Source organism: Liolophura sinensis, chromosome 7, assembly GCF_032854445.1.
Source record: "Liolophura sinensis isolate JHLJ2023 chromosome 7, CUHK_Ljap_v2, whole genome shotgun sequence".
Lineage (NCBI taxonomy): Eukaryota > Metazoa > Mollusca > Polyplacophora > Chitonida > Chitonidae > Liolophura > Liolophura sinensis.
Genome location: NC_088301.1, coordinates 26579416 through 26651504, shown reverse-complemented (window position 1 = coordinate 26651504; position 72089 = coordinate 26579416). Strand labels below are relative to the sequence as shown.

At 40.3% G+C, this 72089-nt stretch overlaps 1 protein-coding gene across 1 annotated transcript; it reads left to right on the top strand.

Annotated features, from left to right (window-relative positions):
- The first annotated feature begins 32313 nt into the window (after positions 1 to 32313).
- LOC135470788 (glutamate receptor ionotropic, NMDA 3B-like) lies at positions 32314 to 71533 on the top strand. Its single transcript, XM_064749830.1, is given in 11 exon segments — positions 32314 to 32340; positions 33669 to 33818; positions 41597 to 42192; positions 47311 to 47839; positions 47841 to 48353; positions 60236 to 60369; positions 61294 to 61441; positions 67434 to 67724; positions 68496 to 68615; positions 69228 to 69304; positions 70679 to 71533. Coding segments are annotated over 11 exon segments (3435 nt in total). The 3' UTR covers positions 71529 to 71533.
- The last annotated feature ends 556 nt before the right edge of the window (positions 71534 to 72089 follow it).

The following is a 72089-nucleotide window of genomic DNA, read 5'->3' as shown; positions in this document are numbered from 1 at the left end:
AGATGTTTGTCCTGTCTTTGATAAAAGCTCTAACACTAAAACAGTGGAAAACAGTGTGCCATGTTAAAGAGGTCTATTTATATGATGCAGAAATGTCATTTATATAGAAATCAGTCAGGACACTGTTAGGAAGAAGTAATCTGTTTAACTGACTTACTTATTTATTATACACACTGACAGAGAATATGTGATCATAGACAGTGTGTGTAAATATTAGCATCAATCTTCTAACCTATCTTTGTATATGCATTTATCCCACCCACCCAATGATGCATTTAAAGGGACCAAGAAGTGATAAAATGAATTTAGATTTATAATAATTGTCAATCACGGAAAAGCTCTCCTTCTTTAAACATTTAGCTAAAACGTGTAACGGTAGTCCAACTGTATAAAGCATTATTCCCTAAGGTTTAATATATGGCCATGAAAAACCAGTGCTATAACAGAATCATGTGTTGCTTTTTTTCATCGCAAGCTTGTAAATGTCATATTACTTCTTCCAAGAACTGTTAATATAGTGTATAACGAAGACAACATGTCCAGTGCGTCGCATTACATTTATCAATCACGTTCAAATCATCTGTTTTATTATTAATAAATCAGTAAAACCATTTTCAGTTTTCTACAAAAGGCCAGTATCGGAAATTTCAACTACATTATATAAAAGTGAATGTCATGCTGAGACATTGTACAAACTTGGAAACCTATAGCACTGAAAAATACACCGTGGGCGATAGAGAAACTTTATCTATATCCACAATTCAAAAAAAGTTGAAAGCGTTTACAACAGAATTGTATTATTTGTAACACGCTTAGGGTTATTTGACCTCATTTCGTGTTATGACCAGAGAGACGGCGTTAAGCAATCACATTGAATGATCCTGTTAAAAGTTTTAAACCTATAAACCAAACAGATCTTAAAGTGTATCCATGTCTATACCATGCATTAGTTTTCTTATTAAATACATGATTCAGCTTTTTTTTTTACAATCGGACTTAATGACTTGAGTATTAGGACGAATCCATATACGTATATTACGAACCCTGTTGCATTACGACATCCGACACTAATGCAAAACAGATATAATGGCATTTCGATGTTAACTAATACTGGTACTCTGTCAACGTAAACGACATGCCATTACTAAAGCGAATGCAGCTGTAAAATTGATGTTTTTTCTAATCTAATCGAGGACTGAGTCAATGCATTTGTAGCCTTGTGGAATTTTACCCCCGCTGAGTTGTGTCATTTCAACGCCAACTGACAAATTTGTGTTGAGTGTTTGGATTATATACTTTGGTAATACTTTGAGGCATTCCTTCCTTCCTTCCTTCCTTCATTTACCGGTCCGGATAGCAAAGTTGGTAGAGCGTCCACTTCGGGAGCGGTAGATCTAGGGTCAATCCTGGGTGGAGTCACACCTAAGACTTTAAAAGAGGAAGTTGTAACTTCCTCGCTTGGCGTTCAGCATGAAGAGGATAGTACAACCACTGGTTGACTGTATCAGTATTGTGGCGCAGGCGGGACGGCTTAGTTGCCTTTGATAAATCGTCTCAGTGAAGCAGCACTAGATGAAAGAGCGATGGAAATCCGTACTGCAACAAGGAGGTACACTGCGTACACCCTAAGGATTCCTTCGTCATCATATGACTGAAAAATTGTTGAGCACGACGTTAAACGCCGAGCATTCATTCACTCACTCCTTCCTTCATTCATATATGATTTCTCAGACATCAGAAGGAGGGCACGTGGGAAGGGGGGCACGTGGGAAGGGGGGCACGTGGGAAGGGAGGCACGTGGGAAGGGGGGCACGTGGGAAGGGGGGAGTACTGATTTTGATCATACATTTTGGTCATACACTGGGTTCTACTCATAATTCCTTTCTCCATTCATTCATTCATTTATACTTTGCCGGATAAAAGATAGGCGTGGAAAGAGAGTTTATGTGCTTGCCCGATTTGACGGTTTCTGTTGTTCAGTGTTACTTGACCATGGCGTTGTAAACAAGAGGCCTTACTTGCTAATCCATCAATGGCAATGGCCAAGGCTGGTAGAAGAAACCATTCGTCATTACAGCGCATGGCCTTGACATGATGTTGAGATTCAGATTGCCGTTAACACGGCTCTCCACATCGTATCACCTGCCACCAGCTACAGGCTCTGTCCAGTGGCTTAATCGCCGTCCCTCTGCACGCTAGTAAATATACAGGCCAAGGTTAAATATTTGTGCTCGACACAGTCATTAGATGGACTCGGGTACCCTGGGGAGGGACGGTTACCGTCGTCCTATATTAATATACAGCTTGGAGGCAAAGCCCGGGAATAAGTAACCAACGACTTAGAGGTGGTGAGAGAGAAACACGAAGCTTGTGAGCGGGCATTCGTCATTTGGAGATAGTGCCCCATAGCTGCCGGATTATGAGCTCAAATTGCTTCCCAGAACACGGAATAAATGAACTTGACGGTCCTACAAGAACTGGTGTGCAATAAGGTACTGGTAGGACAATGTGCTATAATGGGGTAAGCAGTTCGGGGACAAGACTGCAGTTTTATTGACCGTAGCAATTCCAAACACCGACGAATACGGCTAAGACAAATACGGAGTTTGATTAGTGTGGGGGGTCATTCTTCATTCCCTGACTTCCTCGTGTCCACAGACGGGACTGGAGATTACTTCCCCTCCCCCGTCCAAATAGAATTACCCCCGCACTGACCACAGACACGCGGAGAGCGGCTAACGAGATGATAAACAAAGCGAAGGGTGTGAGAATATAGCATGTAATCATCTCTTACCACGATTGTCCATGGCTAATGCCGTGCAAGCTTCTGGTCGCAGTGTCCATACGTGTCAGTGTCTATATTCTATATCCAAACGTTAAACATAAGAAAAGCATGCTGAGGAATTGGGAAGAAAGCCTAATATTCTTTATGTATAGAGAAAGCCTCGTATGGAACAAGCCTAAAAGTAAACGTTACCTGTACATGTTATAACGCGTCAAGTAGGTGGCAGGTCTAATTGTTTTTATATATTTTATTTAAAAGATGCAAGATGTAGGATGTAGGATCCTGTACAAACCCACAATATTCCCACAACAAAGATTGAATAATTTATACCGAAAATTTGTTTGCAATTAAAAAAAACTGTATGACGCTTGCGCTCTCCAGAAATGCAGCCATACGATCAAGAACAAAAAAAAAAACAAAACAAAACAAAACCCCCCAAAAAAACAGTAATGTCGTCCCACAGACCAGGAGGTTTTAGTAGTGTAAGGGTTGTCATCATCTAAATCATATACTGAGAATTCGTATGCTCCAAATTCGTCGCAGTTTTCATTTTGGGATTCGGCAGGAAGGAAAGCATCCCACAAAAACAGAGTCCTTATCTCCTTATATATATTTCTTTTTCATTTGTATCGCTCAATGATGTCATTATGTGCGAGATCACCAATAATCAGTGAAAAAGTCATAAAAGTACACTGGTTTTACGTCTGTATCAGTCAAATACAAGACACGTCCAGACGTATTCGAACTCGCAAGCTTTTGTACGTAACACGTAAGTTGCGCGAGGTATGCCCGAAGGGCCATTTGCCATAACAAACTATAGCAACATCATCCTTCCTAGCATTAGTGACCCATGCATCTAATGGGTCAGAGAGAGGTATCACCAGGTTTGTGCTCTTTTTGGTAGTTATCCAGCTTATATGGCGAAAACATTTTCGGTGGACAGAAGTTCTTAGGGCCATTGTCTTTGGATTTGCTGCTCTATAGTTCAGAAGAGCTTTGTTAAACCATATCAAGAGTGAAATCGATGATAATGAAAAAGAAAGAAAACATAGTTTCCTCTTTTTCAATGAGATGAAGTGGGTTAACGTCCGAAACTGACCAATCAAACGCAGGATCGTGGAATTCAAATTAGAAAATATTTGAGCATTTGAGCAAATATTTGACTCTTCATGAGAAGTCCTTACATGTGGAAACAAGATGACCATGCCAAATTTTAGGGTCACCATGTCAACCAATGGGGAGAGGCCTTTCCCTATCTCAGAACACTGGAATAGTTATCGTCATGCCAAACTTTGGAGGGGTGGAAAAATTCCGTGACGTATCTGTGTTCGTGAGGCGACCAATAAAACTATCAACTGTTGAAAATACGGAAGCGAACTAGAGCACTGCACTCGTCATTATCACATTGTATATGAATGGTTACATAACATGAGACAAAAAAGGCTAAAGGCATGAGATGAGAGTTCCAAAGAAAACGGGGTCAACTTTCGAAGTGTTTGATCGATATCTGTGTTAAAAATGTTTGGCCACTTCTTGCTAAGATAGTGCGCCGAGGAGTTGATGGAGCAATGGCTAACAAGCCCGCTGAGGCACTAATCTCTTATAGTGCCTTTTTCCCCTTTTTTATCTAGCTTTTCATTGACGTCCAATGGTGAACACTCTACATCTAGCTTTAAACTATTCTCTTGTGATCTGATCCTGTATCATAACGTAACTTGTTAAGTTAGAGATGCTTTTTCATTTCTATAACTGGCCTCCCAGTGTTTGGGTATTGAAAAAAAAAACGATTAATTCATCGTTCAAATTCTCAGCCTAAAATTATATTTACCTGTTTTGATTACATGGTCATTTGAGTGCTTTTCCTTCATTATTTACATATTCCACGTATTGTCAGTTTCATTTGGTTTTTTGGGACTGAAAAAAAACCCAGCGGGATTCTAACCATGTGTCGTTTAATCATTGTTCTAATATCGGTAAATATAATATAACCAAGCTAAGAATAACCAAAATAGAAATAAGCTGGAGTTGGTAATATTAGTTAAACATAAGACATCACTTTGGTAACATTGGGTTATCTTGCGGCACCGAAGACAAGTAGCGTGCACTGTTAATTAAAGGGAAAACCTTGTGGCAACAGCCGGAAGCAATGTCATCAAGGCTCAGAGATTTTTTCTGTATCTAAGGCTCAACATTGCTGATGTAATCATCACTGAAATTGGTAATGGTGAGCTCTTAATCAATAGACAACAGAAAAAAATCCCACAAATCTTGTACTGGCGTTTTATTCGGTTTAGGAGAATTGGTAATGCGTCATGTGTCTCTGATCAATATGTCTTCGGTTGATAAAGCTCAACGATGGGTGTTATGCGGCAATGAAATTGTACATATATACAGGGATCGCTTCCGCGTCATTTTATTATTAGTCTCTTAGCTATCAGTAAGTCGTAAACATGAAACAATTAACCAATTATCAGGCTCTGAAGACAGAAAAAAAGCTTGTTAATTCCATCATGTTGTTGACTTGTTAAGTTATGAATAGGTTTAATCTTCGTCGTTAAATCTTTTAGGGTTGAGTCGGTTATTATTAGGCAGCTTTTTCTTGCAGGGTATGGAAAGATCGTGATAGTCTTGTTAGGAATTTACCACAGATCTTTACATCATGGTTAGAGATGCCAGGCGTAAACCACTTTATTTTTTAGAACGGTGTCTTATTTTTTTGTCTCCAACTTTGAGTTTTCCACGCAAATGAATCTCGGCACATGATCTTTTTTCTCCAAGACAAAAAGGCTTTTAATTATTAAAATATTTTTTCAGCTTGCTTTCTTAACAACTATTTGAATGATTGCCAAAATTCGTTACTTAATTTTTTTATTTTCTTTCCTCACCAACTCAAACGGGAGATAAGGAGATAAGTGAATTTGGGAGTTACCACTGAAAAGAATTATCATAGCGAATTCAGATTCAGAGTTAAATCCAACATTTGTATGCAACTCGCCAAGCGCAAAGAATACTTGCGGAACTGATCATTCCACCACTTAATTCTAACACAACCCTAGCATTAAATTCGTATGCAAAACAATACAGATTAAATAAAACTGGTTGTACAAGCAGGATACGATTAAACAAAAATACACGTTTTGGTGAGACTCAGTTTTAACTTCCGGCCAAGCCAAGAGTCACAGTGCTACATCTGTATAGCCAATGAATCAATTCAAAGCAACGAGATAGTTGGCATTTGATGACACAAGCATGCAGTGATACTTTCACCGACTGGAAAAATAGCTTAGAATACAAACCAATTTAACCTAGAGAGGTGGCAGAATGCCTTAAGGGTAATATGCATATTGATGTAAACCGTCGTTGCATACTAGCTCGGCGTGAGGAAACATTGTCTGTGAACCTGGATGGAACACAAACATACACTGAAATCACCTGAGGCAATGTATAAAAACCTGACAAATCTTACTATGGTCAAGTTAGGATTTGAAAGTCGTGAAATATATGTGAGAAGTATTGGTGACCATAGCCCATGGTAAGCTTTTTTGATCTGCTGGACTGATTGCTGAATGCTCTATGCAGGAACTGGTCTATCAAGACACAGACGACGAGACAAATACAATTGTGTAAATGGTGTAACAATGAATGCGTTGAAGTAGAAAGACGGGGAGGGACCCCAATCGAGCTTGAGAGGTGGGGGAGGGGGGAGAGGGGGAGAGGGGGGGGGGGGGTGTGCTTTGAGCTGGTCCATACATGAATATGATGAAAAGATTAGAGTTCATATGACTGGCTAACCTAATAGACGTCTCATCCAAGGAGTTACATTCTTCCAGATCGTGAGCGAACAATGGCCAAAGTCTTGGTTGCCAAAGGCGAGCGGGCATCTTCAGGCGCCTTTCCTGGAGATCTGTACATCCGTGTCAAGCCGGACAGAGCTTGGCAGGCAAACCCATTAGCGTAATGTCACTTATTGGCCGTGTAAAAAGACAATTCCATTATAAGAAGCGAGTCCCAGTACAAACGACATATTAAGTAGTACATATTAAGTAGACAATAAGGAACAGCCTGTACGTGCACTTCAGATACATTCTACTGTGTCCCGGTTTGAAATGACCCGGTCGATCTATCTCATAAAACCGTGTGTTTTTCCGTGATTAGTTCATAAATTTAAGAATGGCCTGAATTAACAGTCTGTTTTTTCCTTCTCCTAATCCCATCCCGTTTATGTAGATATACATTCCAACAGATATTAAATATTAGACTTCTTAGTCCTACTTAGTACTTGTTGATTTTGCAGATGAACCAAGCCCAAAAAGACATATAAAAAATCATAATTTATTATAGGCCCAGAATTATTTTACTTAATTATCTTAGCACGGTGAGTTCCAAATTCCATAATTCCTTGTTACATTTCTTCGTCAAGTGCTATATATATTTTTATAGATTGAATGCTCCTCATGCAGATAGTCAAATACGAAAGACTACAGCATGGAAAGGAAAGTCTGAGCAGTGACGGCAGTGTGACAGTAGACAGGTCGTTACACTTAAACGGTGAAATCTGGTCTCTTATCAATTTACCTCAGTAATATTTATTTATTTATTTGATTGGTGTTTTACGCCACAGTTAAGAATATTTCAGTTATAAGACGGCCAGAGTTTTATACTAACTGCGGCTCATGTGAATTTAAGATTACTCTACCTCACCGATGCACATGGTTGAAAGATGTGTGTTTCATGGTAAATACTTATTTATTGATTGATTGATTTGATTGGTTTTTTAGGCCGCACTCAAGAATGTTTCACTTAAACTACGGCGGCCAGCATTCTAGTGGCTCATATTAAATAGGTTTCTAGTTTATTGGGTGACTGGCTGTGGTTTATTTTCACTATAATAAGATCGGTATACATATCTTCCCTCAGGGAAGAGAGCTTATTGCTGGTCAGTTAATTGATCCTGTTAATTACTGGGAGTACAGGGCACATATACACACAGTTTACTCCACGATACTGCGGGGATTCTCCCTGGGGCTGGTTTGCGTATCGCTTTAACACTGTCGTTCCCCATCCCTAACCGGATTACGATTTGCTGCCATCTGAAACAAAAACACCTTTGCACAAGTGGATTTAATTCACAGAATCATAACAATGTCATCAGGTTACACCAACATATAAGCATGTACCGTCTGCATCATCAAACATTGCCTGTTCACCAGACTCTATCCACTAGGGTATACCCTTATTTATATAGGACAAGGGCGTCGAGGCCCGCTTTACATACAAACACAGTACTATCCGGATAACGGGTGCACTTTGTACAAAGAAGCATGGTTTGGGATTATTTTTCCAGAGATATCTGTTTATGTTTCTTGTCTTGCCCGAATCTCTTTGAGATTAGCTGAATGTGGAGCATATCTGTTTGTATAGGCAGACTTTCTAGTTGAGGACATAACCTCTCGATGAATATAACAGGCGGGAGCAGAAATCAGCCCGAGGCTATTACATTTCTTTTATGCATTATCTTAATGGATCCTTTCTCTTAAAGCAAGGCTAAATATAGAGTTGAGGAGACGCTCAATAAATACTGTATTCTGTATCGCACATGTGTGGTCGGTTTATACGTGTACTTAAACATTACACTTACGTATATGAAAAATCTTGAATATGTAAGGTGTTAAACAACAGTTAATCAATCCCTCAGTCACATGAAAATATTTAAGATGTATTACAATTACAGTTAATGAAATATTTATTTACTCGTCTATTTATTCATCTAATTGTTGATTTATGCAGTATTCAACAATCGTGGTTTCATCCATTTACATAACGGTGTTCAGGCTGATGAAACCTGGACGAAAGTCGGCTATACCTGTACAAGTCTGACAAATCCAATAACAGTAAAGCCCGCAGCTGGAATGGTATATACTGAATGCATTTATATCTGTATATCAAAATACAAAAACAGTCCGAACGTGCTCATCACACCGCTGTGAATATTCCTTTACACGTTGATAGTATTGATTTTTTTAGAAAGACTATACAGCTTTGCCTAAAGCCACTGGTCCGCAAGTCCCAAAGTGGTATTCCTGATTCACTGCATTTGGACGTGTTGAGGCCGGAGTAGATCCACCCATTATGTCAACAAACACCATCTGTGTGCACTTGTATCGGCTCGGTCCAGACTCGTATTTCTTATTTCATGGGCTTAGCTGAAAAGAATAAGACCCTGCATGATGAGGTGAAAAAGATCAATGATTTGTCAAGTGTATCTACTTATGATGAAAAAGCACGCATTATCCATCTTCTGGAAGTTAATTTGCACACATTTCACTTGATTTAGAGAGTGATTTTAACAATTGCGTAAATCAGATTTTACGTTTTATGATGGTGATGCCGATATGAAAGGGAAATGGATGCTGCATGTCTCACGATATAATTTATGCATTGTTGCCCCACAAACTATTGCGTAAACTAGGTTCAAAGGTTTGCGTAGCGCAGTATATCATTCCATTTCATCGATTTCAGAGATTTCATATATAAAAGCCATCTTACTCTATTATATGTTTATTTATGTATTTATTTATTTCATTGGTGTTTTACGCCGTACTCAAGAATATTTCACTTATACGTTGGCGGCCAACATTATGGTGGGAGGAAACCGAGCAGAGCCCGGGGGAAAACCACGACCATCCACAGCCTGCTGGCAGACCTTCCCACGTACGGCCGGAGAGGGAGCCATCATGAGTATTATGTCTTAATGTTTGTATTATATCACAGTTTATGTTATGTTCATCCAGGCTTTTTGGAGTCCAAAGCAAATGAACTGTTAACATTCTAATGAAACAATATTTTTAAGCGTACAAAAGTTTATTTCTCGGCTTCTCTGTTGCTGTGCGAGTTTTATTTTTGCCATCTATTGTATTTGTGAACTTTTTTGTTCAAAGTAGCTTGTCCATCGATAATTTTCTTACTTGAAACAAGTCCCGGCTGTGTATCGAATGTGTGTCATTCTAAAGACAGTTTTTAAACCATGGACGCTATCGAATCGATACAGGCCTGACTGGTGTTGCTAGACGACTAGATCAAAAACAACAACCACGACTTAAGAATGAAAGCAACAGAGTGTACGAAAGGTCTGTTGTATCGAAACAAAAGCATTGCAATGATGACAAAAGAAAGAAAGAGAAGTAAGGTAATCCTAGTCTCCTTAGAGACGCATATAGCCTCACATATCATGGCGCGTGTGTGTGTAAAGAGAAGCACTTGTTGATGGGTAGTTATCTCGCGAGGGTCTCTGTCATTGACGTCATAATGAACAAGACGATCTGCAGTCGATATCCTCCCAGGAAGCCCATAGCCCCCTATTAACAATCTTGTCACGCCAGGCTCAGTCAACACAGGTTGTCTTCCAACAAATTGCCACAAGATGGGGGATATACCAGACACCTTTGTTCTGTATTTAGTGTTTCCCTGCTCCGTCCCCACCCCCAACAAAAAAAGTAATAATAGCGCAGTATGTGATCCGGGTCTTGCTGCTACAGACAAACTTTCGACGTGTGTTTAGTGGTAAGATTATATACACAGCCCACACAGGGAAATATTTAGGTTAAATCGTTTGAACACTTTGAGGAGAGTATCTGGACTCGTTCCACGCGTTGTCTGTATTTCCTAAATATAGGCGCCTTAACAGGCACTGATATTACACAACAGGGCGTTCGACACAAACAACCAAAGAACTTCTCTTTCTTTTGACACAAACAACCAAAGAACTTGTCTTTCTTTCGACACAAACAACCAAAGAACTTCTCTTTCTTTCGAGACAAACAACCAAAGAACTTCTCCTTCCTTCAACACAAACAACCACAGAACTTCTCTTTCTTTCGACACAAACAATCAAAGAACTTCTCTTTCTTTTGACACAAACAACCAAAGAAGCGAGAAGTACATAAAGTAAGGACTTAGGAAGGGGTCGTGTAAAGAGGCGCAGTTGCAACAGTTCGCAGATCCAGGGTGACGATTTCATTCAGAGTTAGGGACTAAGCTGTTGCTCATGGTCTGCTTGTCTTCTGGAAAAGGTAGTTCCTTAGAAACAGTTTTTGTAACACAGGTAAAACTCAAATATTCCAATAGGTTACACAAACATCTGGCAGGCCCATTTTTAAAGCCATGAAGTTAAATCTTTTTGCGACAAATGAACAGCTGAAGCGCTTTTTCTTGAATCCATTATTCGTTTGATATCAGAACGACATGTTTTAGATAACAAAAGGTACAGCCTGGCGTGTAAAGACAGAGGCGCGGCAACAGTGTGATAGTTAGCAGATGGTCATACGTAACCGGTGAAATACGGTCTCTTATAATTAAAGATGTACAGCATAGAGAGTAAAACCAGAGCAGCAGTGATAGGGTGATGGTTACACATAACCATTGAAATAAGCCTCTTGTCAGTTTATCTTGGTTAAGGTTGTATTCTAACTAAAATGCCTGTGGCAAAACCTAAATTAAGAACAAAACTGTCCGTAAACGTGATAGCAAAATCTGAAGGCAGATTGATAAAACTCGTGTCTTGTTTAATGTCCCGCCTGACAATTGGCGAATTAGTGCGGTAATTGATGTGCCGACAGCAACTAAAGAGATTTAATAAACTTTGAGCAGGCTAAATTGAACAGAGCTTTACCTGCGTAACTAAGCCGATTAACCGTGCAATAAGAGGCCTAGCAGCGTAAATGATACATCGCCCAATCCTTTACCTTTATGTAGACGATCAGCAAACAATTACTTAACTCGTACCCTGCTCTCTTCTGGAAAATACCACTTCCGACCTAGACTCTGCCGCAGTGTAAACTGTAAGGTGGAAATACGATATAGAAAATTTACTAGGAAGACAAAAAAAAAATTAACGTCACAGTCACCGTGTTCATTTCTTTATTATTGCAAGGATTAAATTTGATAAAATAATATATCTACGTGTCATATCATTGTTTTCTCTACATTTACAGCACTGCATGTATCTTCACTTGCCTGGCAACGAAGATAGAAAGTGTATCGAAACGCTGCAAACAAATAAATCAGAAGTTGTAATCCATTATATACTCTGGGATATTAAATGAAGAATTAAATGAAATATGAGTTTTGAAACTTGTACCCCTTTTCATCAAATTTGTGTCATCAGTATACTGTAGTGAAAACCAAACATGAACATGGATATGACTTGCAGACATGGTGTACGGATGTCTAAGTTGCTACTATTTATGTATTTACCGGGGCAGAATAAAACTGGTAGGTAATCTGACAAGAGGCCGGATTTCACCGGCTACATGTTATCATTTACCAAATATCACATTGTTGTAGCTGCTATGGTTTTACTCGCTGGGCTATATTCTAGTAATTCTGGACCAGCGACGTCTAATAAATTGCAATTAACATCACTGTACTTTTTTAACCTAATTCTACTTAAGCCATAGTGCTAGGGGGCTGTAATTGCCTACTATTTATGCATTTACATGAATGGTTAGAATAAAACCCTATCTGAGGTAAATTGATACGAGGCCGTTTTGCCACACTGTCGTCGCTGCTTTGGTTTTTCTCTCTGCTGTACGTCTTAACTGTATTTTGTTTTTCATCATTAAAACTGTTTTTTCAGTACAGGTTCAGATATCACGAAGCTTATGAGATTTTAGTATTGTAGTTGGCTGTTTCTGATATACAAGATTCGTATGTCGCATTCGATCTCAATGTTAACGGCACTACAGGTGTTGATACATTACCCCGTAATGAACAATCACGTGGCAAACGGTGTGTCTAACACCCACTTGGTTCACCTGTCGCTAAAGGATAGAGTCTTTTGTTTACCTTACCTGTTTGACAACCTGACGTCAGTGGTTACCTTACCCCTGTTAATATGCTATCAATGGCGATTAAGATTCCGTTTAACAGGGTTTAACAGAATGGGCTAGAAGGATATATATGCTATTGGAGCTATCGCCAATGCCAGTAATGATGCTGTATCATAGAAGTGCAGAGATAGTGTTTGGAGAAGGTGGATTTTACACTTGATAATTGTGATTTTGGGCGTGATAATGCTATTATCAGCTACAACACATGTTAATATGGCATTTAGCAGCTTTAGCGTAATTGGATATCGTGGACATCATACGCCAAAACATGGAAACAGGAAAAGGTTCAGGAGTAGTTAAACGTCATGAAAAATTAAGACATGTCTGTTTTTAGTGTGTGAAAACTGTCTATTTTAGTTTACCGTGGAAAATAGTTTGAGTTTAAATCCAGCTTATAGAAGATTTTACTGTAATTAATAATCAATGTTTATTAATTCTATGGTATGTTTCTTACAACCTTATAACCTTTAGAATTTGAAATGAATTTCCTTGGAATATGTGAATACTCTCGAATTTTTGTTTCGGTTTTGTTTTGTAAAATATAATAAAACTTATTTATTTTTAACCACTATTTACTTTTCGTATAATCCCGTGTATTTCAGCACAGTAGGTCTTACCCAAATATGACACCCTGATATTTTAGCAATCTTTGACATCAATTTCTTTTTCAGTTCTTCAACGAGAATATACATTGGTTATTGAATCATCGAAAGCTCTCTATTTTGATTCAATATTTCAGTATATGTCATTCTTCCATCACCAGAAGATGGCAACATAAAAGGCTGAAACATTGATTCAAAAAGAAGCTTTCACACTACTTGTGTTTTACGTAAAGCTTAAGTCTAGATGTACTCGATTAACGGAAAACAAAAGAAGACCTTTATCAGAGTATTAAAGTGGTTTGTCGCTTCATTGTGCATTTTCACTTGCGGCCAGATTGTGCCATACATAGTTGACATAAAGGCAGTGTATAACTGTAGAGTACATTAAAGTAAACTGGTGCCTTAAGTGGTGCCGTTTTAGTGGTGCCATAGGTAGTGCCGTTTTAGTGGTGCCGTAAGTTGCGCCGTTTCAGTGGTGCCGTAAGTGGTGTCGTTTCTGCGGTGCTGTTTTAGTGGTGCCATAAGTGGTGCCGTTTTAGTTGTGCCGCAAGTGGTGCAGTTTTAGCGGTGCCGTAAGTGGTGCCCTTTTAGAGGTGCCGTTTTAGTGGTGCCGTAAGTAGTGTCGTTTCAGTGGTGCTGTTTAAGTGGTGCCGTAAGTGGTGCCGTTTTAGTTGTGCCGTAGGTGGTGTCGTTTTAGTGGTGCCGTAAGTGGTGCAATTTTAGTGAAGCCGAAAGTGATGTCGTAAGTGGTGCCGTTTTAGTTGTGCTAATCGAAACGCTTCACGTCTGCATTCGGTTGACAACCCATCTGAGACATTCTACTTCATTCTCTAGCGTCTTGCGCAAGGCAACAAATGACCATTCACGAGTACACGGACATGACCCGAACAGCAGTTAAAGATTGTTTTGTCCCCTGTCCGTCTTTTCGTTGGAAATGAGGCTACGTTTCACAAAGAGACGTTGGATTGCTGTAAGGTATCGCTGCTCTGCTAATTCTCCACGTTCTAGACCATCAACGTCACAACCGGCAAGGACGGATAACTCATGCCAACCTCGCCAAACCTTTGGTACCAGGTCTCGTCGATCAAATCGCTCGCCGGCGTCATGTGTGTGTTCAGAATAAAGCCTCACGCCGTAAGCTTTTAAAGCCAGTGGAGAAATATTGATTATTTCCTCAACAACAACTGTAAAATAATATGGAAAAGGTTGTGAGGTCTGCGTGTCGGAGATATGATCGTGTTGCGTTACTGCAGTAGGTTAAGTCCTACACAAATCGCGTACTGATACCTCTGCATGCGACGTCCACCATATATCAGTATCTCTGCTAAGATGGTTGTACATTCCCAAGGCACAGAAGATATTTTCCACTCATAAGCAGGGTACCGTTTATTAACGTAAATAACTATAAACTGAAGAGAAATAATCGTCACAGCAGAGGGTTTTTATTACATTTTCCTATTATGGAATTAAGAGTTCATCTCTCTTACAAATTCCGGTTTTACGTCCAATCTTTGTTTGACGGTGTTATAGGTCTATCTGTACGTCGACGCTTGATAGCGTATCGTTTAAAGCGAAGAATTTGATTGTGAACGCTTAAAACGTTGCGAAGAGCAATTTTGTGCTAATTTCCTGAAAATATATTATAGTCAATATTATGCAAATCAAATATGTTTCATCAAAAACGTCTGTATAAATTTGTGTTCTAAAACAATATTCTTAAGAATATTGGAAAGTTCTAGACGGCTGTCCTGTTTAACACAACGATACAACTACACTGTGTTTTAGAACAGTGTGTTTACACATATCTTCCACGCATTGAGTGTGAATATCTTTTCATTTTATCATGTGAAAAGAAATCGCCGTCTGCGCAGCAGACGAACTGAAGGGTGGCTGTCAGTAATTCTACATCTAGCCATCGGCTGGACCTTGTTCCCATGGCTTTCTGGAGAACGCATCAGCAAGCGAGGCGGGTGTATTATAACTGTTGCGCATATTCCTAAATGTCAGAGATCATACGACTGCTCGTGTCTTGTTCCTGGTTCCTCTCGATGACTTTCCGGTCTTTCGGAGCTGTCCCCTGTTTTGATTAGACGCTATGTGCCAAGTGCTGTCGCCCGAGAACAGCAGCTGTACATCCGGGTTCTCGGAACATTCGTTTTCTGGTGATATTAATCTACCGGACAATTTGAGTTGAATATCCTATTCATTTGTTGTGACGGGATTTTCATTAAACTGGATGGTTCAGAGTACAGCTAAGTATCGACTTAGTTGACCTGTGTGTTGAACACGCTTCTGTGTACATGCAGGGGCCGGGTCCTAGGGGGAATTTGCATATACCCATTCCACCTTGCATAGAATCTTATAGCTACCCAATGGTCGCCCATTAACCATTATTTAGTGTCTGTGACAGTCACATTGTGAGCAAGCACAATTCATTAAGTGCTTTTATGCTTAGTAAACAGTCACCTGTATATCTACAACTGCCAGTGGATCAAAAGAGTGAAGCGAAATTCATTGTGCCTTAAAATGAAGCCGTTTAGTCGTAATGACGTCTCATTTGTAATCGACGACCGTTTGTGTTCATATAATCTATATAACCTGACCCAGGTGCGTGCATACGATGAGAATGATTTGATTGACTGGGTCATTTGGGTTTATGACATTAGTCCAACTAAATAATAGTTCCCTCATTTGTTTTCAATAACAAAGTATGGATCAAAAGCGTCAGCATAAGAAACCAAACACAGAAAAAGCAATATTTTAGTGTGACTTTTCTGTGCGGCGTCAAATTAAGTTGTCTGAAACGACAGATTTTTGGCAGTCTGTCTGTGGAAGAGAAACGAGAGAGTACATCGATTTGATTTTATGTAAAGTAGCCACTGGCAGACGGGAGAGGTATAAATAGCATCTGTTTGGTTGATGAACAAACTAGGAGAGTTTCCCACAATTCTCTCTAGTGACGTCAGACGCCTGTACGAGATCGATCGTCACTGGAAACAAAAAACCGAAACTCGCATTTGGTGTTACTCGACACGATTAGATCGCAGGATTCCGATATCAGTCTTTTTATCTCTTCACGTCTCAAGGAATGGATGGAAAAAAAAATTCAAAGTAACAAACAAGGTGGTTGGCAAAAGGAACCCCTCAACCGATCGTATTTTTAATCTAGCCGGTTCAAAGCGCGCCCAGTCCATGTTTCCAAATCCCACTATAAGTCCTTTTTTCACTTTTTCTAGATCCAACGTTTAGTATCGACTACTGTAATGATATTAATTACCTTTTAGGTCATGTACGCTTGTTGGTCTTCACAAATTTTTTTTTTATCTTTCTTTTTTTTTTCTTTGGGGTTTGTTTAGAATTCATGCGTCAGACATTTTTCTTTACCGGTTAAGTTTAGACTTCAGAGAGCAGCACATATGCTTTGCGTGTTATTAGATGAGAAGTGGTGATTACAAAAATGCTCCTCATCAAACTTTATTTATTAGAGAAATATCAATAAAATACATTGTATATAACACGAATTTGTTACTTATTCCTTGTGTTGTGCATATCTATATATTTTTACCAACTGAATTAAATTAATGCTGGGCGGATATGTATACTAACTGCGGCATTTTTCTTAGGTTTGATTTTATGTAGTCCAGTTCACACATGATTTACTCTTTCACTTTGTTTTATCTGCATTTTTTTTTTAATAATTAAAGTTGCCTTCGTGGGTGAGGTTGCTAGCACGCCAGTGCGGCACTATGACCTAGGAGCCTGTCACCAATGCGTTCGCTCGTGCTGGTTTCCTCTCCGGCTGTATGTGAGAAGGTCTGTCAGCAACTTGCTGATGGTCATGTGTTTCCACCAGGCTCTGCCCGGTTTCCTCCTGCTATAATGCTTGGCGCCGTCGTATAAGATAAGTATTGTTGAGTACGGCGTAAAACACCAATGAAATAAATAAATAAATCGATTAAAATTGCAGCAAATCGTTTAAGGACGTTTTACACTTATTTTATTAAGAAATACAGGGGTGTCTAAACATGTCGTAGCTTCGATCTGATTTGGAAAAGTCTTTTTTGGAATACTTGATAAACCCTATAACATGCATTCCCTAGCATCTTTACGTAATTCATATTCAATGTTTGGGGCCTTCGTGGCTCAGTTGGCCAGCGCGCTAGCGCAGCGTAATAACCTATGAGCCTCTCACCAATGCGGTTGCTGTGAGCTCAAGTCCAGCTCATGCTGGCTTCCTCTCCGGCCGTACGTGGGAAAGTCTGTTGAGCAACCTGCGGATGGTCGTGTGTTTCCCCAGGGGTTCTGCACCATAATGCTGACCGCCGTCGTATAAGTGAAGTATTCTTGAGTACGGCTATAAACACCAATCAAATAAATAAATAAATATTCTATCCCTGCTTATCAAGGGTTAGACACTGGAAAGTGAATCCGTCAGCAACAAGAAAATTCCATTCAATGAAGATGCAAGCCAAATGTTTGTGGTTTTAGAAATATGTGTTCCTGAAGTTTAACTATGTCTGTTGGCAAATGTATATATGGACAGGACGATTTTTTTATCCAAGATGATCCGTTACATTAGGAAGAATGGACTCTACATCGTGTTGATTGGTATCACCACTTTGAAGCAGGCCGTTCGGTCTGGATTAAATGCAACCTAAGTACTTTGTTTCAGATGTACAATTTGAAAACATTGATATTGATAATAATATTTATCATATACCTATGGCCGTCACCCAACTGATACAAAGGCATCCTATTTTTTTCCGTATAGGGTGGTTCGTATATGCATCCTCTGAAAACAGGGACTACTTTTAATGTTTACATTCAAAGCGCCCTTTACCGGGGAAAGTCAGGATCCTGTCACCAATGCGGTCATTCATGCTGGCTTCCTCTCCGGCTGTTTCCTTCCACTCCAGCTAACTTCGGAATTTGGTGTGATGTAACTACAACAAGAACATTAAACAGTAAAGAAAACACATTTAATGGCCTTCTTTTAGGGCACAAAGAAACGACAAGCATGTTCCCTTCAGCCTGGGTGGAAATTATGTAAACTTCAAGTCCAAAACTGCCCAACCTTTGATCGCGGCTCCCAAATTACTTGCTCTACGCATCAAGCATTGTTGACACCGCAACGTCGCGGCATTTATTAGAGCTCAGTGAAAGTATGACTGACCTTCTTGGTAAAAATCCTTAACTTTGTCCCCTAAGCAGCTGAAATACAAGGTTGTACAGATAAATATTCACATGTGGATCAATCCCATGTAGTCGGTGATCTGATCTCGTGTCACTCAGGGTCGAATAAATTTGATGAATCTGAAATTAAGGACCATACTGTTTTCATGAACTCGGCGTCTTTCGTCTTCCCATGGCATCTTCTGAATGTAAACAGTAAAAATAGCAAATATATTCGGCGCTCAGACACTCACGACAGTTGTCAGTGGTTTCATCATTAATTTCAGCCACACACGATCAGTGACCACACGTCCGCATGAGGATGATATTTTCAGTAAACGCATACTCTCTAACCCACGTCTCTCTCACGTGAAGGAATTCCCTTGGAGTAGGAATTTGTCCGCGTTTTGTGAAATGGCGACGTTATAATAGTCCACGCTCTTGAATTTTCACTGTAATAATTTATTTTACATAGTTGCATTTGAAACTAATGAAATAAAAATTTAAAGAACATAATCATATTCGAGCTGAAGAAATCGTGCTCCTTTATGAACTACATAAAACTATGAACTATGGATGAACTACATTTTGTCGGTGTAGGGTCTCTAGTTGTAGTAAGTCGGTCTACTGATTGATGAAAAAAAGTGTGCGTTTTGACCACTTATTACGCAAAAATAAAGGTATATGCTATATAGATTATCATAAAAGTGCGTGTTCCACAGTGTTGTATCGGCTCTCATTGTCTGAGGTCGGCCTGTCGCATCTGCCTTGCACTTCGAGGTCGGCTGATACCACAAGCCGACCTCTTATAACTCTCATCGGTCATCGCGGATCACGCAGTGATATGATAATCTCAATATATAACTTGGTATAAAATGGCATTGTCTTTACAACAGCATTGATAACCCCTGCTTTCTGGATTTTCGTCTACAATTTGGAAAGAGGGACATTGGTCATAAGCTGTCTGTACATCACACACCTGATAACTGTTTCAATCTGTTTATGCTGAAATCATCATTTGACCTTGAAAGTAAATTTTTTAGTGTTTTGCATGTGGAGTCCAGTAATATGTAAAACACAGTGACATTTCCTGGGTTTTATTAACAGACATAAAAAATTGCCGTTGATATCACACGTGAGAGCAAACGAAAACTGCGTACGTAGTTGAGAAAAGGAGAAACCGTATAGTTGTGTTTGTTTTTAACGGTTGTAAGCTTCTAATGGGTAATGAGGTATTCAACTTCAATTGTTGCAAACTTGTCATGGGTGAAGAGGTAGTGACAGTTATAACTGTTGTCATGATCCAACTTGGAGCACTGTACCACGATATAGGATCGTCTGCATGTAAGAATGGAAAGCAACATGTTTAGAAGATATTGATAGTATTACTAAACAATGTGTTATTGATGGTATTATTAATGAATATAACTTCATAGTCAGACGATAGCCTATAACACTGCCAATTAAGTAGTACTTAAAGGGTCCCTGAATGTGGAATTCCTGCTAACTGAATAAGGTATTTGTGATTTTTGTGAAGGCTGTAACAGTTACAAATGAGCTTATACCATTAAAATGGAAAAATTTTCTTCATAACAGATGAAAGCTGGTGCCAGGTTAATACCGCGATGAAACCTGCAGAAAGAAAATAACTACTGCGACGTCGTATATTGTGAGACTCTTGCGCAGGCGCTTGGATGGAAATTTTATTGCAAATAATCCGACATGTTCAAGCAGAAATGAGAGCAACAGTCCGGCATCTTCATATAGTGAAAGACAAGATCTAGGCGAAGCGTAGAGGCAATAAGCTTGCGCAAGATTAGTGATTTCAGTTGGAATCCCATCCCATCTGTGACGGTCGACATTTGATTTGACATTTAGATCATACTCTTGACATTTAAAAACCCCTCTCTGCGCCATCTATGTTTAATACGCATCCGTCGATGGATAGGTCGCTATTATCTAGGCGGTAGCAAGTAGATTGACAACGTTGTCTTCGCCCCCATTTTTGTGCATTCTCCAATTTCTTTTAAAGGAAGAATCGCCAACATAATGTTTTTTTCAGAAGGAATAATGAACATGATGTTCTGTATTTTTAATGAGATTTTTTTTCTGTAGTGTATATCCTAGAGTTCAGTGCCATCAAACGATTTATTGTATATATGGTGAAGAGGGACCAGGATTATTTGTAGTCCATTGTTTGCGTTAGTCTTCCATGAGTGATGTGGTTTTTCCATAGCATGATTTATTTATTTTCTATTTTGATTGGTGTTTTACGCCGTACTCAAGAATATTTCACTTTTATACGACGGTGGCCAGCATTATGGTGGGTGGAAACCGGGCAGAGCCATCCGCGGGTTGTTGGAAGACCTTCCCACTTACGGCCGGAGAGGAAGCCAGCATGAGCTGGACTTGAACTGGTGAGAGACCGCATTGGTGAGAGACTCCTGGGTCATTACAACCAACTGAGCCACAAAGCCCCCCCCCCCCCCCTCCCACGGCATGAGAAATATGCTTTAAATGGTCCTCCCTGGCACACATACGCACACTTCTACCCCGCGCGGTAGAAGTCAGCTATATACCCAATTCAAGGCTAAACACAAACGTGTAAATATTCTTCCGTGACAATAAAACCATTTTAATGGACATCATGAAACTGCAGTGTATCCTTGATCCCCAACCTGCCCAGAACTGGCTTGTGTTTTTTTAGACATGATGTGTTATATGAAATAACCAGTACAATGCTGTGACAAACGAACTGTATGTTATCTTTGTGTTTGAGATGTTGCTTACATCACGAATAATGAAAACGTTACAATGACGGTTACCAAATTTTAAAGGATTTACATTCTCTGCTGCCCTCACAGAACCCATATTCAATACAGCTCCCTTAGCCCTGACCTAGGTTGTCTGGTTTGATTGTAAGATTGATTTATTTGATTGATGTTTTATGACGCACTCACAAATATTCCACTTATACGACGGCGACCTACATTAAGGAAAATAACTAAGACTTACAGCATAGAGAGTAAAGTTAGAGCAACGACGACAGTGTGATGCAGCGCTGGCAAATGGTCACCCGTAACCGGTGAAATACGGCTTCTTGTAAATTAATACCAGTCAGAGTTTTATTCTGACTGTTCAAGAAAATGCCCCAAAAGTAGAAAATTACATGCTCCCTAGCACCATGGCTTTAGTAGAATTAGATGAAAATAAAATGTGCTATGACGTTAATGGCAACATTTTAGACGTCACTGGTCTAGAATTACCCAAAATGCTGTCTTGTCATCACATTTAACATATAATCACATTAGGGCCCAGTCCTCGGGAGTGCTTAGCCCACCAGCAGAATCTTGGTTCATGCAGGGCTACAATATAATTAAAGACGTACAGCACAGGGAGTAAAGGCAGAGAAGCGACGGCAACGTGACAACTGACAAATAGTCACACGTAACCGGTGAAATACAGCCTCTTGTCAGTTTACCCCACTTAGGGTTTTATTCTAACTGTTCATGAAAATGCTTAAAAAGCAGCAAAGCCCGGGGAAACCCATGACCATCCGCATGTTTCTGACAGACCTTCCACCTACCACCGTGGAAGATTGAAATTTTGTTTGCACAGTTTTCAACAACTCGATCTCAAAATAGGTTTTTCCCCTCCCCCAAAAGAAAATTGTTATTCTTGAGTTGCCCAAGGCAAGAATTATGCGGAAAATTTACGTCATTTCATCCTATAGCAGAATATGAAAAATAAAAGTTATCGCATTATTATTTACGATTTTATAAGATGGCATGGGTAGCATTCCTTTTTTTTTTTTTTTGGTCAACCTGGGCTGTAAAATCCACGCACGATCAACACTTCACATGCAATACTGACCATGGAAACGAGCGAAATCAAATTGTTTTAACGCCTTCTTTTCTTGTAAATAATCATAACTGTCTTTCTCTGCGTCGCTTTTCCCAGGACAGCTATCATGGCTTTCTTGAGAGAAAGGTTCATGTTGTAATAGTGTAACCCTTTTTTTGGGTTGTTGCAAATATCTGTAAAGGTCATTAAGTTAGAATGTTAATGGTGATCGGTCTAAACGCCAGGTCTCTCTCCATTAGAGGGATATTTACTGATCACTCTTCGGCAAAGCTCACCGATGCCGGCTGTAAATTACGAGCGTGTGTCGGCTCCATTGCCTGTCCCAGGTGGTCTCCAGGTTGGACCTATGAACTTTCATAATTTTACCCCGTTCTCGCAGCTGTTACTTGTAATTATGTGGGGTCGCTATTAAACAACTAAGTAACACAAGACAGGCTTTTTAACTCGCTCCCTATACTTTTCATCCGTTAAGGTATTGGACGAGCAACTGGCATTTGTTCTTGGTCTGCATACCTGAGGCGAATCGAGCTATCCTCCACATGTGGAGGTATGCTTTAATCTGTATATAGTCATCCCTTGGAGAGTTTTTATCGAAGCCCTTCATTTTTGTGAACCAGAATAAATGGGCGGCAACAAAGCATATAATACGATCGAGGAAAACAAGGTGAAAGCATAATAGCTGAAGTACAACTGTATTCCACATCGGACAAATCTGTGTACACTGAAATCCTATGAGGGCCTTTAAAATGAACGATATGTTTCTGCATGGATGCTCACGGCTAGGAACGAAGTGAAGCTAGTTTAGAGTTACATAGCCTTTCGTGGATTGCTTTTGCCCGATACAAATGACAAATGTTTCACGAGACAAACAAAAAGTAATAAAAATAACGGTGAAATAAATCCCGCAGTATTCAATGACGGATGAAGTTCACTGGAGGTCCATAACGTATCGAAAATAAAATACCAGGCTAAATAGTGCAGAGTATTCTCTGCAATATATATATGTCAAATTTGGCGTGTAATGCACAGATTTACACAAGCAGGGCTAGTTTAATGCGTATGCCATGTTGGTGGATGGCTAGTGATTTCCAGCGGACTTCATGTACAACGAAATGAGCGGCGCTTTACAAACGCTGTAGACTGTCCATTGCCAATGCGGCTCCGTGGAAAATAGATGCATGCAAGATTTAGATTAAGAGACAACCGTTCAAATCCCTAATCCATCACCCACTCCCCCACCCGCCCTTCCCATCAGGGTTTAGCCCCATGATAGTTGGAGTCATCTCACTTGCAAAGATTCTTTAGTCTCGGTCAGTGCCCGGGGGGAACCCACGACCATCCGCATGTTGCTGAAGACCTTCCCACCTACAAGTGAGTCATCTCCCTTGCAAAGATTCTTCATTGTCGGTCATAAATCAAATTATATTAGGTCTATTAGATGATCCTAAGGAAAGTACAAATACGCCAAATAAAGCATCTTATACCTGGCCAGCCATGAAGAGCACGATCACGTGATGCATTCACGATAAGCAGTGAGCTCCATCGCCAGTTCCCTTAAGAACGTGAACCAAACTGACTGACAGAAAATGCCTGAATGGGGCCCAAGGTGAGCCTTGGTTTAAGTGCCGCTGCATGGCGGAGTCTCTCTGTATCTAAACCATCGGAGCTCCCTCTTGGGACAGAGGCTCATCCCATCATGGTTATAATTCTAGCTGCATTTTTTGACGGCATTCTCCAGTGAATGGCCAGCAAGAACTCCCTGAATACGGTATATTGATCGATCTGCATGACTATAACGAAGTGATATACACGCATCAGCTAATCCCGTCTCCAAGAGGCGTGAACTTAAAAATCAAAACAAAACGGGGGGAAAGAGTGTGATGTAGAAAATGTGTGTATCACCATCATTTAATGCTGCTCTGCATAAAGCACCCCCGTCGGTTGAGGTGATGCTTGCGTCGAACCAAATCTCCGGAATTCTATAAAGCCCGTTTAAAGCAGACGCGGACTGGAGCGGTAAAACATCAGGCCAAGAGGTCAGACATTGTTTTCTGGAGGTGCTTACGGCTTTATCACTCCATTTGCAACTCATCCGTCATTAGAGTGTAATGACAGATATCTGCTGTTTCCAGGGCGAGCCAATACAGATCTTGGTGGATCTACATCAAACCGTTGCTCAGGACGTTTTGCCTGTAGGTGACCTTCATCGCGTAGAGTCCCGGCTCTAAGTCACCTAGGTTCATCCTTGGACCCCAGAGACGGCTCAGTTTTGGCGACCATCTCTGAGCTTTTCCCCCATCTATATGGTGATGAGCTCGGAGACTCTGTCCTCTTATCGGCCTGCTGATGCGACATTTAAGCTCCTCGCAGAATCTTAAGACGAGCGGCTTAAGCATGTCTCTTATCCAAAGGTCCATCAAAAAACGGACAACATCACGGCATGCAGCCGACGTGGCAAGGGTCTTAACTTTAAACGATGACATCCTTTAACAGGTTGATAATACCCAAAAGCAGTTTTTCCCCTCGTATACATACGGAGATCGCCGTTAGGTATCTCCACAGTCATTTTCATACAAATCTAATTTTTCAAATCGACTGCTGTTCATTCGGCTTACTGATTTTTCCCTGGGAGAATGACTAAGGACTCTCTGATACGCGACCTGACGATGAATCCATTCCAGGAACCAGATATAAAAAACGTGTTGTCAAGTCATGGTATTAAACAGCTGGGCCTTGTCAATGTCTTTTAAAGTAACACGGAACCAAATATCTGCAGCCTCATCTGACGTCTGAATTAACAACAACTGGATGTCAGCATCCCGTTGGTCAGGTTTTTTGTGAACAATAATGAGGGTAACATTTGACCTTGACATTTCAAGTACTTATATTTAATGATATAATACAGAATATAGCGTATAGGGGAAATGTCCATTATAGTTATACGTTATAGTTATACGTTCAAGTTATAGTTAGAAGGATCTCTATCTTAAGAAAAGAAACATTTACTCTCAATAAGCTATAAACACTTTAATGTTCCTATTCGGTAAATAGGGCTTAGTTTAGAGAAATCGCCTGATTTAATAAGGTTATACGACAAACATCTCTACTGTGTAATGGACAACTTACTTTCAATATTTTCCCTAGTCAGCAAGCAATGCCAATGTTCCTTATAGTTAAATGTGTGCTATGGTATTTTGGAAATCTCTAACTTTTGTACGAGAAAGAATTTGATATACCTTAAGGAGAAAAAAAAATATTTTGTGCCAAATTCCGAAGTCACTTATCGGTAAGTAAATATAGATTTTAACCTGACCATAGAAGACGATCCTAAGCTGAGAAATCACTCAATCAATCAAATCAGTCAAAGAGCTTGAGTAATGGTGTGTTTCACACGGATCACATTGTGGACAATAATTAAGCTGGTCACACACCCATCACATCAACTCATTATTTACATCATGCTTGCGCTACCAATAAACAGTTATCGATTTGATGGCGCTGTGTTGCGAGGGACGGGGCGGAATTGGTAAGTTGTCCGCGAGATCTGTGATGTCGGGTCTGACTTGTTGGGTGACTAGCATGGTTGACAGGACTTCACCAGCACAAGAAGACGTCACAAGGCCAGCCGGGCGACCTTTGACACTACAAGGTCAAACGTCAACGAGCTAGGACGGGGCAAGAGAACGGGTTTCTCTATCCGAACCAATCGGAAGCAACTATAAGCTATAGTTTTTGATGAATCACTGCTGAAGTCGATTATTGCTAAGCTTAAAGGCCCAGCAGACAGCTCCTGTAGAATGAGTCCTTCAGCGGCGAGACGGGGAAAAGGTGAAGGGTGTTTCGGGGTTTGGAGGGGGGGATGAGGTAGCTCATAAAGATCACCGATTGACCCAAGGAAGAGCCGAATGTGATCAATGGGTAAATTCATATCCATCTTTCTGTGGAAATGCCTTTGATTTGTCCTGGTAATTGATGTATTTCTTGCTGGATACGCTTTGCACCAATCCCAGATAAACCAGTCTCTCCGCCGGGGAAAAGGAACGGATTAATTATACGGCTGTAATCCACGGTATTGCTGGCCCAGGTATAAACCAGCCCTCTCCTCAACCCCGTTCCACGACCTCCCACCCTTTCATCATCTGAGTTATGGGAGAAATAAGAGGGTTGATCGCCAGCCCCGTGTAACAATATGGCATCGACGTTATTGCTTATGCAATACATTATAGATGTTTAGTCGGTCAGCGCTGAGGTTAAACGCCGTGGGATGTCACACAGCTGTGCAAGTGATGCCAGTCGGCCTGTCCCGTCTATTTATCAGCCTTTATTTACTTGGCTGTAAGAGATCCAATCGTTACAACCAAAGCTTCTTTCTCCGGCCATGCGTGGGAATGTTTTCCAGCAACCTGGTCCTGGTTTTCCCCCGGGCTCTACCCGGTTTCCTCTCACCATAATGCTGGCCGCCGTCGTATAAGTGAAATATACTTGAGTACGGTGTAAAAACGAATCAAATAAATAAATAAATAAATAAATAAGTAAATAAACAAAAAGTCTTAGACTTTATAGCACTTAGTTACCCTGCATTTCACTGAACCAATCAGTCAGACAATGAGTTGAATAGTTATCAAAATATTTATCGACGTTTACCAATTAAGCTACATTGCATAGTCCTAATTAACCATGGAGGTTCATTAATAATTATGCTCTCGAAGATCTAGGTGGATATTCTTGTGAATTTATCGAATCAACTATGTATGAATTAAACCTTAATGAACTTATAAAAGTAAAGATAGAGGTAAATTTGTTATCGTTATTTCTTTGTTGTTTATCGCCATTCTCATTTTTACATTTGTATGACACCAATCACTTTTATGAGTGGAGAAAATCGGCGTTCCCGAAGAAATTAACCGATAACTGGGGAGTTACCATCTTTTACTCACTCCCGACACTTGTGGCGAACAGATTTGTACACTTTGTCGTTGGACCACAACTGGCCTTCAACAAATGCAGGGGGCCTCCGTGGTTCAGTCGGTTAGCGCGCTAGCGCAGCGTAATGACCCAGGAGGCTCTCACCAACGCGGTCGCTGTGAGGTCAAGTCCAGCTCATGCTGGCTTCCTCTCTGGCCGTAAGTGGGAAGGTCTGCCAGCAACCTGCGGATGGCTCTGCCCGGTTTCCACCCACCATAATGCTGGCCGCCGTCGTATAAAAGTGAAATATTCTTGAGTATGGCGTAAAACACCAATCAAATAAATAAATAAATCAACAAATGCAAGACTGTCAAAACGGTTTCATGAGCGCCATTGAACGCTTCTTATCGCCCCACGAACAGTGGGCAAGGAGGGCGAGAAAAACGTAAAAATTTCCAGTCCAAAACTTGGATTAAAGCCTATTCTCGTTTTAAAGCCATGCAGCGGCTGGGAACTACACCCCAATCATTTCCAATGAGCCACGTCCTGCTTTCGAGTTATATTATTTCATCCAGATTCATCCGATTCATCAAAACCTTACTTTCCAAATAAGCATGTATAGCTAAAAGGGTGGGATCTAATTTTTGTAAAGCTCTCTTAGCTGAGTTTAATTTGTTTAGTAAGTATTTTCTAACTAGGCAAACTTAATTCTTCACAAGAAGCGTTGGATTTCGTGTCACATAAAACCAAACTAAGCTTGCTTCAGTTAGAGCAAAGACCTGTTTCGAATTACATTAGTTTACAGCGTTGTGCCATTGGTTGATCAACGGCCTGGCAAACACTCAAAGTCGCTAACCTCTAAACCGACTCGCGCGTAGTCCAATTAACGTTAGATCAATAATTAAGCCTGGAGTCAAACTTAATTAGTTACTTGTGGAACGCACGACAGTGTGTAATCTGCTTCCTATATGCTCTTACTTCTTCTAGCTTATACTTCAACTCAACACGTTGGGAGTTCTTGGTATTTTGAAAACAAAAGTGTTCTCCGCTATTTCCAATTAGATAAAAGCCATCGAGAACGTGATGCTGGGTGGTGATATTTAGAAGCCTTGCAACGTCAGGTGTTTATATTTTGCATCAGATTTACCTTGAATAATAAAGGAATTGATCTTGTATAAGTACCAAGTTTTTAATGAATACTCCAGTAACATTAAGTGCGATGATCAGTTGAGCAAGAGAGTTGCGATGACTATTGATTTAACTTTCATTTTTAGATGGAATGAATACCCTTTTCAAAGACCTACAGGAAAGATAAGTTTTCTGAGAACACTTGTCATCGCATCAGGTGAATTATATTTAAAAAAAAAAACATATTCCACCTAAATCATTTGACAAATACTTTACAAATTTAATAAAATAACAGAAATTTACTAAAATAATAGGACTTCAAATTCAAGGTGCGATTTACTTCAAAAACAATATCTAGAGTAGGTTATCGTGTGGTAATAATTCTTTTCCCTAAAGCGGCATAGTGCCATATCGACAAAAAAGAATAAATTTTCGATTTTTTTTTTGTTTTGTTTTTTGGTTCATTGGCTTTGTTATGTCTTTCATATTTAAGGTCACAAGTCCCTATAAGAGGATTTATAAACAGCCATATATGGTTCATACTACATCTCTTTTTGTGTGGTTAACTTTCTTTTCCTACCCCCCGGGCAGAGATAACACTGGGAATACGATAACTAGCTAGTGGTCTGGAAAAGCCCTTAATTACCTCACCAAGACTGTACAGGATCGCGTGAGCGTTAAGGTGTATAACTGTTAAGACAGCTGCGGCGGGCGAGCAGGGCCGACTGAAAGTTTTGTGCAAACCTAACACAGGGCAATTATAATCTGTCAACAACAAAACCCACCTTTGAAGCCCCACTGTAACATTAATGTACCAGACAAAATCAATCCTCCAGTCAGTTTGGATGAAGGGTTGCTCTCGGTGTAATGCATCGTAAAGCGGGTTCAGACTGGCTTTATATATTTACATCAATATTGCTGAGTGCCCGGTTTACCGTTATTTGCTTCCAAAAAACTTCGCTTGTGGCACGGTGTATGAAAGACAGCAGATGTACTCGTGACCTTTCTGTGTATAATATTAGACATACAAACCTACACACATATACTTGGGCATTTCTACATACCATTTGATTTATAGATTTGACTAGTGTTTTACGCCATACTCAAGAATATTTCACTTATACGACGGCGGTCAGCATTGTGGTGGGTGGAAACCGGGCAGAGCCCGGGGGAAACCCACGACCATCCGCAGGTTGCTGTCAGACCTTCCCACGTACGGCCGGAGAGGAAGCCAGCATGGGCTGGACTCGAACCCACAGCGACCGCATTGGTGAGAGACTCCTGAGTTAGCGCGCTAACCATACGTGCCTACATACACATACATAGGCATTTCTACATACAAACGTACATACGTACATATATATCCATGCCTACATGCACATATATGGGCATTTCTACATACATACGTACTTACGTACAAACAGTCGGATTCACAGGTCACGTGTTACCATTTCACCAACTGTCATACAGGCTAGATTTTGAATACGCACAGCATGCTATGGTATGCGAAGTTTTGGCGGAAGCCGGCTTGTTATAGACCGCTGGTTGTCTCCCTTAATATTACACGTAAAACCTTTCGCAAAGGCCTAACTAAGAAATCGTGCTCTGAACACGTTCCGTTGTAATATTTTTACTGGGGTCATTCGCGTTTCTTTAGAACTTCCTGTGAACTCGGCTTCACTAATAAGCTAAATAATTAAAACTGTCGTTGGGTTTAGATAGATTCTCCGAAGTTGGGAGCAGATCGTTGCATGCGAGGGGTGAATCGCTCAAGGGCAGACCTGTTGGTCATGATGACGTCCAGTTTTCTCAGAGCCCTGAGGCTCACTTTGAACCCTTACAGAGATAGATTAGTACATCTAAAACTGTGTCGCTTGGTCAACCTGGTAAATGAGCATTATCGAAGCAGGGCTATATATGGCCATTGAGAAATAATCAAATACTAGCGGGATTAATATGGACACTTAAGCTACTCTTATCTGAACAACTTTCTCATGATCACAGAAGGGCATATTGCTTTATTCCATCGTCCTTTTGCACACAGCCCTCTTTCAAAAGGTAGTTAATTAATGGTGGTATGGGGACGTACGCACGTGGGAATGGCGTACTGTTCTTCCTCCATGCTTCATCTTTTATCTCACAAACACAAAAGCCATGTTTAATGAAAAGAAAATTTCCATATTATTATCAGAATAGGTCAAAAAGTAACGTTATAAAAACATGTTTTACAAAAAAGTGAATACACAATAAATAATAATGTGTTAATTTAACACAATAATGTTTATTAATGTCAACAGTGTGGACGGCAAATTGATCTGTGGTGAGTATGTTAGTGTGTTCAAAAATGTATGTCGAAAGCTGGACAGGGGAAGGAAAGGGCGAAAAAGTCGATACGATGCGCGTGGATATTAACGTTCACAGTAATATACCTGCTAGATTTAATGATACTGGACACATGAAATCCAGGGAGGGAGGGACAGTCACAATGTCGTCGTCAGTGACTTCTCTAATCTTGCAGGCCTGCAAATTCTCAGTAAACGTTTGTGGAGGCAGCAATCATAATTCCCAGGCCGAATGAATTCAGTCCTAACTCTTCGTAAGTACATATAAGTCACCACGTGTGCGCATGTCTGCTGTTATTCTGCACAGTGGCCTGAATGTTATATTGCGTGATGGTATCTGGTATATATTCACCCTCGAGTGCTTATATGATAGTTTAATTAAATATTAATATATCATCCCAATCGTTTCCACTGAACTGGTTCTTCATTTTGTTGCAAAATTAATTGGGAAAATGATACAATTTCCACCATGTTTTGTTGTTTACAAGAGGACCAAAAGAGCCTTTAGTTAAAGGGAACAATCTCCAGAAGATAGAAACGTGAGAATTCTGCATATGTGAAGACGTCCATGTGAATTCCATTCCTTAACCCAAATGTACTTAACTCAGTGATATTGAGATGATTTAAAACTGCTGAAATCGGAAACCGTCGCTTCTTCTATGCATATAGATTTACTGTGCATGTATAGCGACTGTTACAGGACGACAGGAAAGGTTTAAAAGGAGATTGATCACGTTGTACATAGGAGGCTCTCATTGGCTTCTTCGACTAAGCGTTGTCCTCGTCGGCGCCCTCCTTGGTCACTCAGGTCACAGGTTCGAATCCCAGCCTTGCTGGTTCGGCTGCAGAGTAAAGTGATAAGTCCATGGGCGATTGTTCAGTACGGACAATCTGATTTCCTGCGACCCAACGGTTATCGTATGTTTACGTCATTCGGCGTGAAATACCAATCACTGTGCTGTAGCTGCATTTCTGCTTTAAGATTAACCTTCTCTAAGAAGAACATGTTGTTTTTGCTGTCGCTATGCTTATATTTCTATTTATTCTTGCTGACTGGCACGTTCGCAGCAAATTGGTCATGTTCCAAGGTTTCGTTTCAGACAGAAATGAGACAGCTTTCTTGGCAGTGGCTGTGTGTAAGTGTGTCAGCAGGCTGTTGTCTTTGAGTCGGAGATCTTTGATGCTGACGTAGCTGAACGATGTTTGAATACTGATGCATGGACGTCTGGCTCTAGCCATTCATAGCACATACAGCTTGCCAGCATTTGTAACAGAAGCTTGAAGAATAACGGTATAACGACAATCTGTGCCTGCGGGTGACCTACATACATATCAAATAGCATGCGCCAACGCTAAAGCAGATATTCATCCCCTCTCTCTAGCTGAGGCGACTTAAGCCCCGTCCAGACTATCCAACATCACTCAACTTTTGTTGACTCAACAAGAGTCAACAGCAAGTTGAATGTTGTTGAGGTAAGTTCAGTGTCTCGTTCGCACTACAAATCAGATGGGTCAACTTTGTCCAACACTGTTGACGTGAGGTGAACGGTGTTGAGTTGTGTTTTCTATTTTTTTTTCGATAAATTGGAGGGAAATCTCCATATTTTCTCTCCAAAGCATGAGACATAATGGCGGGCAGCCTGAAGAATCGTGTCGTGGGTTTATCGGCTGCGCTTATTGCCTTGGCTGTTCGACATAGAAGACATTTCATGAGACTAGTTTCTCTCTTTTGTCGCCATTTTGCCCAGGTCATGTGCTTTACGGCGGTTACATTATTTCTACACACCCGCTGATTGGCTACTTTCGCTCAACTTCACTCCAATTGTTGACAAAAATACACATGCACATTTCCGATTCAACCGTGTTGGGTAGTGTTGACTGTTGCTGAAGGAAGCTGAGAACCCTCCAGCCTACTCAACACGTCTCAACTTATTCACTCAACTTTACGCTGACTCTTGTTGAGTCAACAAAAGTTGAGTGAAGTTGGATAGTCTGGACGGGGCTTTATAATGATCTCTGTGATCTCTGTATGCTGATTACCCATGCCTGCATTTTTTCGTACTTGTTTCTGTGTTTTCAGAAAACGAGAACATATAAATGACAAGCGAAAACCTAAACGAGCGAACGCGCGATGGGCCCGTCTAGCGCTGGGGTTTGCTAATGTGCCGTTAAACATCAACCATTCAATCATTTAGCCGTACAGGTGATAACTAGATAATCCAGAAAATAATACCCTGCAATTTTCTACGGTCCCGAACGGAACACCTGCAGAAATCCTTATACATGGAGGTGATTAATTAATCTCAGGAAGAACGAGACGCCATACAAAAGTCGATATATAGTCTGGTATATACAGAATACAGACTGTATAATGCTAACTGGTCTGGTACATGTCGCCTCGTTTGTCACGAGGTTTTGCTTCAGTATCGATTTATTTTCTGCAGGTGTACTTATATTGCTTGAACAAATCTTAGATTAGAGGACAAAACTGATAAAGCTCATTCCTCCTCCAAGTAATGTTTATGTCCGGGGCCTCCGTGACTCAGTTGGTTAGTACGCTAGTGCAGTGTAATAACCCAGGAGCCTTTCACCAATGCGGTCGCTGTGAGTTCAAGTCCAGCTGAGGCAGGCTTCTTCTCCGGCCGTATGTGGGAAGGTCTACCAGCAAACTGCGGATGGTCTTGGGTTTCCTCTGGGCTCTGCCCGGTTTCCTCCCACCACTATTCTGGCCGCCGTCGTATTAGTGAAATATTCCTGAGTACAACCTAAAACACCAATCAAATAAATAAATAAATAAATAATGTTTATGTCTTATTTGGACTTTCAGCTACTATTTCCTAGAAACTCTTTTATATTTTATGTACAATTATTATCTTTAAATAGGATTCATTGTCGAAAGAATGGCGGCTAACTTCCTTTAAAGCATCTTTGTAGCAAGAAAAGCCATGAATTAAATGCTGTCAAGGCCCCATGATTTTTGCAGTGTATGCAGCGGGAAAAACTTATAATTCACGCGAAATATTCACTGAGCCGTCACGAGTTTATCCGCAGTGTTGCCTTTGATCATCAGATCCGCCTGGAAAGTAACCATGTGGAGAAATGTAACAATGTGGAGAAATGTGACCAAGTGGAAGTGTGTACAAGTACGTTATAAGAGATACAGATCTGTCTTTGCAGTCGGCAACATAACGAGCTTAAGCCTGGGGTATCTATAATGGGATCTTTACGTAGTACTCAGTTCCGACAATTTGTCATCATTCCCGATGTCTTTCCGATGGCAATTTTTCTTTGCCGCGTCCTTGGTTTATCTTGGCGAACAGATCTAGCGAAGATCACCCGGTCTTCATACAACAGATGGCACTTCAGTAATAATCCTTCAGAAAGATTTCTCGTTTATCTTGTGGTATAGTGATAAAAAGTCATCTCTCACACATGGTAGTAGTTTAATTACAACAGGCACTTGTGAAGTTTATGAAAGTAATTCCTAAGAAATCTAGATGCCTCGTAACTCACATTTGTATACCAGTCGTCAACAGACGTTCTTGATCAATAATCGCAAGACCAATTTCCAAAACAACCACCACTAAACTCATAAAGTATATAAAGTCATACTCAAGACAGTGTAACTCCAAAAAGCGAAAACTTCATTTTGGCTCAGTATTTCAGCATTTCATTATGCCATCATCAGGATGATACAAAATGGACACCAACGACATATTTACAGGGCTAGGAAATGAATAAAACATACAAATGACTTAATATTAAGTTATGCAAAGAGGAACATGAGATCAACAGTTTGGACTCATATTCCCGGAGTTTGTGTCAAATTCTCTGATAATATAAAACACTACGACATAGAGAGTAAAACCAGAGCAGTTACGAAATTGTGATATAGTTGGTATGTGGTCGTATAGGCATTAACAATGAATTCCGGTTTCTTGTAAGTCTTACGTCAGTTAAGGATTTTCTTTTAACTGTTTATGTATATACAACATATACAGCCTTAGAATTGAGGAAGTAACTGATTTCGTTGAAAGAAAGAAAAACTCAACACGTTGTGTCGTCATCACATTTAATGTACAAACACACTAAACAGAATACAATAGGGACCAGGCCTCTGACATGCTTATTTCGCCAACAGAATCCTGGTTTATGCTGGAATACGGTATAGAACACTACATAATGGAGATTAAAACCAGATTAGTGACGACATGTCATAGTTGGTATATGATCTTACGTATTTGTCCAAGTCATATATATTACACATTTAGAGCAATGGAAAGACAAATCTTTGGACAGTAGATCTTACTGTTTTCACTGCGGCATCAATCGTGAGCTGTAACGAGGACGTGCTTAACATTCGAAATGGTCGTTTCTGTGACGTATAAACCCGTTGTGTCTTCTCCCGGATCATCCACACTGCTCAAGGCCTTATCAAACAACGCCGATCGAAATCACATCATATTTTATTAATTCGATGGCCTTGCAGACCAGGTGCGCGTTAAAATCACCGCTTTCTATTGCTGTAGTCTGAGGAAATGATGTGATTAAATATGTATTGTTGTGAACAGCCACGCCGGTGTCCAGAGCTACACCGATGTGTGGAGGGATTTCGTAATTACCTAGGTCCCATTCTCGGATTTCACAGTTTAACGTCTTGTTAAGAATCAGTAAACGTGAGATTATACAAATGTGACAACCACTTGTTTAACTATATCACAGAAAGCACGCTAACCGTTTTCCATCCAGATGATACATGATTTTTTTATTCCTCGGCAAAAGGCAAAGTGATATGTCGTGGTTGGCACCTTCACCTACGTCAGTCTGTCCATCCATTTCCCCAACGAACACTGCATCTCTTGAACGCCTGTAGCTATAGGTTTACCGAACTCGTACTAGCTGTACACTTAGGCATTGAGACGAACCCTATCGTTTTTCACTGACCTTTATCTATTTTTGCAAGGTCGTTGGGCCTTTGTCTTTGTTACCTGGTGAATGCACTATCCCTTACAACTGTGCTTATGGTCGACGGATAATGGCGTTGAGATAACGATCTAGTAGATAAATAATAAATATATAGTGTATTACACAGTATTTTGATATTGTCTATCACCATCTGTATGCAATTAAGTGAATATAAAATCTGTTGATTCATGGTCTGGTTTGTATCGCTTTCAAGTATTAAAGACAGTTGAGCTGCAGTGGTTGACTTTCTCCAATCCAAAAACCTGACCTCCTCCACCCCAGCCCAGCCATTAAGTAAAACATTCGTATACCATTCTTTTAATTAGACTGTCCAATATGTGCGAACGGTTTATCCTCACTGAATAACCTTGTATACTCTACAGTAATTAGGCATTGTTTCGAATAGTCGTAGTTAGTTCTTGTTCATTCTCTAATGGTCGATCATTACTCGCTGAATACATCTGAAAGATTATTCGATGTCATTTTGTCAAGGTTTGACGTGAATTTACATTCAGCAGCCACTTATTGCTAAAACTGTTAGAGATTTATAGTTAGTCTTGGAGGAGTTCTGTTTCTTCAACACCAATTTTTGCATGACAGATGGACGCAGAAATATGGAGGAATTTGTAAAACCAACATTGTGAAGAATTTTCGTTTAGCCCTAACTACACCCGCCTCAAACATGCAATACTCCAAGCAGTCGCTTTTCCGGAAGACGCCGAACTCTTCCGATCTCACGCGATGTTGTATCGATCGCCAGCGCCGGATTCTCATAGTCACTGTAGATGTAATTACCGGGCAAATCGTCACGAACAGGATGCTGATGGCGAGCGTAACAATTTGTCATGTAAATATTATGTGGACTTTTAATAACGAAATTATATCATGGTTTTATTACTTGCGCTTTGATGCACATTGTTTCATCGACAAAATCGCTGCTATAATATGAAACGCCTTTATGCTTCACCGTATATATGCATATACCCTTCTGTTTGATCCATGCCAATCGCAATGGTTAACGACTGTGAACAAATGGCCATGTTGCGTCTGTGAAGCGGCTTTTCTTCTGAGCACTGCTGTACTGCTGACAGACCGAGAACTGGACATACATGTATAGATACGGGCCTGTGCTGGGGTAATTGGCCGTATTCGTGAGGGAAAAGGTCTCCGGTTTAACTATTCTGCTGGGAAAGTGAGGAGAAGAAGTGCGAGATTTGTAGCAGGAGCTCGCTGGAGATAATGAAGGGCCGCCAGCAGCGGCGACTGATCCAAGGTTTAATCATCGTCTCTCTGCTCTCCAAAAATCCGCACAGCTATACCATTACATAAGCAAAAACCCCGCACGTAGCTAGTGATATATACGTGACTCGAAACGAACCCAAACGCGTTTAATCTCCAAAATGCTCAACTGGTTTGCCACTTTTGTGTGTGTCGTGAATTTCTTGAAATTAAGCAAATTTACGTTTTAAAAGAACACGGATTTGTCCATATATGGAATTAAAACTCCCGAACAAACAGGCTTGCTGTAAAGTGAAACGCCGTCCTGTGGTTGGATTCAACATTTGAGAAACCGTTTCTGTTCCTTCCATTATAACACTATCATGAATTCCATTCAGCAAAAATATGTTTAACTAAACTAGGATTTGTGTAAACAAGACCATGCCATATGTTAAATCAGGACTCTTTATTAGGAAGACTGTTATGTTTCGGTCTTTGTGGCCTAAACTTTTGATTTTTTTTTAAGGAAGCTCCGTTAAAACTCTAAAATGTTCAATGAAGTTAGAAATCTGCAAATGTGTAGGCGTCGTAAAAGTTAGATATAAGCATTCCATAACGGCTATGGACGTTCTAGGCAAATGATGACATGACATAATCTACCAAAAAAACAAGAATGTTGAGTCATCAACAGAAACATGCAATGCTGTACATGCGCGATAATTTAATCTGTACCCAAGTCGTATACCAATCTAGTTTAGAAGTTGTTGTAAATAACAAACAATGTGTATCTTTTGAATGAATGACCATTTCATCATTTTCATATGCTTATTTCACATGATCACGTAATTAAAGTGGACATCCTGTGGTCTGGAGAAGCCAACCACATCCACAAAATATGACTGTTTTCAATAAATTCATCTAATTTTGTGAGTTCCACTGCAAAATTTTATTTCATTATTTCTTTTTGACTGTTCTATGCAAAATAGTCATTATCTCATGAGGATTGTTCTGTGCAAAATGGATCATGATCAAATGATGGCTCTGGTCTGTGTAAAATGTTGACTGCTCTGTGCAAAATAGTCATGGTCTCATGTTGACTGTTCTGTGCAAAATGGTCATGGTCTCATCTTGACTCTTCTGTGCAAAATGGTCATGACCAAATGATGACTATTCTGTGTAAAATGGCCATAGTCCAATGTTGACTGCTCTGTGCAAAATGGTCCTGGTCTCATGTTGACTTTTCTGTGCAAAATGGTCATGGTCTCATCTTAACTGTTCAGTGCAAAATGGTCATGACCAAATGATGACTCCGTTCTGTGGAAATTGTTCATGGTCAAATGTTGACTCTTTTCTGTTGGATATAATCATGGTTTCACGTTAACTTTGTTCTGTACAAAGTGGTCATGGTTAAGTTTTGAGTGTGCGAAATAGTCATGGTTAAGTTTTGACTGTGCAAAATAGTCATGGTTAAGTTTTGACTGTGCAAAATGGTCATAGTTAAGTTTTGACTGTGCAAAATGGCCATGGTTAAGTTTTGACTGTGCAAAATGGCCATGGTTAAGTTTTGACTGTGCAAAATAGTCATGGTTAAGTTTTGACTGTGCAAAGTGGTCATGGTTAAGTTTTGACTGTGCAAAATGGCCATGGTTAAGTTTTGACTGTGCAAAATAGTCATGGTTAAGTTTTGACTGTGCAAAGTGGTCATGGTTAAGTTTTGACTGTGCAAAATGGCCATGGTTAAGTTTTGACTGTGCAAAATAGTCATGGTTAAGTTTTGACTGTGCAAAACAGTCATGGTCTCATGTAGACTCCATTCTGTGGAAAATGGTAAAGGTCTTATGTTAACTCTGTTCCAAGGAAACTGGTCATGGTCAAATGTTAATTCTGTTCTGTGGAAGGCCAAATGTTGACTGTTCTGTTGAAAAAGGTCATCGTCTTATGTTCACTCCGTGGAAATCTTCCGGTTCTCACTGGAATTAAAATAGTGATAACAATTTACTTTTTGCCTCGGTGAGCGAAGCAATAAATAGTAGTTTACAAATACTATTGTCGATGCTGTTTGTGTATTCATTATACTTTTCCACCTGCTATTGCCTCTTTGTGTTTGTATTTCCTTTTTCCATATACTAAATGAGTTCATCCGTGTTTTTACGGATACTGCGTTAGCATGTATAAATATGCAGGACATGTTTGTTGGACGTCTGTCTGGGGAATACTTTTCTCCAAAATTGGCAGCTTTTTCGTTCGGGCTGTCTCGTAATGTAGGTTAGACTTGGCTGTTTTGACCTAGTTGCATTTACCATAACGCTGTGGATGTCTGGGACAGTTACCGGGCGTTGCTGTTAAACCAGCTGTAGGGGTTTAATACCCCGCCGGTAACGTCGTAGATCGATGGTGAGAAACCGATCATAAATAAAAAAAAACCACCAAGCAAATCCCAAAATGAGGATAATGGTAGTTTTCTTATGTACATGTAATCTCTCTTTACCCATGCCCATGTCCCTCTCTCTCTCTCTCTTTTACTTCTTCTGATTCGTTGATTTTTCCCAAAATTAGATATTGAAAATATTTTGAGTAATTTTCCGAGGGCGGGTGTTATGTGGGCAGTGCGAAGCTGAAGGTTTTGTTTTATTATGTTCTCCGGGTCGGAAACGATTTGCCTGATAGATGGCTCCATCACATTCAGTTCTGTAGGTTTTTAAACAACGCCTATTCCCAAGCCCCAAAAAGGGTCGGTACCGATACGGTATTTCCTGGGAATCGTCATGAACAGTAAACAACGGTAGCTCATTATACCTCTGCTAACGGAGTATGATTAGTCGTACTGTGACCGGTCCAGCAGACTATAGCGCCGGGCAGAGGACAGCAATCCCTATTCACCTCCAACATTCCATCTTCAACATCGCCCCCTCGCTCTCGTCTATACCACACAGCCGTCATACGATTCCTGGCACCCAGCCATTCGATGGCAGACCAGAAACAGACCTTAAGTACTGACCTTACATGCATACTGGTTTAAGCCGGGTAAACCTGCAGCATTCCACTTAACACTTTTTGTTTCTGCAGACATTCTACCTTAATGGCACTTGGCCAACTGCTCTAAAAGCCCGTCTTGGATTCGGGAATAAATAGCGCTCATCGAAAAATCATGGAAAGCGTTTATTGATGCAGGCATCGTGTATCGTTTGCCATCTGTGACGATTTGCGCCAGGAAGTGGATGGTGTTTGTTGAAGGATCGTCTTACGGGGCTTTTCCACCCAGTCCTATCAAACAACACCCGTGGGTTCAGTAGGTGCTTCAACACCTTCTCCCACCCAAATGCCAATATAATCTCGGTGGTATTGAGCACTTATCTGTTCCCCATTTACTGCACAAAACGTCAAGTTTTTCACCTAAGGACCAGCTTATCTGCCCGTCTGCTGGGCTTTGGGAGGATATTGCTTATTTGTGATAGCTCTGATAGATGAAAGTGAGGTTATGGTCATCGTTATCAACTTGATCAAAGTCAAGTTAAACCCATTCACCATCCACATGCCATCATGATTATATACATTTTATTGAAAGAAGCCGAGCAGTGGACAATTTATTTATTATTTTCCGAATGTATTTTGAAATAAAATGTGTATTGGCATCATGAATAAAATAGTACCCTTCTACCCCCCCCCCCCCCCCACCTCCCCCTTCTCCCTTCAAATTATCTGGAATATTTCTCTAGTCGAAGGCAATATGCCATGTTATTATTACAGGAAAGCAGACTGGCATAACTCATGCGTTAGCTTTGATGCATTAGCCAGTTAACCCTAGACAGTAGATAAGTGTATAAACCATAATGCTCATGTATACATCATGTTGTCCTCTAGCCTCTCGTCTCTAGGGATACCAGAATTGCACAGCACGATAATGTCTTAAATTCACCAGTACATTTCAGCGCTGTCCGCAGGGGTTTTCAAGGATTCACGTGGTCTTGTATAAACACGTAGTATAGTTTGACACGATCCAACCAATCAGCGATCGTTAAACATTTATCACATCCGAGGAGAAGAGAGCGCCTAGAACCTATATAAATGCCCTTGTTTACTAGCGCTCAGAATGTCGAGCAAACCAAGGTTTAAGTCCACGTTGGGGCTAATCTAAGCGCGTCGTTCAGCTATGTTTCTATAATTCATCGGGGTCAGACGTCCTGGCGAACTGAAGCCGTAGCATTTTAACACTGCCCTGAAAACATCCAGTGTTTTACTATCGTTGTCCTCACAGTGTTGGTATACACAACCTATTAGCATTCTCCTTGTTGCTTATGTAGTGCAGGGGTCGATTTGAGTTACGTCAGAATTTTACTTTTGACTTGATTTATCACGCTGATTTATCAAATAAAATGCTTGTAAAGAAGCACTATATGTGCTTATTTAGTTCCTTAGTTACACAGGCTCACTAAACCATATGAATTTTCTAAGTATTCCCTTTCTCATAGTATATCAACAATGTTTTGGTTGTATGTTAACTGTGTTGGTTTTAAGATTTGGACTCAGAAACCTTTCTGTTTTTATTTAATTTAAATTATATATCGTTTTACATCAGACAGGTTTGATTTTTCTGATTCTTTTCTTTTCTTTTCTTTTTTTGCATTGTTCGTTAACTGTCTCTTTCTCACACCTCCTGTTTTATTTCCAATTTACAATGTTTTCTGGCTGTAAGATATTACTGAGAGTGTTGCTCTTCTTGGTTTTCAGATCCACCACAACCAATATTTACGCTTGGAGCCTTCCAAGGAGCACCTTGCCAAAGGGATGGTTAAGCTGTTGTCAGCAAACGAATGGTTCCAGTTCAGCCTGGTGGTCGAGGACACGCTACTTCACGACGGCTTCTACACCACTTTACGGCAGCTCACGTGCTCGAAGAAATGGACGGTCGAGGAAGATATGGTAATTCATGGACGCGCTAATTTTGCTGAGCTACGACACGCCATAGACCAACTCAAGGACGACAAGGCCCGAATTGTTGTTCTTCATGGCAGCGACGAGTTCGCTCGGATGTTGTTCACCATGTCCGAAATTAGAGATTTAACCGATTTAGGGCACACATGGATATTAACAGAAAACGCCGTGCCGAAAAGGCGTGGATTTGTACGCAATTTCCCAATGGGAACAATTGCCCTGAAAATGACAGAGGCCATTAAAGTTTACGAAATCATCAATGATAGCGTTGGCATGGTGATCACGGCGATGGCTGGTCTGAACCAATTCACGCAGCAAAACTCTGTGAACAGGGTCACCTGTTCCAGTCCCATAGACAAGATCCATTACACAGACGGGCACGATTTATATAGGTAAGAGCACTTGGGCTATCTCCCACATTCTCCCACAATGCATTTATCATATGAAAGTCGCTCGGATGTCTTTATATTTAAACTATGCTCACACATTCCCCCACAATGCATCTCTCATGTAAAAGTCGCCCGGATGTCAATATATAGAGGCTATCCTCACACATTTCTCCACAATGAATCTCTCACATAAAAGTTGGCCGAATGTCTATAATCCCACAATGAATAAGACGACAGATATGCAAGTCCGAATACAAGAAGTTTGCTAGAGTCACAGATATACAAGCTTCATCTTCACGTTTGACTCCCGCAAGTGTGTACAATAAAATTGTTGTATTTCTACAACAAATGATTATGTATGGCACAGCAATAAGTTCCTCGAAACCCCTCAACAAGAGAATGTACAACAAACCCCTCTACACGAGATTATACACCAAACCCTCCACAAGGGAATATGTACCAAACCCCTTCATACAAGAATGCTTAAAAAACACTATACACAAGAGTATATATCCCAAACTCTCCACAAGAGAATATGTACCAAACCCCTTCATACAAGAATGCTTAAAAAACACTATACACGAAAATATATACACCAAACCCTCCACAAGAGAATATGTACCAAACCCCTTCATACAAGAATGCGTAAAAAACACTATACACGAGAATATATACACCAAACCCTCCACAAGAGAATATGTACCAAACCCCTTCATACAAGAATGCTTAAAAAACACTATACACAAGAGCATATATCCCAAACTCTCCACAAGAGAATATGTACCAAACCCCTTCATACAAGAATGCTTAAAAAACACTATACACGAGAATATATACCCCAAACTCTCCACAAGAGAATATGTACCAAACCCCTTCATACAAGAATGCGTAAAAAACACTATACACAAGAGTATATATCCCAAACACTCCCCAAGAGAATATGTATCAAACCCCTTCATACAAGAATGCCTAAAAAGCCCAATATACACGAGAATATATACAAAACCCACTGCACAAGAATATGTACCAAAAAGCTCAACACAAGAATATATACAAACCCACTATAAACGAGAATATATACCCAATTCCTCTACACAAGATTATCCCGAACTCCTTAACACAAGAATATACCGAACTCCTTAACACAAGAATATATCCAACACCTCTACACAAGAATATTCCAAACTCATTAACATAAGAATATTCCAAACTCATTAACATAAGAATATAACAAACTCATCTACACAAAAATATACCAAACTCTTCCACACAAAAATATACCAAACTCCTTAACAGAAGAATATACCTAACTCCTCTACACAAAAATATACTGAACTTCTCTACACAAAAATATACCGAACTCCTCTACACAAGAATATACCAAACTCCTTAACACAAGAATATACCAAACTCCTCTTAACAAGTATATATCCAACTCCTCTACACAAGAACGTCCAAATGCATCTACACAAAAACATACCGAACTCTTCTACACAAAAATATACCAAACTCCTTAACAGAAGAATAAACCGAACTCCTCCACACAAAAATATACTGAACTTCTCTACACAAGAAAATACCGAACTCCTCTACACAAGAATATACCAAACTCCTTCACACAAGAAAATACCGAACTTCTCTACACAAGAATATTCCAAACTCCTTCACACAAGAAAATACCGAACTTCTCTACACAAGAATATACCAAACTCCTTCACACAAGAATATACTGAACTTCTCTACACAAGTATATACTCAACTCCTCTACACAAGAATATACCAAACTCATCTTCACACGAATAGACCCAACTCCTTTACACAATGGTGTATACCAAACTCCTCTACACGATGATGTATACCAAACTCCTGTACACACTGATGTATACCAAACTCCTTCACACAAGAACTTACTAAACTCCTTAACACAAGAATATTCCAAACTCCTCTACACAACAATATACCAAACTCATCTACACAAGAATATACTGAACTCCTCTACACAATAATATACTAAACTCCTTTACACAAGAATGTATCGAACCCCTTTACACAAGAATATACCCAACTCCTTTTCACGATGATGTATACCAAACTCCTCTACACGATGGTGTATACCGAACTCCTCTACACGATGGTGTTTACCGAACTCCTCCACACGATGGTGTATACCAAACTCCCCAACACGATGGTGTTTACCAAAGTCCTCCACATGATGGTGTATACCAAACTCCTCTACACAATGATGTATACCAAACTCCTGTACTCAGTGATGTATACCAAACTCCTCTACACGATGGTGCATACCAAACTCCTCTACACGCTTTGTGTGTATACCGAACTCTTCCACACGATGATGTATACCAACTCCTCTGCACGTGTTGTGTGAATACCGACCTCTTCCACACGATTGTGTATACCAAACTCCTCTACACAACAATATACCAAACTCATCTACACAAGAATATACCAAACTCTTTAACACAAGAATATACCGAGCTTTTCTACATAAGAATATACCGAGCTATTCTGCACAAGAATGTACCAAACGCCTCTACACAATAAAATACTAAACTCCTCTACACAAGAATGTACCGAACTCCTTTACACAAGAATATACCGAACTCCTTAACACAAGAATATATCCAACACCTCTACACAAGAATATACCAAACTCCTCTACACGATGATGTATACCAAACTCTTCTACACGATGGTGCATACCGCTCCTCTACACGATGATGTATACGAAAGTCCTCCACACGAAGGTGTATACAAAACTTCTCCACACGATAGTGGATACCAAACTCCTCTATACCTGTTGTGTGTATACCGAACTCCTCCACACGATGATGTATACCAAACTCCTCTACACGATGGTGCATACCAAACTTCTCCACACAATGGTGTTTACCAAAGTCCTCCACACGAAGGTGTATACAAAACTTCTCCACACGATAGTGGATACCAAACTCCTCTACACGATGATGTATACCAAACTCTTCTGCACGATGGTGTATACCAAACTCCTCTACACAATGATGTATACCAAACTCCTGTACACAGTGATGTATACCAAACTCCTCTACACGATGGTGCATATCAAATTCCTCCACACGAAGGTGTATACAAAACTTCTCCACACGATAGCGGATACCAAACTCCTGTACACAATGATGTATACCAAACTCCTGTACACAGTGATGTATACCAAACTCCTGTACACAGTGAGGTATACCAAACTCCTCTACACGATGGTGCATACCAAACTCCTCCACACGATGGTGTTTACCAAAGTCCTCCACACGAAGGTGTATACAAAACTTCTCCACACGATAGTGGATACCAAACTCCTGTACACAATGATGTATACCAAACTCCTGTACACAGTGAGGTATACCAAACTCCTCTACACGCTGGTGCATATCAAATTCCTCCACACGATGGTGTATACCAAAGTCCTCCACACGAAGGTGTATACAAAACTTCTCCACACGATAGTGGATACCAAACTCCTGTACACAATGATGTATACCAAACTCCTGTACACAGTGATGTATACCAAACTCCTGTACACAGTGATGTATACCAAACTCCTCTGCACGATGATGTATACCAATCTCCTCTACAATATGGTATATATCGATCTCCTCTACACGATGGTGTATACCAAACTCCTCCACACGAGCATGCATACTAAGCCTTTCCCCATACGAACGTATGCGCCACAAGCTGTTTTGTTATTTGTAAAAATGCTATGTCATGTGGTGGCAGATTGGAGTAGCACAACACTAAAGGCCTTAACACCGCTTGTACCAATACGTTGTAGCTACAGTTCAATATAAACTGTAGAGGATTTCAACTGATTTGAAAACTAAGGCAAATCGTTAGGGGCCTGCAATTTTTGTCAGTTGGCTTGTTTTGGGTGCTTGTTCAGGTCACATTGGCGTCTTCTTTTAGCATTTTACTGACACCCGTCTTCTTGATACCAGTATTCTTGTAGCAGTGTATTGACACAAGTCTTCTTGTAGCATTGTACTGACACCAGTCTTCTTGTATCATTTTACTGACACCAGTCTTCTTGTAGCATTATGCTGACACCAGTCTTCTTGTAGCATTATACTGACACCTGTTTTCTTGTACCATTATACTGACACCAGTCTTCTTTTAGTAGTACACTGACACGTGTCTTCTTGTAGTAGTACACTGACACCTGTCTTCTTGTAGCATTATACTGACACCAGTCTTCTTGTTAGTGGTACACTGAAACCTGACTTCTTATAGTAGTACACTGACATCTGTCTTCTTGTAGCTGTATACTGATACCAGTCTTCTTGTAGTAGTACACTGACACCTGTCTTCTTGTAGCAGTACACTGACACCTGTCTTCTTGTAGCATTATACTGGACACCTGCCTGGTTCTTGCATTATACTGACACCAGTCTTCTTCTAGCATAACACCTGTCTTCTTGTAGCAGTGCACTGACACCTGTCTTCTTGTAGCAGTATCTTGACAACAGTCTTCTTTTAGCAGTATACCGTAGACGATTTTTCATTCTGTCAAATACATAATACACCAGCAAGCAACATCATTTATTTGTGAAATTAATGAGTTATTTTATTTATTTTTAATAATGTACTTGATGATTGGTGTTTTCAATTTAGGAAAACCCAAGTTATGGGTGTAAAACCATTCCCCTTCGCTATAGATACGAGGCAACCCTTCTCCACACCCCTACTGGTGAAAGCTGTATTCGAGTCTGCCACCTCATTGATCAGTGGCCATTTCGTTGCGGCGAGACTAACCCGTTAGACGAATGGGTCAGCGAGGGCCATCAAACATGTTTACATCTGTATTTACTGATCATTTTATAAGTTTATAGCTTTGAAATTAAATGAAAGGCCACATAGTTGAAAAGAAACAGGCCAACTTATACACATGCAATTTTTTCTGCTTGAAAGAAAATTTATAGTCTTTTTCAGCATCGACATGGATTAAAATAATGAAATCGGTTAGCCTTTTAAATACATTTATGGACGGATACATCAGTTATGTGTATATAATCAAAAAATCTGTGCATCATATCACTGCGAAGACTAATTATCTTCATGATTTTGTTCCAGAGCATTATTACACACCAAGTTTCCGGGTGAGTCTGGACCTCTTATGTTTGACGAGGACGGGGCACTCGTCTTGTCAAAGTTCAAGATCAAAACTCTAACGAAGGAGAACCGACGTCGGGAATGGAAAGACGTAGGATTCATCAAGGGTGATCAGGTGAAACTGAGTCATATCGTCTGGCCAGGGAAGTATTACGTGGACCCTTTTGGCAAAGAGAAAAAGCGTCGCTACCGCGTAGTGACCAACCCTGTGAAACCGTTCGTGATGGTGGAGCTACCACATCGCGACTATCGGCGCTGCTATGGAGAGACGCCATGTTTAAATGTGACAACCAAAGATAAAGATCGCCTTATTGCCATCATGCACGATTACGAGAACGGCATTTTCAACGAGAGTAATCAGTACGAGGTGCGTTGCTGTCGCGGGTTGACAATCGACCTCTTGAACGAGCTGGCGCAAGACTTGGATTTCGAGTTCACTCTCTACCTGGTAGCGGACAAAACATACGGGGCGGAAGTGCGTGGAGAGTGGAAACGGTATGGTGCGTGAACTGATTGACGGCACGGCGCACATGGCTGTGGCCGCAATGAGCATCACCAGGCCGAGGGCCATGGCTATAGACTTCACAGATCCCTATTTTTTCTCCAGATTTTCTGTGCTCGTAGCCGATCGGGGAAAAGACACACAAATGCATGCCTTTTTGGAACCATTTTCAATCGAAGTTTGGTTCGCTATAATCTTAAGTGCCACAACAGCCGCTATAACAATGGCGTTCTTTGAATGGAACAGCCCCTTCGGTCTCAATCCGTGGGGTAGAAAGCGGAAGCAGAATTATACATTAGCTTCCGGTGTGACTATGGTATATTCAATTCTTTTCGGCCACACGGTGAAAACGAAATCACCGAAAGCTTGGCCTAGCAAAGTGATGCAAAACTTTTGGGCTTTTGCCTGTATTTTTATTATCGCCAGTTATACGGCCAACATGGCTTCCTTCATCGCCGGCAAATCGTCGGGACATCATTATCAAAATATATATGATCCTAAGGTAGGTAATCTTACGTTGTACTTACCCTAATTCTTCAAACTATTCAACCGCCTCTGCAAACCAATATTTTGAAACATTCTGAGAGCTATGGGGTGTAGAGAAATAATTTGCCCAGTTCGGCGGAGCATGCATCTTTGATGACATAAACAAATCATTTTAGCATCATTTTCATAATAATTATATACATAATTTCTATTGAAAAAAGTGCTTTAGTGGTTGAAAAAGGTTGAAGATTTACAGCACTATTCTTATATCTCATGTCGTTCTTGACAAAATGGCGTTTTGCCCTGCAATTTCCCAGCATACCGATCCATACAAAACGTTATATTATTCAAAAGGTGTACGGTACTTCGCAAAATATACGTGGTAAGGATATAGCATATAGCAAGGGGGCAGTTCAACTGGTGCACTACATGCAGTTGTGTAACTTTGTGGGTTAGGCAAACTTTGTCTACAAACGTTATATAAGAGTTTTGTAGACGGATTTGATTTCTAATACGAAATATGAAGAATGGGAAAATATGCCCTTAGGTAACGAAAGGCAGTAAAGGTCTCTGTTATTAATAAGCTCGTTGCATTGCAACTAAATCTAAGCATCGTAACAGACGTACATATATACCGATCGTCTATTGGTATGGAAGTTGTCCTTACTCAACGTTGTGTATCTCACTTGCACTTTGATTGCAACTGGTCGTATATCCAACAGGGCGATCTTGTTCATCACGATTCATATATTCAACACCTCACCCTGGGTTAAGCAAGATAAGACATATTCATAAAACAGAACCGGAGAGATTCTGGACACTTCGTCCATATTTACTCTCTTTGCAAGATTTTATTATATGAGAAGTAAAAAGACCGCCGGATAAGTTTTCGCAAAAGTTCGTGGGATAGTTGAACTCAACTCAAGGGAGCTTCCATAACATAATTCCTATAAATCTCACGGAAATCAGGTCTAGAAGTCGTTCCCTAGACTGACTTGCCCCCTACATGCGGCAAAACACCAGCACTCCCAGCCCATTTACGGTTGGTCCTTGCCTGCGGTATTTTTTGGGAAGGAAAGTTGGTTGTTTCACTCATTGTGTGTATTGAAACGATGATTTTGATTAATACTACGGTTTGACCTCTCTCTGACCACATATGACGCTATGAGATGTTGTTCAAATAGATGTTTCATAGAGATTGAAGAGTAAGTTAAATGCATATTTGAAGCAAACGTTTAGGTACCTATGATTAATACTACGGTTTGACCTCTCTCTGACCACAGATGACGTCATGAGATGTTGTACAAGTAGAGGTTTCATAGAGATCAAATAGTAAGTTAAATGCATATTTGGATTAAACGTTTAGGTACCTTTTCCCGCATAGTTGCCACTCGGTCCCAAACCGGACTGACAATTATTAATTATCTTGTAAAAGATGAGTAATACGTCACCAGTTTGCCCCACATCGTCATCACAAAGGCTCCCCACTGACAAGAGACCGGATTTCACCGGTTACGTGTGACCATTTACCAATTGTCACACTGTCGCCACCAGCTCTGGTGTTAATTAGCTATGCTACGGAACCTGTTTTACATTTCATGCGATTTTCTTTTATATTTCATGCGATCTACAGCTGGCGGAAAATTCCGGGTACATGAGAATTTGTGGAGACTGTACTTTTATAACATGAAACAATTTCACACGTACAGCTATGCCTCGGTTAATTGAGGCAAGGATATTGTTTCCCGGCCAGCCTAGTAATTGTGTAGAGATCCTCTTGCGGGCCAGGGTCGCCATTATCAGCCGAACCCCTCTCAGATTTCCACAGCAATATTTGTAGGCAAGGCTAGAAAGTGTATAACCAGCGAGCTAATTTGCTATCCCCAAAGGCATTTCCCTCGATTTTTGACTGGCTAATTTCGATACACCCTGCGTCCTTGGGAACTTAATTTACTGAAGAACGACGCGCCGTTTGTATTCCCCTGTGCTTGCTGATAACACGCTGTTCATATAGGTTCTTTGTTGGACTCTTATTGAACTGCCAGGGAGTTGTCTCCCGTGGCATTGTCCCGATCCGCCTGTGTTGATTGAGATGTGTTGTTCGTTGTTTAACACCGTATTTAACTGATTCAGTGTTGGTTTGCGTCCCCTCCGATTCTTGCGAAGGTGCCAGATAGCGATTCATATGCTGTACCGCCTGATGCATAAATGGCCGAAATAATTTAAACTGACAATCAAGTAGACACCAATTGCTTAATGAATGAAGCTTAACTTCAGCTCTGAATTTGTGTTATTTTTAGAATATATAAGTTATGGGTGAAATATATACCATTAGATTAATATTGTGGTGAGTGTTTAAGTCTATTACACGAAAGATACACTGCCTTGCCCGTGGGTAAAAATAACAATAATTCCATTATTTATTACATGTATAGTATGGATTTGGCCGCTGATCTAAGGTTTCAGCGCATTTGTCTCGTTCGTAGATTTTCCGTATTCTTTTGACCTATCGTACTTTTGGCTGTGTCAGTATAAAATTCGACCGGTTTTGCATTCATTTGAATAAATAAATGAATGAATGATTGTGGCTTAACGCCCTGTATTATTTGCCTAAAACTCATGTTTGGTTAGGAGAGCATAAAATTCGGACACACTCAGTCGCTTTTTGATTTCAATCCATGAAGAAAGCACCATTCTGATGTTATAAACGTGACAGCTCACACGCCCCTAGCCTCGCGAAATTATCTACCAGTGTGACACAAATCGTCAGAGATCGTGAATGCTCTGTCCATATTTGCCGTCAACAGGCCCTTTTGACTCATTTAGATGAAGTATTATGCTCTTTGCATGTATGTACGTAAGTGTATATGTTCTTGCGTTTGTATGTATGTATGTATGCACGTACGTATGCTTGGGTAAGTACATGTGTATGTATGTTTAACAATTTAACACGACGAGGAACCATTAGGTCTATATATATATATATATATATATATATATATATATATATATATATATATATATATATATATATATATATATATATATATATATACGGTAGTTCCAGGGTCAATCCTGGATCGAGTCACTCCTAAGACCTTAAAAGAGGAAGTTGTAACTTCCTCGCTTGGCGTTCAGCGTAAAGGGGATAGTGTAACGACTGGTTGACCCGTATCAGTATAATGGCTCGGGCAGGACAGCTTACTTGCCTTTGGTAAGGCGTCTCAGGGAAGCAGCACTAGATAAAAGAGCGGTGGAAATCCGTCCTGCAGCAATTAGGCTCATTAAATGCACTCTAAGGATTTCGTTGTCGTTATATGACTGAAAAATTGTTAAGTACGACGTTAAACCCCAAGCACTCACTCACTCTATCAATCCCTGAGCAGTGAAGTTTCAGGTTCGAATCCAGTTTACTCCGGTCACTCCGGGTTCCTCCACCCATAAACATAAGGGCATAAATTAAGCTCAAGGTTCTCCAGGACACCGTATTAACACCAATCCAATAAAAAATAATTTCTATATTGTTTTAGGTTTGTATTTGAAGGTGAACGTGTCACATATAGACTCGACCTAACAGATTTATTAATATATGATTTGTACCTCAATTACTTAAACGAGTTTCATTAAAATTCTCCGCTATGTGTAATTTAAAAAAAACCTTTCCCTTTCAAGCTAACATCTCACATGTCAACATAGCTTTGTAAATTTTATCATGATCAGCTTTTCTTTGAATGTTTATTTTTTCAGATTGCCTTTAAATGTATCCTTGCTATTTTTGGCTTGCTGCTATTGTTTTCCATTTGCCACATCTGTTTGTTGCAATAGCCGCTGGCAAGGTAATTCGTTGATATGCCTTTCAAGCTCGTTTGGGGATATTATAAAAGAAAAAAGAAAAAACAGATTGTATATCCGTTTAGAACACATGAACTCTGATACTTAAAGGACCGCCTTTGTTGTTTCGGGTAAACATTTTCTTTGGTTTACTATTCTTTACTGAACGATTCCGAGTCGAAATAATGCCCTTGACGCGAGTCCCTGCCAACAAGTGTGGAAGAAATTTCTAACCAAGGGAAATGAAACAATCTTTTCGAAGTGCAATTTTTAGCATGCCATGAACCCTATTCTACAAAAAAAAGGGGGGGGGAGGGGCAAACTTGACGCCGACTTGTAGTTTTTAGCATTCTATGCCCCCCGCCCTACAGAAGGGTGGCCATCTTGCGGTAAACGTACGAGTTTCATCATTTCATGGTCTTCACTGATTCTACAGAACGGTGGCCATGTTGAGGCGGACGTACAATTTTTAGCATGTCATAGCCCCCATCCTGCAGAACGGAGGTCATGTTGAGGCCGAAATGCCATTTTTAGCATGCAATAGCCCCCATCCTACAGAACAGAGGTCATGTTTAGGCCGAAATGCCATTTTTAGCATGCAATAGCCCCCATCCTACAGAACAGAGGTCATGTTTAGGCGGACGTGCAATTTTAAGCATGTAATAGCCCCCACCCTGCAGAACAAAGGTCATGTTTAGGCCGAAATGCCATTTTTAGCATGCAATAGCCCCCATCCTACAGAACAGAGGTCATGTTTAGGCGGACGTGCAATTTTAAGCATGCAATAGCCCCCATCCTGCAGAACGGAGGTCATGTTCAGGCGGACGTGCAATTTTTAGCATGCAATAGCCCCCATCCTGCAGAACGGAGGTCATGTTCAGGCGGACGTGCAATTTTAAGCATGCCATAGCCTCTATCCTGCAGAACAAAGGTCATGTTCAGGCGGACGTGCAATTTTTAGCATGCAATAGCCCCCATCCTGCAGAACGGAGGTCATGTTTAGGCCGAAGTGCAATTTTTAGCATGCAATAGCCCCCATCCTACAGAACAGAGGTCATGTTTAGGCGGACGTGCAATTTTAAGCATGCAATAGCCCCCATCCTGCAGAACGGAGGTCATGTTCAGGCGGACGTGCAATTTTTAGCATGCAATAGCCCCATCCTGCAGAACGGAGGTCATGTTCAGGCGGACGTGCAATTTTAAGCATGCCATAGCCCCTATCCTGCAGAACAAAGGTCATGTTCAGGCGGACGTGCAATTTTTAGCATGCAATAGCCCCCATCCTGCAGAACGGAGGTCATGTTTAGGCCGAAGTGCAATTTTTAGCATGCCATAGCCCCTATCCTACAGATCGGGGGTCATGTTGAGACTGACGTGCAATTTTTAGCATGCCATAGCCCCCATCCTGCAGAACGGAGGTCATGTTGAGGCCGACGTGCAATTTTTAGCCTGCAGTAGCCCCCATCCTGCAGAACGGAGGTCATGTTGAGGCCGACGTGCAATTTTTAGCGTGCAGTAGCCCCCATCCTACAGAACGGAGGCCATCTTATGGTAGACGTAGACGTTTTACCATCCCATTGTCTCCACTATTTCTACAGAACGGTGTGCCATCTTGCTGTTTACGTATAGTTTTTATCACCCATGACCAGCCCCACCCCCCTCCTTTGCCACCCATACTACAGAACGGAGGACATATTGAGGCACAGATAGGTTCTAACGGTTTCAGCGTGCAATGATGATACCAGCAAATATGTCGCCTACCGTGAAAGGGTAGGCTGCCCAGCCCCGAACTGTAAGCCTGTCATATGTTTTAATGGTTGGTAAACAACTGGTACGGAGAAAAAATCGATATTGGACTCGTGGAGAGACACATCTGATTGGTTTCTGTCATAGATACCACCTCGGAAATTGCTCACTCAGTAGGGTCAGTTAACCCAAGACAGTTCAGAGCGATCTGCTACTAACTGGACACCGTTGCACGGCCTTAAGAGTGAAAACTGATATCCACAGTGCTCATCATATTTTGTTAAATATGCCAACATAAAAGTGCATGAGAGACCAAATTTAGCCGAATAGCAAAGGTTTGGAGTTTTCTTTTCAGTTGCGTAGTTTAAAGCAGCAGTCAACGTTTTACAGCATTTGTAAAATGAAAACGGATTATGATATGTAAGGATACGGGATTGTGAGTTGACATGGAGTTCCGAACGTCTTTTCTTAAGCGAAATCTATCCTGAACTTGTCCGCTGTATAAGAAGGAAGATTCTAATATCGATAAACCGTTGACCCATTTCCATGGCAACCATACAGCTTATTCAGTTATATAAGGATGTTCAAACCGCATGTATATGTTACAAATAAGTACAAGAGGTGTGTTATTTTTGTGTAATTTACGACGAAGATATACTTGTACCTTGTACTAAGGAAAATGCTGTGTGTATTTGTTCATAAATATGCATTGCTTTCATGTGAACCACAAGATATGAACCACTCAAGGCTCAGTAACTTATTTCGTAAAGAGGAGGTTATGGAGGTCCCGAATCCACAAAGCCATACCTGACTTAATTCAGACAAAATTTGAACTACGGCTCATGGACTTATTTTTTGGGCAGTAAAAGTTTTTTTTTAACGTCCCATCAATGTTTCAATGAAATTTTGACTTATCAACCTTCGACAAAACACAATAGCTGTAGATGTATGTGTGGAGCTGTTTCGATCCCTCATTTGAAATAACTAAGGTTATATCAGTTGTTGTCTTTTCTCACGCGGTTTAACAAAGATTTGTGACGTCAGTGTGTTGTTTATACTAATGTCGCCTTTCGAGCTTTTCGAGATCTCGAGCGGTGTATTTTACAAAAATGCGAGAGAGCTACACTGATCGCGTGTGATGGTACATTGGTCTTCCATATATATGTATCATCAGTGACAATGCACATATACCTCACCTGGTCATACTGGATTCTATTTCCGTTTTCACGGATTTGGGTTTAAGGCCCTGGGTTTAAGGTTTAAGAATGACCTGGCTGCCAGTGTTCTGAAATATCCCTTTAACACCTGACAGTTTTGATCTACAGGAAATAGGCATATGAACGCAGTACTGCCCCGCAGAATACAAACATTTATTTCTATTTTCACAATGCAGTCAACTTCAGGCGGCAGAAAGAAATAAGGTTAAATTGTAACTGGGAGAATAATACGAAAATATGGCTATACGGACAAGCACACATGCGTGTTAAAATAGACTAATGGTCTGTTTAGCTCAGTTTATTGCGTGACGCTGGGTATTTATTACTCTTTTTCAATTTAGTTCTAGCTTCCCTGCAGATTTTATGTTTTTAGGCCTGGAATACAGCGCTTTATGTTGTTCTCTTTTGATTTGAGCACCCCAGCAACGCTGTAGATGCCCAATCTCGACCATATATCCTTATAACATACCAGACTGAACTACAGGTCGAACTTATAATGTTAAAGAACTCTTATAAACACGTGAGCAAAACTATGATATAGTTAAGGTTGTGTTGTGTTTTCATAAATGTAGCGTTTTCGAGCTTTTCGAGATCTCGAGCCGTGTATTTCACAAAAACGAGAGAAAGCCAGATTGATCGTTTGTGGAAGTACATCAGCCTTTCATATATATGTTAAACTAATGATAACATACATATAATCTACAAAGAATTTGCTAATCTGATATTCGCAGCCTCAAGATTTGACTAGGTTTAGCAATTTCACGATGAAATCACCATGAATTGCAGTCTATGACATATGACATATTTAGCATTTATACTTGCAAATTCCACATGGGCAACTGCTAGACAGAAGTATACATTTTACCAAATAACTGTACAGAATTTGCTCTAAATGCATAAAACTGATGAAATCATCCTGAAATGGCATACTTGGCCAGTATAATACTGGCAAGTTTAACATATGCAGCTGCAGGTACTGACCAATAGGTTCAAAAATTGGTACAGACCAATAGGTTCAAAAATTGGTACTGACCAATAGGTTCAAAAATTATACATACAATTACTGTGAATATCCGACACCTGTGCTGCCTTCACCGGTATGTGGTATATTTAGCTAATACTTGTAACTTTCTCAAAACTGAGTTCAACAAGTTGTGGTAGAGAAATGCTTTAAACGCATGAAATCTGAGAAATCTTCCTCGATATAGCGTATTCGGCTACCTCTGAAAAATGTCTTCTTGAAACCATTCCTTGTATAGCTTATTTAATATCGCATATCTACATGTACATGCACTATATTACAACAATAGGTCCTGTATAGTGCTGTAGAAATGCCCATCAAACCTCACGTAGTGCGATACAGTATTCAGTCGCTTTCTCCAAATGGTCGAATTGATATATGCTAACCATAAATTAGAACACTCCGATTCTTGGATCAAGAAGGCTTTTTGGCCTCGCACGTAGGACGCTTTACATCACTGGGCCATGTAAGGGTGACCGCTCTTAATTATAGAAGTCTGCCTATGCAGATAAGACACTTGCATAAATACATTCACCCAGTTACTCCGTACATGTCATTTCCTTCAATGTCGACCCGTTACAAAGAACGCGTTCACAACGGCTCCATATTAAACTGGCTACGGAATAAAGAATGTGTTAACACAGAGAGGAAATTACTAAGGGATTTGGCTGTCCCCAAGGCGGTAAGGAATGGAGGCTGTGTCCGTAAACTGAATAAAGAGCGTAAAGCTGTATGTAGTGCTCGTTCTATTGACTCCCATGATGCATCGGGGAACAAGTCGGGTCAATTACGGGATGATTGGCAGGTGTAAATAGCGCTACGCACCCGAGCTTTCTGCCGTCCATGACTCCAGCACCTTCGGGTAAATGACTCCTTACAGATCCATTTTCTCGTCATCAATATTTCCAGACAGTTACTGAGGCAAAATCCGACGTCGCGCATGAGTTTGCCAGCTAACCAATTGGCTTAAATGGTTTGACAGCATAAAAAAAAGAAGAAATTCAGTTAGCGAAATAGAAATTAATGGCCAACAATTTCCGAAGCAATCATCGGTGTATCACTCATTGCTCGAGTTATCTCCCATGTCATTCGTTCATTTTGTTTTGCATAATGCTCCTGATGGAGTGGACATTATATTGTTGAAGTAGCTGATCCAAAATTTATCATGTAAATAATTTTGTAAATCTAGTTGATACAGATGGTCAGTGAACAGAATAATCAGCGAGGACATAATCTTGTTAAAACGCAAACACAGGTATCCAGAAGAAATGAAACTAGTTCACACTCATCGTCAGGTGTGTACTAAATGCTGAAATATTTACTGCAAGATGATTATTCATTTTCCGGAATAATAATCAAATAATATAAATAATGAATGTAATAATAAAAACAAAATATCGAGGCAAGGAGTTCAAAACTCTTTTATGTAATTTAATCAAAAGTTCTAATTTGCGGACTAAGCGGTGCGTTTATAGCGTCAAATACAACATTTCCAAAGTTCGCGGAGTACTACGTGAAGCCAACTGCGGTGACCAAACGGCTAAAGACATCCAGCTCGTCGGAATATCCGAGGAATGTCTGGGAATTAATCCAGAGTTATACCTAAGATATTAAAAGTGGCAATATGTGCTTGCTGGAAAGGCTGTGTACGTATCAGGTGGGACGTCATGACTGGTGACTTTCTCATGGCGTTCCACTGAGATAGAACTATAAAATCGTGGCCAGTGAAGACGGTCTGTTACTTTGTGGTAAAATTTGTAGTAATGTTGAAAAAATCAATGTGAAATTGAAAACAAGGAAAGAAAGCATTAATCATTGAGCACATAATATGCAATATGTGCATAACCGTGTTCATATGTTTGTATATGATACACAACTTGCATTGTGCTAAACAATATTCTTCAGCGCTGCACAGAGCGAATCCAAATAGAATCCAAATATCTAATTAGAAGTGGAGCAAACTGAGTTCTCTTCCTTTATGGTATACCCTTTCCAACGTTAGAATAACTCTGGTCAGAGCTGAACTGATTACAGTTTTCTTGGTAGTATATAACCAAGTTCCCCATAAAAGATCTTGGCAAATGAACAAAACACTACTGTAAAAAAATGTTAATCTGAACAGATAGTCTGTTGTATGAGTTATGCTTCAATGTATATTGTTATATTATAACATAATACAGTTTCATATTCAACATAATGTCCTCTTAGACCAGTGAAACACAGTCTCCATGTTGAGTTATTTTAACATATGTGCAATATTATAACAAAAGAAATCTGCTGCGAAGACATCATAATCTGCAGCAATAACAGATACATTCCAGAATTACTAAAACAACAGACTTTCTGGTAAATGTTATTTTTTTTTTTTGAGAGTACACAGTTTTATGCGAACTACTTTGGGCGGGAATTGTTTCCCATTGGTCGAGCAGTATTTAGATACAGCTTCAAAGGACAGACATATATGTGTTCTGCACAAATCCAATACAAATACAAGTTCTAATGACATTGGTGAGGATTCCAATAATATCAGGGAATTTATTCTCGCTAAACCTCCAAGAGAATTCTAACAACCAACAATGCTTTTGGGGGATGGGGTGTGGGGGGGGGGGGCTTGCTTTTTTTCGGAATCCAACAGAAAAACCTCTGATTGTGCTACTGAAAGATCATCAAGGAAACTTAAGGTATGTCTTAAGGCGATGGCTTTGAAGCAAATAATGCCACCTATGGTTAAGAAGGGAATGTCTGGAGTCCTTTCAAAGGCAAAAGACCATTTCCCCGTTTTAGTTACCAATGGGTGCATAACCCTGTGAATGTAAGTGAATCAAAGGTCCTAGATCGCTTTAGTCACCAGGCTATAGGCCTATATGGACATGTTTTTGCTTTTAGAGAATCGAGATTGAATGATACATTTGTCTGACATACGTTTCAACACAAAACTGTTGAAAACGTCGCGATTTGGTAAATTTTCTTTAAACTTTATATCGATTTTTAACATGTGTACTTATATGTAAGGATGTTCACATATGAAATGAGAAATGTAATCAGGATAGCTCTTATTCCTCTTGAATTAAACTTACATGTGAACGATCTCTGACGAAGTCATTTAGGTAGCTTTCTCTTGCGGCATCATCCCTCCTGCAATGCATATAATTACTTCGGCTCTGATATTTGAACATATGTTACGTGCTGATGAACCAAGGTCCCTGTTATAACGACTATAGTTGAGTAAATGACTTTCAGCATAAAGAATTTATGGCAAACATCTGTTATATTGCGTTAGCAGAAGATAGTGTTACTGAAAAGAGCGAACTGCAGTCGTCATCAGGCTGATATGACGTCATTGAGTTTGTATTATTTATTCGATTGAAATGCTTTTCTCTGTACGCTCAGTTGTGCATCAAAATCTGTGGTAGGAGTTATTACATGCATCATTTTAAATAAAATTTCCTCGTTAGATGTATGAAAAGCCGTAATGAAAGCGCAACTGAGGTACATAGTTTTAATTAACGACAACATGAACTAGCGTGGTACACAATTTGGATACTTAATTAACACGCCTGGGAAATTAATTTGCTGCTATTTAAGCATTTACATTTAAGAGTTAGAGTGGGCTTCGTGGTTCAGTTGGTTAGCGCGCTAGCGCAGCATAATGATCCAGGAGCCTCTCACCAATGCGGCCGTTGTGAGTTCAAGTCAAGCCCTTGTTGGCTTTCTCTCCGGCCGTACGTGGGAAGGTCTGTCAGCTACCTGCGAGGGTCGTGGGTTTACCCTGGGCTCAGCCCGGTTTCCAACAACCATAATGCTGGCCACCATCGTATAAGTGAAATATTCTTGAGTATGGCCTAAAACACCAATCAAATAAATAAATAAATAAATAAACAAATGTAAGAGAATAAAATCCCAACTGAGGTAATTCATTATATGCTGTATTACAACTATCAAACACTATCACGTCAGGCTCAGACTCAGTTGTTATTCTTTTATTCTATAATCTCCCCACATTAGAAAAATCATACTTTTATACCTATGTTAATAGTCTTTGTACCAAATCACTGACTAATCTCACGACACCTTCTCTTGCAGCTTTTAGATATTCGGGTTGGGATCTTAGAAGGAAGCGCCGTGGAGGCCTCCCTAAAGAGAATCAATCCTAAATTGTATTTGGTAGCCAAACAATATACCGTGCCTTCAACAGATGTCGGAATTGACCGCTTGATGTAAGTATACATGAATAACAAATCTGTAGTTTCATCAACAGAATAGATAAAACTAAAGCCTCACAATTTTATAATATCCAGTATAGATCCACTAATAAGTTTCACGTAATATTATACTTCATTTTTTCCCACTGTTTGTAAGGTCTTTAGTGACAGTAAGTTTGTCAACTGCTCTCGTACGTTGGGCATTTTTCTTATCTTTGTTGAAGACCATTCGTGTTCTTCTAATATGGCGTGCAAGTTTACACCTGGGAAGGCTGATCGGTAACTTATCCAAGATCAGTGGTTCATTCAGGTCAATAACCGTCATTGTGAAAGTGAAAAAATCTTAAGTACAGCGTTAAACAACAATCAATCATTGACTGATCTGCCATTTTGTTTTGTCTCGAATCTATCTGAGAAGACCGAAAAAATTTCGAACGTAACTGGCGGCCTTGAAACAGGTTCTGTTGAAATACAGTGATTCTTTTGGCGTGTGGCGATAATGGTCAAGGAAGCATTCTTGGAAACTCTAAAAGGGAACGCTTGCTCTTCGCCCCTGATTTTATTTCCCTGTGGTGTTAAACGACTGTCAGCCTTATACAGCGTATGTTAATAGTGGCTTGTATTTTTTGTCAAAAATACCAGAAAAGAGACGGCGCCTCATCATAGCAAAATGTACAAATTCCCTCACTACAGACAAAGGGACAATACTCTCCATTTATGTCCTATCTGCGAACGGTGAAAATTGGATTAAAAAATTCCTGGATCCAGATCACCAGTAAAATTTACTGGATAAGTCCTTAACTCACAGCCAGCCTGTGCATTTAAGGCTGCTGACAGACACAGGCAAAAACATTGGCAGGGGTAAAAATAGTCGTATCCCTTTTCAATACTGGTACAGTCATGTGATTACACTTTTATCGGTGATTGTTTACTTTTCAGAGCTGGTCTGCTAGACGGGTATTTGGGAGATTATCCTATATTAGACTATGCTCGAGCTAAGTTAGATCCTCGCTGTGAACTAAAGCTGATGTCTCAGTTTGGAGAGGACGGCTACGGAATCGGATTACCCAAGGGTTCCCCGCTGAAGGTAAGTCTGGAGGGTTGCTTTAACACATTTTCGAATAACCTTATGACATACTGCGAGGTTGTTTGACGTCTAACAGACAATGTATAGTAAGCATACGTATGCTCCGATTGGTTAATTGGTTTCCGTGCACGTGCGATTGCGTACAATGTAGAGCCATCAAGCAGCTGAATGTGAGGCATGATCAACTGACGTCACCACCTAACTTGCAGCTCTCTTGCCGTTGTTGTATAAACTGTTGAAAGACTGTCTCCGCACGTTATGTGAGCCGAGACTAGTTCAGTTGTACCTTAGTCATTGATAATGGTGTGTTAAATGTAAGAAGTATGAGTTTGAAGTCTGCCAAATCACCATGAAATCATCCAGCAAATCAACCAAGCCACCATTTAGTCATTAAATGAAACAAATCACCATTCACTAAATCAATCTAGACACCATTTGGCCAGTAAATCAGTCTAGCCACCATTTGACTAGTAAATTAATCTAGACACCATTTGACTGGTATAAATCAATCTAGACAGCATTTGGCTACTAAATTAATCCAGCCACCATTTGACTAGTAAATCAATCTAGCCACCATTTGACTAGTAAATCAATCTAGCCACCATTCACTTAATAAACAAATCTAAACACCATTTGACTAGTAAATCAGTCTGGACACCATTTAACTTGTAAATCAATCTAAACACTATTGGGCTGGTAAATGTGTCAAGTACATCTTTCATGAGGAAATAACACAGAGCCAGTAAATGAGATAAATCATCATTTATTCATAAAATCAGTAAACATATTACTGAGTACGTAAATCAGGCAAGACTACACAGCCTGTAGTTCAACCAGTAATTCATTGATTTGCTAACATGAGCCATTTTAACAGTTGAGCTATATGCATCCAGTGTTATGTAATCTTTTTGGGAATATAATCAGTTTATTGAGTCGGAAAATGAATAAGTGGAAATCCTTCAAATGTCGGGAACTCGTTGATTTTTCATATATTATTTTCAGTCGAAGATGAACCGTTGTTTAGGTTACAAACCCTTACGTGTGGTTATTCGAAACGTTCCTCTGATATATGAAGATGTCTCTTTGCTAAATCATGATTTGCTTTATAAGAAAAAACAGTTATATTATCCACATGTCACGTGGTTAAAATCGGTAACCATGGCACCGAGCTGACTTCACGTTTTGAGTGATAGCTGATCGCATTTCTCCAAATGCTGTAAGAAAATCCTGTTCTGCTCTGGGCATGACAATCGGAAGTCAATGTAATCTGACTGCAGTTGTGCTAGCTGGCGTCTTTCATTGGTCACGATCTAGACGCCTGTGTTAGAATATTGCCTTCGCGTTTGCTTTCGATCTTAAACCGGATATAACAAACTTACGTAGCAGAATCGACTGTCTATGTACATGGCGGATTAACCGGTGACGTAACTTAGTAGCTTGTAAGACATGCCAGGGGGACGAGGCGATATAGCGGTCTTGTCAAAACAAATGTGGAGAGAAAAATCTTAAGGAATCTGTTATATTATTCCTTGTGATCAATAAGACGTTCGAGTTTAGAGATCGTGAAAGAGAAACACACCGCCGGCTGGAATCGCTAGAAAAATGGCCTTGTTTACAAGGAATCTATTAATAAGATATATTAACGGCATGATAGTCCCCTGCCACTCGCAGCTGACTACACGAACCGGATGTTAGTGCCCGGCCCAACAGGCCTTGTATACAGCTCAGCATCTCTCTACTCCGCTCAAAAACACGACCCACATAGCGGCTGGGTGCCATGTCGTTATAACATCCACTATATCTCACGCCACTTCCCGATATATTTTACCCATATAATGGATAATGTAAAAAGAAAAAAGTTGTTATTACACTTATTTCTTCATCATCTTTATTGCTCAGCCATGTAAAAAACGTTTCACTGCGTGGGCTATTTATGGCATGGCAGACTGGTAGCGTGTGTATACGCTGAAGAATCAGTCTACTGTTAACACTGAATTTGATTTACCGTGGCGCTTGTCAATCAAACTGCTGCTTCAGCCAATCAGAAAAGTGAACTTGGCTTTGACTTTGACTTTTGCTATTGGCTAATCAAACGTGTTTGGTTTAATCAAAAGGCATTTACAGTACAGAGATGTAAATTTTCCATGTGATTCGTATAGCTAAAATAACTTATAATTTGCTAGAAATACTTACAGTTGTAATTTTTAAATCCACCCAGTTAGCAATAAAACATAACATTTTCGTGAAGAGTATTTCGTGCTCTTCGAATAAAAACTGACTGACTGATTAATTTGACTGACTTACTGACTAGCCGACTAGATGTAGGAGACAAATCGGTAAACGACGAAATTTCACTGATGATATCGTTTAATTCACGTGTACATCAAATGGACAATAACAAAGAATTCTCTGAGATGCATGCGCATTTAAACAAATACACCCAACTATGCACCATATCTATAACAAAAGGAAAAACGACGCCGTCTTCCCATAGAAGGGATCATTGTAGCTAAAACAAATACAATTTGATTCAGAAATATTACATAGAGCATGGGTTTGCTAAGAAAACAGTTTGGTGACCATCCCGATTTACAAAATGTTGAACTTTTGCTTTAATTTTTTTTCTTTGTTTACAAATCACCGTAGGCGTGTCCTGGAAAAAGAAGCTGCTATAAACAAGGGGAATTGATTATGTGTTTTGTCAAGTGTAAACTTCATCTTTAAGTAAATGGTATTGGATTTATTTTGCAATAATATCAGCACTCAGCGGTCATCTCACCGTCAAAAGGGTTATAAAACGTGAAGAAACGTTTCGATCAAATTTCTTTCATTTCCATCAATTTGTAGATACTTGACAACAGAAAAAGAATCGAGGCAACGTCAAGTAGCTTCATGAAGCAAACAAACTTTGTTTCCACCGAAATAATAAACCATACATAATGGAAATCAGTTGTCTGAGGAATTTCTACATCGAAATTTGATGAAAATTCACTTTGGTTTTCCTTACATAAACACCGCCACCAAACCGCAGACATCATTCATGCATGTACTTGTAGCTGGTGTAAAGTCATTTTGCCAATAGTCGGTGAATGCATGAGACAACTTTGTCAGAACTTGAGTTTATAGCAATACCTCAACAAAGTCGTTTGTCATTAGGTTGCATTATGACAGTGTGATAGGTTGATTTTTTTTGTTTTATAGAATAGGGGTCAAAGCCGGCCGCGCGGTTTAGATGCGTGCTTGTTCTTCTAGACATTCGGACAGGGAGAATGGGTTCAAATTCAGACTCGGGCAAGAAATTTACGAGTGGGGAGCAGTGAAATTAGAATTATAATAATTATTAATAATTAGAATTATAGCCTGTTTCGACAAGCATCGCGAATATCACGTGATGTATATTTATTTATTTATTTGATTGGTGCAAAAATATTTCACTTAGCCAGCATTATGGTGGTAGGAAACCGGGCAGAGCGCGGGGGAAACCCATGACCATCCGCAGGTTGCTAGCAGACTTTCCCACTTACGGCCGCGTGATATATACATATCGTTGTAAAACTCAAGATACTCTGATATCTTTGCTTTTAAAGAAGACGAAGCATCATGCTTTTAGCTGATGTGACAAGCAACGGTATGGAAAGCCAGTGATGTTTTTCAGAATGCTCTTCTTCCTGTTCTTGAATGTAAGATGTATTTTTGAAATGCGCATGTGTCGCAGCACGGCCATTTTGTCTTTTTCTTGAATGATCGGAATGATAGCTCTTGTAGCAGCTGTATTCTTATCCCACGTGATTCGTGCCACCAGACCCTGTTACTGCACGTAGAAAACAGGACACTTGAATCTGTCATGTTTTGTTCAAGCGACACGTCCAAACAGAATAGACAGTCCGATCGGTAATGAGGTCTAGATATGCAGAGCTATCACCGCCACATGGCACACGCCATCTTAAGAGCTCATAAACCGGAAGGATGTTTGAAGAAGACCAAACCTCGCGAGTATTGTTTTTATCCCCTAGAAAATAGTGATATGCAGGCGACGACTTAAAGTGTCTCTCTTGACGACAAGCTGACAGCGAACTACTGGCCGACTCGCCCATGAGGCCAACGCATACTGTACAAAGTACTGACAAGTAAACAAGTCAGCGGGGCAAAAGTGTATTAGATCTCTCCCTAGTTATATCCGAAGCCATAGTATATTTGGAGAACAATTATTAGTCTTTATTTTGCTTCCATTGTGAGATGTCTTTGTAAAAGTGGACTAAGGTCCAAATCGACACCATTACCACAGGATTTTGAGGGATAGAAATGGAGGAGTTATGTTTTTGACATTTTTAATTATGTCATGAATTATGTAGGGTTTTATGGTTTAAAAATGTTTCCCTGTTGTTTTATCACTATCATTCATGTAAGGGCCTATTTTACAAGGATTCCATTAGTCGTCTTCCTCCGCCACAGAATATTTATGCGTGAACTGTATTTTATTGTCGATTTCTAATGATGCAATGGCGAGTATATGGTTATCCTCTAATTTGGTAGTTACCAGTTGCTATATATTTTGTCATTCTCCGTAGCAACCCAAGGAAGACGAGTTACGTTCAGAATTGTGCAAACACTTGATGGCTGTCTCAACTACAAAAGTACTGTACCGAAAAATCACTCATACGTGAATACCTAAATCAGAGCTCCTTAATATGCATGAATTAAAGGAAAAGAAAACTTAAAATTATGACACTACAGGCTAAAAGGAGCACATTTTTTTCTATCTGGTGGTTCTTGCTGCATAATTTTGCGATTTTTCCTCGCCATACACGTAAAGCCTGAAAACAGCAAAGCTGGCATAAATCGCTGAGTCCATCGCGTCCTCCATCTTTAAAACCCTGTAATTTATGGGAATCTGGGGGTGTGTTGCCTCTCAGCCAATGAGAGTCGTTAAAACTACCGGCTTGTTCGTGTAAACTCGGAACCTACGTCCAACATTCGGTGTCCCGATCGTCAGGCAGAAAACGAACTGTACTGTTCGCTACCTTCTGAGAAGAGTTCTAACGGAAATGTACGAACTACACTTCGGTAGTTTCCGAAGGCAGTTCTCCTCCTAACATAGAAGACTTCAAGACTAGTTTTTAGGTAAAATTGAGTCGCCCACAGCAGATTTTGGCGCTGACTTTATTTATAATTTATCAACTTGAGGTACATATTAGAATTTTTTATGGCATGCACCTGTGAGAAAATGCTTTGTACTTTGTACAGTATGTATTGGCCTCACTGGCGAGTCGGCCAGTAGTTCGCTGTCAGATTTTATTTGTTTGATATTTAAGTATTCTTAAATTAATTTAAATTAACATAATGCAGAGAACAACTTGAAGCACTTTCATGAAAATGGGATAAAACACTTAACCAAATAGACCTCTGTCAACCTGGAATACTTTATTCAGTCTAAATAACTTTTTTTATTCAGGATTTGGCTAATTCGATATTCTTAAATGTTTTTTTCTTTCTTTTCTCTTCTTGTTTTACACGGTTTAGCAAAAAGATCAAAATGGGGGTTAGTGATAGATGAATTGCACCATATACATGTATTTCCAGTAACGTGCGAGCACTGCACGGTCTCCTTAATGCTGGCCGCTGTCGTATAAGTGAAATTTTCTTGAATTCGGAGTAAAACGCAAATCAATAAATCCCAGTATTGGACAGGGAATTTGTAGATTCCCGCGCTCTCAGTGTTCATAAATGGTGACAGTAAGCGGTCCATGACGCTCGTGTGGCCATTCACGCAGTCTTGATACGTTAACTGAATACCGCCTGTCTTCCAACAACAGCTTACACTAATAACTTGCGTTCTAGAGAAGTTCGTCAATATGAACTTGTCTGAGGTCAGCACTCTGGTTTCCTCCGGGTTCATCCACCCAAAATATTGACCACCGTCGTTTACAATTTAACAAGTTAACAGTTCGATCAATCAGTCACTCCATCCATCACTTCTACACGTTGCACACAGGCGCCTCTGAACGAGAAGATTTACTCGTACCACCAGAACGGGAAGATCGACGACTTGGTGGAGATCCACTTTGCAGATGCGCAGTGCTATCAGCAGAGACGCACGCAGGAAGAGTCCCAGCTGGCCGTCACCCACCACGCGGGCCTCTTCGTCATGCTGAGCGTGGGCATCGGGGTGGGCATCCTGGTGTGCTTTCTAGAGCACGGGGTGTACAAGTGGCTGGTGCCCTACCTCCGGCTGAGGCCCGGCAACAGCAACTGGAGGAGCATTCACCTCATGTTCATCAGTCAGGTAGGTTGCACACCGTTGAAATCTCCCTCATCTTACCGGATGCAGAACTCTCCATGTGGCAAGCTGTGGTGCCGTTTTCATGAAACCGGGACAAGGTCAAGGCTGTGCAAGTAATAATAAAATGGCAAACTTACATTAATAAGCTGGGTTCTGTTCATCCAGGCTGTACAAGCAACATAATGTATATTTTTATAACATGTGTTGCCATTTTCATTACAATAAAATTGCTTTCTTGAACATAACCCAGATTGGCCATATACTTTTTTCCTTTTGACTTGTGTCCTCCATAAGGTACAGTCTACATTGTGGTGAAATATCTAACATGTTAATTAAATTTCAATTTAAATTGTCTCATATTTAGCAAATCTTATTGCCGGCTTTGGATTCCTATTACTGACGACAGTATATGAGTAATATCAGAAAGTCGAGGATTTCTGATCAGGAATATTGTTAAACTTTGTTTGTCTCTGTGAATGGCGAATATTTTTGCGGGCGTAAGCCTATGCAGTTTGTTCTTCATACTTGTCCTTGTGATAACTTTTTCTTCGCACAGTGGCAGCGTATTACCCATGTATTGTAAGAGAATAGTGGTCAATCCCGCTTGGACCCGAGTAGCCATTGCAAGGGTAAAGGTACCCCCTTGATGTATTTGTGCATGTGTTGAGCTGTTGGCTGACCAAATTTCATCAGTATTCATAGCGTAATTCTTTGCAATCCATGCATTATATAATAAACAAACACTTAATAATTCCATCTTGCTGTCATCCACAGCGGTTACACCGTATCATCACAAGTGCGGAGCTCGTATCAGCCCACGACTCGGCCAAGGAAATACTCGGCATCATGAAAAATAGAGAATTCACGAGACTCTTCCAGAAAAGTACAATAAGAGTAAGTATACGGTGAACAGTGTAAGTTTTTTTGTAGTGTAGGCTAGGTAGTTTGCTTTTATTCCATAAGCTAGTGAAACACTGTTAACTGTCTCTAACTTGAATTGCTGTCAAGAAGTTTTTGCAGGGAAACATAAAAGACTCGAGTGTGTATTCTTGTCGGGCTTTTTTCTCAGAAATCCTGGCAGACTCGATTGTGTATTCGTGTCGGGTTGTTTGTGGAGAACCTTTGCAGACTCGGCTGTGCATTCGTGTCGGTTTGTTTGTCGGGAACCCTAGCATGCTTGATAGAAACCTGTCATGAACATCAGCAGAATGGGATGCAGACTCGTGTCGGGTTGTTTGTCTGATACTAGTCAGGTATCATTTGGGTGGCATCAGTTGGCTGGTTTCACCTCTCGATAATGTAACTGATGTTGTATTTTAATAACCAGATTACCAGTTATTGAGCTCTCTTACAGGTTAAGAAATGGGCTGTAGACTTAATAAATTCTAGACTAGTCTATATTCAGATAAAGTCTAGATTAATGTATTTAGATTAATTTATTCAGATGTAATATATGTTCTGTGAATTTAATTATGTTGTTCGTGTTTTTTCTTTGTTTTGATACAGAAAAACAAACTCGCAGACATGGCAAAAACGAAGCGCTTGAACAGAAACTTTTACGATGTTGTTGAAAAGGCCAAGTGGTATGTACGACTTGACTAACTTGTCGACAGAGATACACAGGATACTGTTTGTCTGATTTTTTACAGATTTTTCCCGCTAGTTGAGAAATTGAAAATAGACTATTATGACTCTTCCCTTTGGCATGACATCTAAGTACTTTTACCCTGGCATAATGCCTCTAACCAATGTGGTCGTTGCTCAGTTGTTTTCCTCTCTAGTCGGCCTTCCAGCAAACTGTGGATGGTCGGAGTTCCTCTGACTCTGTCCGTTTTCCTTCCACTATAATGCGGGCAACCGTCGAATGAATGATAGAGGACAAAGAACCTTCACAATGTGAAAGGTTTTGTGAAAGTGAGCCCAGTGAGTGGAAGTTAACGATGGCTGGCGTACGGTTGTCCCATTCAAAGTCTAGAATAAAACCATTCTATAGCCATACTACGTTTTTCAAATGACTGCTTGGCACTTTACCTCGGAATGTTCCTGAAAATTCCAAAAAAACTATGGGTTAACCAAATCTATGCATTTCCGACGTGAATTATTGAAAAATTATCAGCTAAATTCCTTGGTGATATAATAAAGCAAATCCATCTTTTGAACCAGAGGATTACTTCATTACATGAGTTGCGTCACTGGGGAATTTAAATTTGTCCGCCATTATCCCTTGATAGCCCTTGATCATCTCATTCGGTATACCACTCGTACGTAATGGTGTCATACGAAATAATTCGGTTAAGTCACTCGAGGCATAACAACAGCATACAACAGTTTATCTGCTCTGGTGAGTTTCGTTAGAGATGATGGAAATGGAAACTCGTAAAACCTATGCGTCGAAACAGACATTCGCACCATCCGTTAAACAGAAAGGACGTTTCAGCTCAACAATCGCAATGCCAATTCACAAAATGACATTTAACACAGACCATCCAACAATCAAGTATCCAGGTATATACAGCGTGGAATGAAGACGAAATCATGCAAAGAAAAGCAGTGAACGGTAAAACTTCCTGCCAACTCTTTTGTTCTTTCTTGTAGAAAGTTTGTGTGTATGTTGTGTATTATGTGTGTATATATGCTGTAGCGTTACAGCAGAATACAACGTGTTCTTACCTCGATTAGGACCTTGTTGTGTTGGCCTTAAAGACTCCCAGTGGTTCAGACATAAATTGTCAGTTTAAATCATTTTTTTTGTTCGAATGTAAGACATTTCCTTCCGGAAAAGTATGAAAAATTAGATGAAACGTTTTTTACCTGGTCGCTACCATGCTGTTCATCAGTATTTTGTCCTAACCTATTTATACCAGACAAATTCTGCTCGGTACGCATTCGCTTATGGGAAAACATTTAATATACCAGCTCCCCTATTATACTATATGTCCTCCTTCCTGTACTTTCAGGATGCAAGAACTGAGAGACAAGCATTTGATCGACGATAGTCCTGAGCTGACACCCACTACGCCACATATTGTTGAAATTCCGCTAAAGGAGTTTGGTAGAGCGACAGAAGAAGCCGTCCAAGAGCTTGACACGTCTCATCTACAACCCGGCAACGGCGCCATCAGAAAGCGCTCCACGGACTGGCCGGACAACTGGCAAGCTGATTGGCTCCTGAGTGAAGACCCGGCTATTGGGCCCTGGTCGTACGATAACGAAAGTGATACGACTAAAGACGCCTCCTCAATAGAAGACGGTCAACTTATGTTACTAGATAACGGAAGCGAAAACCATCTTGCCTCTTCAAATATGCAGAACAACAGTCAATTGCACGCAGGTGGAAGCCAGATCTTATTTCCAACTGCGGCGTCGGATTATGACACGCCTCGACAGTTGATGCGGTTTGACAATTTACCTAATGGTCACATATCGTGTGGGGACTTACCCGGAATTCTGGATGACTCGGTGCCACGGCATTATTACCGAGGTGGCTCCAAGCGGAGGAAAGTAAGCTGGGGCGGGGAATACCCGGAACGTCAGAGGACTTCACTACCTCAAAGGCAACCCTCGTTACCCATCAAAAACAATCGGCTGAAAGCGCTGATGAATAAACGCAGAAGCCTGCAAGGCCATGTTGACGATGTGGAGCTTGCGCATCAACATCAGAGGCTCGACGAATTGTCCAAAGAGGAGCTGGTCGTTTTGTGGAAGACCTCGGAGGTCGAACTCAACCAAAAATTAGACATTGCACTGAGGGAGAAAGCCCGTTTAGAGAAAAAGCTGGCGAGGATGGAGGTTGAATCCCCGGTATGACGAAAGTGGAGTACAGCGAGCAACCATGTTGAGTTGCCCACCTTTCCTCTCGCCACCTTTGGCTGAGACACGCGTCGGGAGCGGAAGCGTATCCCACTTCCGGCGCTCTTCCGGCGCAGCCGCGAAAGAATGTGTGGCTTGACATGCGCCGAGCGTTGGAGACGGCGCCTACTTCCTGCTAATGGAGTATTGGTACCTCTCTTTACCGAGTCTGAAGGCTTCCATGGATGTTTCTTTCCTTTTGTTGTGATCACATCTCACAAAAAAGATATAAAGTTACCACATTTAAGCATCTTGCAAGTTTTGAAAGCAAAAGAAAAGTTATTTCACCTCTTTGGATGTAGTCACATTTTGTTTGAGATTGCACATCAGACAGACCTTCGTTCAGTACTATTTTGCTAATGCTTTCGGGGACTGAATCTAGTTGAATGAAAAATGAGAGCATCTGAATAAAGGAATCGATTGATTTGTCGCCTACGAGCACCTTGAACGAAGACAGTTCGATATTTGGAGAGACTGGTTTGAAATTCAGATTGTGTCTTTTTGAAAACATTTGTTGAT